We start from the raw sequence: 72089 nt of genomic DNA on the forward strand, positions 1-72089 counted from the left end.
AATGACAGTTTTAGACATGATAGATTCTCACCACTATTCAGAAGAATATGGACATAAGAGAGAATGGGAAAGAAAAGCTTTGTTGAGTGTTTGGTCCTTTGAGTTGTTGCGACATAAATTTTTAATTTCTGAGTATACCTTATTTGAAAAACTTAGATATCGTGTAACTAACATTAAAAAACATAAGAACTTTATCTTTAAAAAAAACTCAAAACTAATTAAAAGATTATATTTTGAAAGTTGAAGAACCAAAAGCGAATCGCTTTTAAATTTTAAAACCTAAAAAGGTAGTATTTCTTCTAATTGCTCTATATGAATGTGCTGAAATAATTATTCAACGGGTTACCAATTGTACCACCATTATCGACGTAAGATCATTCGAAGACTTGTGAATCTCCCCTCACTGACCTAGGATTCGCTCTCGCAAGTATCACGCGAATTACCTTAGATATCCAACAGCGTCTCGCCACATTCACATTTTTAGACCTCGGAGTTACATTCTACCAGCATCTCGTCAAAATCGTTCCCACAACAAGCATTACAATGCCATACACTGGAATAAGTTCGCGGCAAGCCCATTCTAAGACTTAGGAATCTCCCCTCGCCTGGACCTGGGATTCACACTTAACCAACGTCGTGCGAGTTTCCTAAGATTTCCACCAACGTCTTGTGATAGATTTCATCTCATCTCGATAAACAACCATTACAAACAGTAAACATAAGGGTTAGCTCTCAGTTTTCTTTCCTTACACATTATTTTCGTAGTAACAATTTCATACAACAAGAATCACGAAAGAATACTTTCAGATGATTATCGACAGAATACCTGTTCCATACATTAGAACACAATTACAATATTAACTATTTGTAAAGGTCCACAACAAGAAAAATAGTTTTAATGACACTACTGATCAAGACAATGTGTCGTTGAAAATGAAAAAAGGAGTAGGGTGGAGTAAAATGTGTAAGGTCTTTCTTCCATTGATGGAAAATTCACAGTTATTCTACTTATAAAAGATACTAAAAAATAAACATGTTTCAAAGACACTCCTCTGTCTAGGACGAACTACTCGCAATATTTATTTATAACTCATAAACAAATATAAAAAAGAATCAGCAATAAATAATAGCTTAATAATCACGTTGAGTGCTGTTTCATCACTCACAAATATACTTTAGCCTCAATTTCTTCATTTTCTGTCGTTGGATTCCTCTTCTTGCCTAGCGGTTTCCTCATCTGCTGTTCAGCTCTCCGAACTTTCCTTGTCAATTTCATCAGAAAGTCTAACTCTTTTGAAAAATCTCTTTTCCTCTTTAGCCTTTGGCCCCTTTTATAGTGACCTCCTACATCCAAGGGTCGTTTCAACACTTTACATATGTTTTCTTATAGGCAGCCAACCCAAACTCCATACGTGGCTTATCCATCAGTGGCGATTAGATTTTTTCCTTGAGACGCACACCTTATCTCTTTGGGAAGTCAAACTCTTATAAAATCGTCTCACCCTCCTATCTTCTCAGGAAGCAACAAATGTTTATTTCCTCTCAGCATATGGTTAAGTCATCTTAACTACTACAAAATCTACTTTACTTGACACTAGGCACTTTTACATACTTGACGCTTTTGTTAAAAAAACGTCAAGTATTAACAATTTTAAAGGAAAAACGTTAAGTATAATCTCAAAAAAGCGGAGTTTTTCGGATAATTTTACGCTAACCTTTACTTGACGTTTTTTTCGCGTCAAGTATAAAGCATATTTTACTTGACGTTGTATTCCTGTCAAGTATTGCGAAACTTTACTTGACGCGAAAACAACATCAAGTATAGTTTAAAGAACACAAAATTTTCACCAAAATTTTCGAATTATTTTTACTTGACGTTTTGTGTCGCGTCAAGTATAGTGGAGATTGTACTTGACGGTTTTTTAGCGTCAAGTATAGTGCGGATTTTACCTAACGTTTATTGCACGTGAAGTATAATTGACATTTACTTGACATGGAAATAACGTCAAGTATAGTTAAAATTTTTATTTGATACTTTGAAAATTAATATTTTAAAAATGTCAAATATAAAAATATAAAAATATAAAAATATAAAATATAAAAATATTTTTTATTTCTTTCATTCCATTAAATAAACTTATTAAAATTTCAAGCGAGAAGGAAAATAGAGAGTAAATCCCAATGCTACGGTAAGAGCATCTCGATGCTCGACGACCGAGTCAAGACAGAAAGGTTTTAGAGAGGGGTCTTGACCCATGTCAGGGTCGTGTTCGGCTAAGACTGAAAGCAGAAAAAGGAAATAGGTTCCAAGGCATGAAAAAGGAAATATAGGGTTCCAAGGCATGACTTTGGGCAAGAAAAGTGAAGATCTTGGAGGATCTCGAGTCGTTTTAAGATCGAGATCACTTAAAGACGCGTGATGGACAAAATTTTGGAAATTCTTGCGCAAGGGTTTAGCGTTTTTCATATGCAAATAGTGTTTTAAAGACAACAGACTCTCATTTCTTCTCATTTTTCACCAATTTCACTTTACGATCAACGTAGAGAGAAGAAGTAGAGAGAAGTTGAGTTGCTTGCAAGTTTTGGAGCAAAACAATAGGGTAGTCCAGTCAAGCTTTAGTTGGGTGTTCGGTATAGAGGTGTCAGAGAAGTTAAGGGTGTTGGCAAGTTTGATCTAAAGAGGAAGTGTAGAGCATGAGGTTAGATCCAAGTAAGTTCAAATTTCTTCTTCCCTGTTTAAGAAGCTTAAGAGCAAGTTTGTTAAGTTAGGGCTTGTTGTGTTAGGCTCTAAATCTATTGGAAGCTAGTGTGGAGGTAGGGCAAACTCGAAGAATCGATCTTGAGCAAGCTAAGATCACCCAAGGAGTTCAAATATATCAAGCGCAAGAGGAAATAAGACAAATCTATAAACCAAGAATCTATCCAAAAGTTGTGAGTGACAAAAAAAATTTCAAATGAATTTCTAAGCTTGATTTAAGAAATTATGTCTTAAAGCATGCTTTGAGTTTAAGCATTTGAATATGCTAGATTTATGAATTAATTAGAAATCATGAGTTTCAAGTTTGGAAATGAGTTATGATTGAGTTAAATTTCTAAAGCATTCAAATTAAGAAATGTTTCTTAAAATATGAGATTTATGAGAATGTATTTGAATGCTGAGTTTTTGCAAGTATTTGAGCAAAAAGATTATTAAAGCAAAACTAGATCTAAGACTTGCTTAATGCAAGAGTTTTTCATAAGCATGCTAACTTGAGTAAGTTAAAGTTTTAGCATGAGAATTCTGAATATGTTCAAGTCTATACCAAGATGTCTTAATCTGATAGCAACCCTACGGGGGAGATTATCTTGTGCACAAAGGACGTGTGATGAGGGTATCCAGTGAATGCATAGAGTTTCCATCACATAAACTAAGTAAGAGATGAGGCCCTCCACGAATGCCTAGATTTTCCATCTCATGATAGCTACAGCGGGATGGGGTGCTACTTGCGCCTAGAGCTTCGTCTTGTAGGTACCATATCACGAGATAGGATTTTCATGCCTAGAGTTTTGTCTCGTAAATAGAAGGAGTTCAAGGTATAGCAAGAAAGAAAAGAGAAGTTGAAAGTTACGTTTGAAAAGAAAGTTGCTTTCTTAATTTTATGTTTATTTTACTCAAAGTTTTCATTATCATGTTTTGTTTTAAAAGTTGTCACTCACAGACTATATAACTCATCCTTTCAATGTTCATTTCCTTTATAGGAGGAGATCATAGTTCTAACGCCTGTTAAAGCTCCGCCTACTCGATCTACTAGAAGTTTGACTAGATTTTTGTATGGCTCATTCCATGCATGCATGATAAATTGTAATTAATCAAGTAGAGGACTTAGTTGTCGTTGTTTGTAATAGGTTAATATAAGAGTTTTGGTTTGAGTTTTATTTTGGTGTCGTCACAGTTTGAACTTTGAACTTAGTCTTGTCTATATAAGATTGTTGAACAGGTTGCCCATTGGTTGGGTAAACCTGAATATGCTTGTAAAGATTTTTATTTATTAATTCCAAGTTAGACATTTCTTTCCGCATGTTATATCTAAGTTATTGAAAAGAGATAGATAAGAGCTACAGGTTAAGCAGAGTCGACAAGTGTCGTTAAAAGAAGAACAATGCTAGTTGGCTTCACGCCACATCTCAAGCCTAGTGAGGAGGTATTTTAGGATGGGGCGTGACAATAATTGTAATGATCCCAATTAAAGGTTCTTGAAAGTCGACTTGTTACGCATGAAGCCATCCAAGATTTAATCAAGCTGTCAAATGCCATAATTGTGGAAGAAAGGAAGAGTTTGGAGCTACATCATATGACACTTCGGTTCTAAACCTTATTGATATAATGTTTTACGAAGAGTAACTAATCAACAAACAAATTTTAAGTTATGAACAAAGAACATGAATTTTTAATTGTTTCGAGAATTATGAGTACATATGATTCCATGAGTAATTAATCAACTAGGAAGAGTACGATTTTTGAAATCGTTTAAGAATAAAGGGATTTATATTGGAAGATGTTTTCAAGTCATGAGACCTTCATACACAAGGTATTATCTATATATCATATGTGAATGTATTTCTGTAGTATACAAGAGAAATATAGGACTTTAGGATCCATTTAGATACTACACAAATTGATTGTTGAGTCGTGTGTAAGGGTGTTTTGTCCTTTGGAGACCTCCGTTTAGGTACATATGATAGAAATTTTCTTTGCCATTCAATTTGAGAATACTTAGTATATTAATAGAGATTAATTACTAGTGAAACAGATTGTCCTCTATATTATATGTTTTTGGAGATTACACGATGCATGATAAGCTAGAGATTGCTCTCCTATTACAAAACTTCTACATGTTTTACCTTACCTCAAAATTTGAAATGGCTCATAATTCATATTATTTTATAGAGTTTCAAATTTCTATCGAGAGGGTGAAAACTTTTGTTTAAAATTACTTTCTTATGAACTATCACTATTCTATAGACTTTTCAATTCATTCATTCCATGTTTTCACTACATAGAAATTAAGGTTTGCAGAAGCCTACTCTGTTAAAGATCTATTACCAATACTTTATTGGGATGCGTTTGCAAAAAATGTTAAAAAAAAGTTATAATAATAGAGCTTATGTCGCTACATTTTCTAAATTTGAACAGTAGCAAATTTGAAAGCAGATAACCCTCTGATAGTCCTTTGGTAGCTATCTAATTACTTGTCATATTTTTTATATTTGCAATATGCAAAAGAATTGTGTTATGGACTACTTTTTTTTAAAAAGAAAAATTCTATCATATGATACAATTTTTCTATTTTATTTAGACTTCACAGTATGACATATGTTAATGGTAGTACTATTATTTAAACTTGTAATAAAACAAAAGATGTTTTCATGATTTCGGTTTGAAGGTTCTGTTCCACATTTCATCTTCAGACTTTATGAAGAAAGAAATATGAGTTTTTGAATGAGAAATATCAAATTACGAAGAAAATAACGTTTTTTTTTTTTTTTTCCTCCTCTTAGACCGCTATTATGGAAACTTAACAATATGAATTTGATAGTAGTTAAATAAAAAAAGACCTTGACTTTTTGTTGTTGTTTTTAGGAAAATTGTTGTAAATAATATAAATATAATAAAAGTCTAAAATTATTTCTCATTAAGAAGTGATGGAATCATAAATGGCACCAGTGGTCTAGTGGTAGAATAGTACCCTGCCACGGTACAGACCCGGGTTCGATTCCCGGCTGGTGCATTTCGTTTTTCTTTTGTTTAGTTTTTTGGGTTGAGATGTGAAAGTAAGTATGATTCACTCACCTCCCTAAATTTTGTTTCCATTTTTCGTTTTCTTTTTTGTTTTTTTTTTTTTCTGATTTTGATTATGGCAGAATTACTTTGTGTTTGTTTATGGTTTATGGTTTATGGTCTATGGTCTATGGTCTATGGTCTATGGTGGTGGTAGAAGACTATGGTAAAAGAAATTTGTTGAAATCTGAAAGTAAATATGATTCCTTCATCTCAATAAATTTAAATTTTGTTTCCACCTTATTGTTAATTCGATCGGAATTGCATTTTATTTTTCCGCTGTTTGTTTTCGTATCCATTTTCATTTACGGAATTTTGTATATTTTTTGTTTTTTTATAAGTTCTGAGAGATTTGGTTTTTGCAGGTTTATTTATTTTATTTATTTTTATTTTTACCTGATCTGTTTTAATTTAAAGAAAATGATAACAACCAAATTTTTTTTGGTAAAACTAATTTAATATAAAACAAAGAAATAATTGATTCGGCTCCTAGTTAAAATATAAAGACAACCATGTGTTTAAAATAAAACTATTTTGAATGCATCATGTTCTAGAACATCATAGCATAAATAACAGTGGAAGTTGTTAGGTTTTTTATATTCTAAAACTCGTAGATCGTAAATGTAATCCATTAATCGTTATTAATAAAGTATTATTTTTGTAATTTTAATAAAGTGTTATTAATTATATTAATTTTTTCTTAACGATCTAAATTCAATAAACTAACATCTTAATCTATTTGATGAGTCTTAACGTAGAGACATATAAGGATCGATATTCGAGATACAGCTTAAAGGTCTATATTATAGGGATAAGGTTGAGTACCTTATTTTGGTAACACTATGAGTACGACTTACTTTGTAATTGATACAAATGCAATGACCCAACGTGTTTCACGTTCCGCCCCAAAATGACTTCTTGCGACCATATGAAGGCATGACCGTCTAAACATTCAACGCCAATCTCTCCGCGAGATAACATGTAGAACGTCTAGTGAGCAGAATAAACACAAACATCAATCTTAACGCAAAATGAGAACTCATTTGAGATAATAAGGACTTCATTGATATTTGATAAAAGAATACATTTGAAACAAGAGTATAGAAAGTTTCTTTAAAATTGAAGATATATAAGTCCCAAAAACAATAACTTGATCATCTTATCTTGCCTAAAATTGTTCATGTTAAGCGAATTGACTATGAATACTAACAAGCTGATGTGACTCAATTATGGCATGACAAATATTCAATTTGGCAAGTCGGGGGGGGGGGGGGGGGGGGGGGGGGGGTTTAGCAACATATTCATTGAATAACTCTCAACTATGAAGCATTGCAATTCTTTTCGCAAGATCACGCGATTTAAATAGTTATATGTTTTAATAGTAAATTTTGTGTCACACCCCATCCCAAAGCACCTCCTAACTAGGCTCGAGATGCAGCATAAAGCCAACTTGCATCATTCTTCTTCTAATGACACCTCTCGATCCTGCTTAACCTGCAGCTCTTAACTATCCCTTTTCAATTAAACATGATAATAAAAACTCATAGCAAAATAATATACATAAACTTCATAAAGCAACTTTCTTTTCAAACTTAGCTTTCAACTTTCTCTTTTCTTTCTTGCTATACCTTGAACTTCTTATATCTACGGGATGAAACTCTAAGCATGAAAACTCTATCTCGTGAAACGATACCTACGAGACGAAGCTCCAGTAGCACCCTATCTTGCTATACCTTCATGAGATAGAAAATCTAGGCATCCAAGGAGGCCCTCGTCTCTTACTTTGTCTATGTGATGGAAACTTTAGGCATCTACTGGATACCCTCATCACACAACCTCTGTGCACATGACAATCTCCCTCATAGGGTTGCTATCAAATCAAAATATCTCGATATAAACTTAAGCATGTTCATAAATCTCATGCTAAAACTTTAACTTGCTTAAGTTAGCATGCTTATGAAAAACTCTTGCATTAAGCAAGTCTCATATCTAGTTTTGCTTTAAATAATCTCTTTGCTCAAATACTTGCATAAACTTAGCATTCAAACACGTTCTCATAAACCTCATGTTTTAAGAAACATTTCTCAATTTGAATGGTTTAGAAATTTAACTCAATCATGCATTCTTATAACTCATTTCTAAACTTGAAACTCATGCTTTCTATTTAATTCATAAATCAAGCATATTCAAATGCTTAAACTCAAAGTATGCTTTAAAACATAAATTCTTTAATCAAGCTTAGAAATTCGTTTAAAATTCATTTTTGTCGCTCACAACTTTTAGCTAGATTCTTGATTTATACATTTGCCATATTTCCTCTGCTCTAAAAATAAGCAGAAACATCAAGTAAATTCTTGGGTCCCAACAAAGAGAAACTTCTTCAACTTCCTTACCATTTTCCTTTTTCTTCTCAAGTAAACGTTTTCTTACTAATCTTGATTTCTTTGAATTCTTTGGGGGATCTTAGCTTGCTCAAGACCGGATCTTTAAACTTGCCATAGCTCAACATGAGCTCGCAGATCTAGTGCCTAAAATAAGAAATCCCAACTTAGTAAGTTGCTCTTAAACTTCTTAAATGAGAAAGGAGAAACTTAAACTTACTTGGATCTAGCCTCAAGCTATACTCTTCCTCTTCAGCTCAAACTAGCCAACACCCTTGACTTCGTGGATGTCTCTTGGTGGAACACCCAACTACAACTTGACGCCAATACCCTCTTGCTTTGACTTCACTCTTGCAAGGAAACTCAACTTATCTCTACTTCTCTCCACTTGCTCTTGAAGTGAAAATGGAGAAAATGAGGGTCTTTTTGTATTTAAAATGTCCATTTGAAAAATGCTAACCTTGCCCAATAGAAATTTCTGAAGATCTATCTGTCATCGTCTTTAAGTGATCTCAGCCAAGAACGACCGAAGATCCTCCAAGATCTTTACCCTTCTCGACCAGATATGTCCAAAATCATGCCCGAGAACCATAATATTCCCTTTCCTACTTCCTGTTTCGGCTGAACACAACCCTGAGATGGTCCGAAACCCATCTCTAAAACCTTTTTGTTTTTTCATCTCGATTTGCCAAAGTCTCGAGATAGTCCGAGACAACTCGAAACCTTTCTGTCTTTCAACTCGGTCAACAAGCACCGAGATGGTCCTATCTTAGCACCAGGATTTGCTCTCTATTTTCCATCTCGCCCAACAAGACCAAGTCTGAACACTTCTGTCCCGAGATCTTGGGCAAAACTCTTGGTCTCTCCTTAATTTCTTAGCTAAAAATTATGAGTATAATATCTAATACATGATCATTTAATGTTTTCTCTCGATAAATAAACTTTAATTTTCAAGCTTGTTATTTTTTTGATGGTCGACCTTAATAGACACCTCTAACTTATTAATCAATTTGGATCAACCTACTGGAACCTACAGTTTGACGATTGACTTGAGGGCCTTTTCCTAATTTTGAGAAGATTGAATCTTCAATTAGTAGGTTGTGAAGATACAATTAATTTATTGAAGTTTAGAGAATTTAGTGAAGCTTTCTAAATTGTGAAGCTTCAAATAGTTTAGGTCATCTGTTCTCAAAGAACTTAAGAGCATAAATTTGTTATTCGAAATTTAAAAATTTGATAACTAAACTTGCAATTCAACCCATAAACTTGTGAATTTGATAACTACATTTATAATTCAACAACATTTAAATAATGTTATACACTTCAATTTTTATTCAATGTGTATATAGAAATTACAGAATTTCTTCTAAGGTCTCAACAATTATTGAGTACATAGGAGAAACATTTATGAGGTTGCCGACATGACAGGAACCTACTTTGGCATCTCTTCCGTTGAAATCTTTCTTTTTGAAAATTTAAAGATTGCAATAAGATCTTATGGTTGGGATAAGCCTCCACTTGACCTTTACATTTCACAAAAGTTGCGAAAAGTGCTGTGTCGCATAGAAAGGTAACTCAAACAATTCTTATTACCATTAGCATGCTTATTATCGCGAATATAAATATGCTCTACTTTATATGAAGAGAATCTCACATGACATATATATATATATATATATATATATATATATATATATATATATATATTATTAATTCAAAAACACTTTGTGACAATTACTTTTATTTCAAAAGGCTTTCTACAGAAAACAAAGCATTACAAAACTATTCAAACATTTGATGTTGTAGCCTCCACTAAAGTAGCATGTAACTTGGAGGCCGCCTCTAAAACACATTGCCTATCAAAAAGAGCTGACACAACAGCAACACCTCTAAGATTTGGGATACCAATTCCCATCACAGCAGCTGCATTAGTGTGATTAATACCACCAATTGCTACCACTGGCAATTTGGAAGCTAAGCAAACTCTTTTCAATCCATCAATCCCAACGGTTAGATTGTTTGCTTTTGTGTTGGTGGGATAAACTCCACCACACCCAATGTAATCCGCACCATCAATCCATGCCTGTTCAGCTTGCTCCATTGTCTTGCATGAGACACCGATGACCTTGTTGGGGCCAAGAAGGCGGCGAACTTCATGAGCAGGAATATCAGACTGACCAACGTGTACACCATCAGCATCACACGCAAGTGCAATGTCAATACGATCATTGATCAACAATGGAACTCCATGTGCGTGACAAATCTTTATGCATGACTTTGCTACTTCCAAGAAATCACGAGTTTTAGCATCTTTTTCTCTGTTCATAAGAATAAGAGAGAACTACATTGGAAGAAAATCAAGAGTTGAATAAATGTTTACAAAACTATGCCTAGTATTTAACTTCTACCAAAAGTTAATTAAGCCTTGCTTGGTAATCAATTGGGTTTTGGTTTTCGAAAATTAAGTCTGTTTACTCTCAATAAAATATTTTACCATGGTTTTCATCTTTCTCGAGTTAGAATTAAATTCTTAACTAAATTTAAAAAACAAAATTTTAAAAACTTTTTTTTTTTTTGTTCTTTTCAATTTTTTTAAAACAACGGCAGAAAGTAGATTAAAAAGCAACAAATTTAGAGGTGAAAAGGGTAAAAGGCTCTTCATAGGCTTAGTTTCAAAAACTAAAAAAAAGTTCCCATTTGGTAACATCTTGTTGTTGGTTTTTGTTCTTTAAAATTAAGTCTATTTCATTTCCCTAACTTACAATAATTTGCATTTTTCTTAAATACAACGATTGAATTCTTAGTCAATTCCATAAACAACTTTTTGAAAGCTACTTTTAGTTTTAAAATTTTGGATTGGTTTTTTTAAACCGTTGGTAGAATGATGGTAATAAAGAAAGTTGGAGGTGAAAGTAGTGTTGTTAGAAATAGTGGGCTTAGGTCATGTTGAAAGCCCAAGAATAATTGAAATTTACTTTGCCTTAGTTTTTTATTATTTTAATTAGGCTCGTGTTGCCTAAAAATATTTCTCTTTTGACCTTTATTATCATCAGAAAATAATAAGAAACATTCATACCTTGGTCTTTCTCCATTTACTAGGGTTTCCACATAGACCTCGTCTTCTTCGTCTTTATGTTTCGATATGGTATCAGAGCGAGATATCGATGAACCCCTAGACGACTTGACACTTGATGGAACTCAAACGAGGGAAACAACCACGGGATCAGCATCGCCATCGCTACTGCTGTCGATGCTTGGATGAACGCCACCATGAAGGATCTATTTTGCCGCCTTATAGAACCTACCAGCCAACCCTTCCCTTCAACCGCAGCACTTCAGCAAACTTCCTCTTCCAGCCGCAAGAGGTCCGGCCACCACCACCTTTCAGCTATAGCTTTCCAACTAGCCTCCCTCCTCAGCCACACGAGATGAACCCCTACTGAAACACCACCTGACAACAACCCAGTCGCAATTGGATTTTGGGTTTCCTGCATATGCCACCGCTGCTTCTACACGAGCTACTACTCAGTCACCTCCAACAACAGACTAATGTCCAATTGTCACCCACTGATATGCTGCTCATATCCATTCAACTTCTGAGGATAGCGAGTCCTCGACATAATCAAATCCTCATGTACAAGCTCTCGTCGAGAATAGGGCAGCACCAAGTGAACATGCATTGACAACAAATTGTGGCAATGAAACGACATTAGGAGCCATTTCTACCAACCCTAGTCCTGGCTTCATATAGTCCCACTGATGTATTATGAGAATCTGGTAAACATCGCTCCTCTCTTTATCCTCTTCCTATATGTCTAATATAGTGCACAATCAGCAAGATATTTTTCAGGGAAAAAGCTTAATGACCAAAACTATTCTTTATGGTCCCAAAATAATTCTTGAAGGGCACCAAAAGTTTGACTTTCTGACGAGTGAGATACCTCGTCCTCCGTCAAGAGACCCTTGGAAACGATACTAGAAAAGGGAGGAATCTCTTATTCAGTTTTCATTGATTAATAGTATGGAACCACAGATTCGCAAGCCCTTACCGTATGCAGCAATTGCTAAGGATATTTGGGACACGACTCAAAAATTGAATTCCAAGCGTCAGAATGCCTCACATTTACATACTCTACAAAAACACGTTCATGAAAGCAAATAGGGGACAATGAATGTGACATCATTTTTTAACTCTCCAAAGAAATGGACCTATGCAGAGAAATTGTTTGGAATTGTCCTAGCAATGGCATACAGTACTCCAAGATCGAGGAAGTTGACAAGATTTATGATTTTCTGGTTGGTCTCAACCCTAAGTTTGATATTGTCTAGAACGTGTACTGGGCCAAAGACCTATACCCTCCTTGATAGAGGTTTGTTCTAAGGTTCACCATGAGGAGGATCATACCAGTGTTATGAATAGTCTGACAACCCCCACCATTGATTCTGATGCTTCAATGTGGAGTCCCCTAGTCATGATAATGAGAGGCACAATGGGAAACCAATCCTTATCTGTGAGCATTGTAAGAAACAATGGCATATCATGAACAATGTGGAGTCCCCTAGTCATGATAATGAGAGGCCCGTGGGTTGTGCGTGTAGCCCGCCTCATGGGGCTATCATGGGCACATGTCTTGACTTGCATGCGGGGCTCGTGGGCTGCCTTCCGTAGGCACACGCCAATGTCATGGGCGTGTGTCGGGGGCTTATGTGGGCTGTCACATGGCCTCATTGGGGTGTTGTGCGGGCATGCTAGGCTCCCCCTTGGCTTTGCCATAGGAGCCTTGTGACACGTTCCGGCGCAAATTTTAGGGTGTTTTTCAAGGTACGTGACACCCTCCCCCACTCCAATTCGCAACGTCCTTGTTGCGTTCTTGGACTTTCGTGACCCTTTTCCTTTATAGCGTCTTCTAACTCGCATGGCACTAAGCCTCACTTCTCTCATTGCTCCCATGCGTTTAAGTGGCGCCTCCTCCCTTATGTGGGTAAAATCTAGGGTCTTCTTCATGAAGTTGATTGTGGCATGGGCTGTATCAACGAAGTCCAATCCTAGGATTATCTTACAATCGTCAAGAGGGGCTATGAGGAAATCGAGCTTACCTTGCCATCCTCCTACCCTTGTCTTGATATCCTGAGCCCATCCAATGTTCTTCATGGATTTGGCACTGATGATCTTTATCTCAGTGTCGCTTCTCCTGGTGGTCCTGAGGCCTAGCCGCTTTGCCTCTTCAGGATCCATTACATTATGGGTTGCGCCAGCGTCTAACATCGCTAAGGCAGCCTTGTTGTTGAACGTGGCATCCACATACAACCAACCTCCTTCTTGAGGTTCTTTAAAGGATTCACTCTTCATGGCACTTAGGTATCGGATTGCACCTAACTGTGCCCGTCCCTTTTATGGGTACTTCCTCTTCTTCCCGTGGATTGGCCACGATTGCACTCAATTTGTTCTTCTTTGGACAATCTCTTGTCCGATGTGGCTTTTCCATACTTCCCGTCTTGCTTAGAGTTGCCCTCCTTCTTTGGTTCGAACGCTTCTCCTTCATCTACACGCCTCTTCTTTTTCTTGGAGTAGATGTCGATAAGCGCTTCAGCTGCGACAATAGCATCATCAAGAGTTCGCACATTGCGTCTATCGAGCTCGATCTTCGCCCAATCTTTAAGACCGTCTCTAAAATGAAAGAGAGCATCTTTGTCCGATAGATCTTCTATCTCCAACATTAGAGTAGTGAACTCCTTTATGTAATTGGGAATGCTACCGATTTGCCTTAATCTCCTCAACTTACCTCGCGCCTCAATATCCGCATTGTGGGGAAGAAAATGCTTTCGAAGTTCTGCCTTGAATTGTTCCCACGTCTGCAAGATCGTGCGGTCCTTCTCCCATTCCGCATGCTTCCTACGCCACCATAATTGTGCCGACTCACGTAGGAAATTTGGGGCGATTGCAATTTTGGCACCATCGTCGATGATTCCTAAAGCCTTATAATACTGTTCAAGACCAAATAGGAAATTTTCCACCATCGTGGCATTCCTCGTGCCATTATACATGTCGGGTTTCGGCACTTTGATGTTGTGAGTGCCTACCATGGTGCATGATGTGCTAGTGGATGCATTACCATTGCTAGCATGTCTAGAGTGTCATTCGGCACGTACCTCGTCGACGTCCTTTCGCAAGGCGTGAAGTTCTTCTTCCACGAACTTTCGTAAGTTAGTTACCTCAACAAGAAGATCATACATCTCCTTACCGTGTGAGTCTCCAAGGTCTTTGATCATTTCCTTGGCGGCATTCGAGATCTCCACGTTATCCTGGATTAGCTCGTCCATTAACCCGCTCATCTTGCCGACTTCGGTCTGCACGTCTTTCAATCCCTCTTCCAATTTAGTAAGACGCTCCTCGACATTCTCCTGTGTCGCCGTCGTCTTTCGGGATCGTGCAGCACGTCCTCTTGTCGTTGGCACTTCAACGACTTGCTCAACGGGCGACTCGTGTCCTTCCACGGATGCCATTGAGTCAAAACGTAGTGTAAAACAATTTAGGGGTACCTAGGTCCTTACAACTTTGCTCCGATACACCCTAAGCACAATCCTTCAAGATTTATCAAATCTTGAAATCCAAATACCACCTATTCGTCAAAGAGGTATTCCTCAGGGATCGGTTTGTTTTGATACTAATTATCGCTCGGTATCAATTACTCCACAGGGACCGATTCGCTTTGACACCAACTGTAGCTTGGTATCGGTTATAGCCCTCAGAGATCGTTGCTCTGATACCAACTGTCACGTGGTTATTTTTAACACCTAACCAACGTGCGGCACTTGGCTAGAAATTATGCCCGCGTTAGCCAAGTAAGCCTTTCAACAATATTAGTGCACCAAGCACTATGGGTAAAATAACGCAGCGGAATTAATTTAGCGCAAAAGAGCACTTAGAATTTATGGAAGGTTAGGCAAGAGAGAGAATACGGGTTTGGAAATGAGGGCTTGAGGTAAATGCCTTGCTTTACTTATATTATCAAGGATTTACAAGGATTTCCAAGAGTTTTTAGGAGTTCCAGGAGTTTCCAGGAGTTGAGTACAAATGAGACCCCCTTGGGGTATTTATACAAAGCAATGACCGACTTTGGACCCCTACAACCGACTAAAAAGGTCGGCAAAAACGTTCTAGAGAGTTCTCGGGTTTTCATGACGGTTAGTCACCGACATGGCACTGTTCCCGACCGACATGGAAGGTTCCAGAAGCGTCTGGGCGTGTCTGGAGAGGCGCGGAGCACGCGCGTGGGTCGTCGTTACATCCGTCAGGCGCGCGCGCGTTCCGCCCGTTACGAAGTCGAACGTCCGTTATCGAATCTTCTAGAAACGTCTCGGCTCTTCTCGGTCCTTCTCGGCCATTGGCGCGCGCGCAGGGTGTCACGCGTGTCACAATCGTAACTTCTCAACACGATTGTGCGGCACTTGCTTAGCTCAATCAGCAAGTCAGCCGTTCGAAATCGGAATCCGCGATCAAACTCGCGGTATGACGTAGCCTCCCTTCCCGTTCTTGGAAAAATGTTTTTATAAAACGGGAGAGAGAAAGTAAATAGTTGAAAACGTCATAAAGAAAGCATTGAAGACTGTCAATTGCAAGGAAAATAACTCAACATGCAAAGAGTGCGACAAGGCTTGGGCGGGGGTCGGACTTAGTCATGTACCCCCTATAGTACATATTGAGAATTTTGGCCTTGGCAGGCTTGCATATGAAAAAGCCGAAATGTCACACTATGACTCGACGACACCTAAACGAAAGAATTAACCTAAACTACTTTCAAGACATAAAGATAAAGTGATTTGGGGGTATTCGGGCATACGACCATCGGTAAATAATACCATGGACAATTATGCCCTTGACATTCTCCCCCACGTAAATGGTTGACGTCCCCGTCAACTGACGAAGCTTGAAATCTTCTATCTTCTGCTTCCACGCTTCAAGATCTTCGACACGTTCCCAGCTGGTCTCCTCCACAGGAAGGTTCTTCCACTTTACCAGATACTCGTGGATCCTTCGTGCGGGTCTTCTGCCCCTCCTTACTCGCTCGGCCAGAATTTCTTCAACATCTTTGTCTTCCTTCTGACTAAGATCTATAATTGGGCGAGTTATGATATTTCGCTGCAGGTCTTCCGTGTCTTGGTGGTACGGCTTCAGGTTGCTAACATGAATTACTGGGTAGATTTTCATCCATGTGGGCAACGCTACTCTGTAAGAAGTATTCCCTACCTTTTTCAGCACTTCGACTGGTCCTTCGTACTTCCTGACGAGACGTTGGTCTTTGCGTCCTCGAAACCTGACTTGCTCTGGCCGTAGTTTAATGAGTACCTGGTCTCCCGCTCGAAACTCGAGGGGCCGTCGCTTCTTATCTGCCCACTTCTTCATCCGCTTCGATGCTTTTTCTAAGTACGCTCGGACGATGTCGTTTGTCTGTCTCCACTCCTTCGTGAAATTGAGGGCTTGAGGGTTCTTCCCTGCAAAAGGATGATCAACAAGGTATGGCAGTACTGGTTGCCTCCCAGAAACAATCTCAAATGGGCTTCTCCCTGTAGATGAACTTGTCTGAGCGTTGAAACAGAATTGGGCTACGTCCAACAGCTGGACCCAATTCTTTTGCCTTGCGTTTATAAAATGGCGCAAGTATTCCTCGAGCATGCAGTTGAATCGCTCAGTCTGGCCGTCAGTTTGGGGATGGTAGCTTGAGGATATGTTCAGACTCGTCCCCAAGAAGGAAAATAACTCCGTCCAGAAGGAGCCAATGAATCTACCATCTCTGTCGCTCACTATACTTGTCGGGACTCCCCACAATTTAACAACATGCTTGAAGAACAATTGAGCTATTGTTTCTGCTGAACACTGCTTGGTGGCGGGGATGAAGGTGACGTACTTTGAAAAACGATCAATGATGACTAAAATGGCTTCAAAGTCGCCTACCTTAGGGAGATGGATGATGAAGTCCATAGAGACACTCTCCCAAGGTCTTGTTGGAACCGGTAGAGGGTCAAGAAGTCCAGCAATCTTCACTTTCTCTACCTTATCTTGTTGGCAGATTAGACACGTCTTAGTGTACTACATGACATCATCTCTCATATTCGGCCAAAAGTAGCCCTTCTTCAACAGGGCGTACGTCCGCTGCCATCCGGGATGGCCAGCCCATAGAGTGTCGTGACACTCGTACAACAATTTCTTCCTTAAGTCCCCTGCTCTTGGAACATATAGTCGATTGCCCTTTGTGACTAACAAGCCTTCCTCTACCCAAAACTGTCGTGTTTTGCCCGCCTTCGCTAAATTCATGGCATTCTGAGCGGCATGATCTTTCTGTAGGAACTCTCTCAAGGTGTCTCTGACCGACCCACCAATCTCGCTCTCCTGGAGGTGAGCTAACAGGCATATGGCTGCATGTTCTTGTTTTCGACTTAGGGCATCCGCAGCCTGGTTGCTCGACCCCTTCTTGTGATCAAATTCGAAGTCGAACTCGGCTAGAAATTCTTGCCATCTTGCTTGTTTCGAAGTCAACTTTGGCTGGGTAAAGAAGTGGCAGGTTGCACTGTTGTCCGTCTTCACTACAAACGACGACCCTAGTAGGTATTGTCTCCAGGCCCTCAAACAATGTACTACTGCGAGCATTTCTTTTTCAGACACAGTATACCTCCTTTCGACTGCATTCAATTTTCTACTTTCGTATGCGATCGGGTGCCCATTCTGTAGGAGCACACCCCCCAATGCATAATCAGACGCATCTGTCTCGACTTCGAAAGGTTTGGTCACATCCGCAATCCCTAGAAGTGGCCCCTCCATCAAGGCTTGTTTTAGGCCGTCGAAGGCGGCTTGGCACTCGGGGTCCCAATTCCAATGAACGTCTTTTTTCAGTAGCTCAGTCAGCGGGCTTGCTCGTTTCGAGAATCCCTCGACAAATCGACGATAGTAATTTGCCAACCCGAGGAAGGAGCGTAACTCTGAGACTGATTTCGGCATTGCCCAGTCGCGTATCGCAGCAATCTTCCCTTCTTCCATTCCAATTCGGCCACACTCTATCACATGGCCCAAGAAGTTTATCCGCTCTTGTGCAAAAGAGCATTTTTCTCTTTTGACGTACAGTTGATTCTCCTTCAATTTCTGAAAAACCTTTTGGAGGTGGTCTCTATGTTCCTTCATGGTCGTACTATAGACCACTATATCATCCAGGTAGACTACTACGAATTTATCGAGATATTCGTGGAAGACCTGGTTCATCAACGTGCAGAAGGTGGCAGGGGCATTGGTGAGACCAAATGGCATTACGAGGAATTCGAACGCACCATATCGGGTGACACAGGTTGTCTTCGGTTCATCTCCCTCTGCAATTCTCACTTGGTAGTATCCCGACCGCAAGTCTAACTTTGAAAAATACTTTGCCCCATGTAAGCGGTCGAACAAGTCAGTAATTATGGGAAGTGGATACTTGTTACGGACTGTGAGCTTATTTAGGACACGATAATCAATGCACAGTCGTAAACTCCCATCTTTCTTTCTTTGGAAAAGAACTGGGGCCCCATACGGAGCTTTTGCAGGCCTGATAAACCCTGCATTCAGTAGTTCATCTAACGGTTTCCGAAGTTCAGCTAACTCCGGAGGCGCCATACGATAAGCATTCTTCGCAGGCGGTTTTGCCCCTGGCACTAACTCGATCTCATGATCAATCATTCTTCGAGGTGGCAAAGACTTGGGCAAACTATCGGGCATCACATCACGGTATTTCTCTAGCACGCGCATGATCTCCTTAGGGACTGTGTCTCCCCTGAGTTCTCTGACGATTTGAGTGGGATGGCCATAAATGTTGGTTCGTCTCGAGAGAGACCCTTCTTTAATTGCATGGCCGAGATCATTTTCAATCCATCTGGTTGACGTAGGTCAGTCTGTACAACCGAGGGTGTAGGTCCAGTGATCACCAAGCATTTGGCCAAAGGCATTGGGATTACCTAATGTTCAAGTAGGAACTCCATTCCCAGTACCACATCAAAGTCATCCATTTTTACTACTACAAAGTCTACGAGGCCACTCCATCCTCCCAATCTTATCATCGTTCGTTTCACTAGTCCGATGATAGATAGGGCAGCAGAATTCACGGCTTTCATTCTTCCAGCATCCTTCTCCCAGCGGAGATTCAAACGTTTAGCTTCTACTTCTGTTATGAAATTGTGGGTGGCACCGGAGTCAACCATAGTGCTTTTGGTTGGCTTCTGGTTGATCCAGGTGTCAACGTACATCAAGCCCCTTTCCACTGGCGTGTTCGTCTCCCCCACCTTTTTCTGGAGAGATGACAGAAATTTCAAGGCCCCCATTCGAGGGTTATCAACTTCTTCTGTCTGGTCTACTTCTCTCTCGGTCTGACTTTGTTGATTGTCTGAATCTGAGGCTAAAGATGCCTGGAATGCATTGAAAGCAGTTTTGTTCGGACATTCCCTGGCCATGTGTGGTCCCTTACATATGAAGTAACTAAGAGGACGATTGGACAGATTCTGGTTACTTGATCCTCGCCAGGAGTTTCCAGTATTCGATTGATGGGATCTACGATCTCCATTAAAGCGTCTGTCCCCTCCTGTAGTTTTAGGAGAACTTGGGCGGTTGTTCCTACTTCCTCCAGATGAGGAACTTGGATGACGTCTCGTATCTTGAGAGTCGTTAGACAGGTCAAACAGCCGTTCGGCTGCAGCGTACGCGGACGTGAGGTCTTGAACTCTTTGTTCATATAGCTTTGTCTTCGCCCACGGCTTCAATCCTTCGACAAAACAGAAAACTTTGTCTTTCTCGGACATATCGCGTATATCCAACATCAGTCCCGCGAACTGCTTCACATACTCCCGAATACTACCGGTGTGTTTCAGCTCGCGTAACTTCCGTCGAGCCAAGATCTCGACATTTTCAGGGAAGAATTGTGAGCAAAGCTCTCTCTTCAAAGCGTCCCAAGTATCTATTGTGCAACGTCCCTCCTGGATGTCAACAAATCGGGACCTCCACCATAACTTGGCATCCTCAGACAGATGCATCGTCGCCAACGTGACTTTGGCTTCCTCTGTAACCGTGTTTGTGGCCCTGAAGTACTGCTCCAGGTCAAAGATATAGTTTTCTAGGGCCTTCGCGTCTCTTGCCCCACAGAAGGGCTTTGGTTCCGGTATCTTCACTCTACTAACCGGAATGGCTCCCCCAGCGGGAGCTTGATTTTCCATTGCTCGCATTGTGAGGCTCAGTCTCGCATTCACATCTGCGATTTCATTTCTGACGACATCGAGGGTAGCTCGGAAGTCCACTGACATGCCGTTTATCATCTCTAACAGCGTCTTTTGATAGCTATCCAGCTCTTGAACACGCTCCTCAATATGGGCAACAGAGCCCGTCGAACTGTCTCCACGCTCGTAGTTGACAGTTCTTCCGATGTTTATGGTTGTTTCCAGGACGTCGACCCTTGTCATCAACTCTTGTATCGGAAACCCTTCGACACGGCCAGCTACCGCATCGATCGTATTAGTCTTCTTGGAAATTTCATCGAGACGAGACTCCAAGTAGCGGATGGAGTCGGGAACTTCGACTAGGTAGAGCATCTGTTCTTCTAGCTCTACTAGTCGGTCTTTCTGGACCTTGCCCGATGGATTCGACAACGACATGTTTCGTCTTATCGTCAATTAGCCAATTTGGCTCTGATACCACTTGTCACAATCGTAACTCCTCAACACGATTGTGCGGCACTTGCTTAGCTCAATCAGCAAGTCAGCCGTTCGAAAATCGGAATCCGCGGTCAAACTCGCGGTATGACGTAGCCTCCCTTCCCGTTCTTGGGAAAAATGTTTTTATAAAACGAGAGAGAGAAAGTAAATAGTTGAAAACGTCATAAAGAAAGCATTGAAGACTGTCAATTGCAAGGAAAATAACTCAACATGCAAAGAGTGCGACAAGGCTTGGGCGTGGGTCGGACTTAGTCATGTACCCCCTATAGTACATATTGAGAATTTTGGCCTTGGCAGGCTTGCATATGAAAAAACCGAAATGTCACACTATGACTCGACGACACCTAAACGAAAGAATTAACCTAAACTACTTTCAAGACATAAAGATAAAGTGATTTGGGGGTATTCGGGCATACGACCATCGGTAAATAATACCATGGACAATTATGCCCTTGACAACGCGCGTCCGATGCGTGCTTCGACTGCGCGCAACATGCCGTCCATCTTACGGCGCGCGCACATGGGCGTTGTGCTGCGCACGCCGAGCGACATCCGCAAGGGGCGCGCGCTGCCTGCCGCGCGCCGTGCTGCATCTGCATGGGGCGTGCGCACTGCCTAACGCGCGCGCCATGTCGCATCCAAATGGGACGCGCGCGCATCTTGCTGCGCGCGCCATGCCAATGCGTGCCTGGGCGGCCGTCTGATCAGTGTGCATGTTAGGCTCCCCCTTGGTATCAAAGCGAGTCGATTCCTGTGGAATAATTGATACCGAGCGATAATTGGTATCAAAACAAACCGATCTCTGAGGAATACCTCCTTGACGAATAGGTGGTATTTGGATTTCAAGATTTGATAAATCTTGAAGGATTGTGCTTAGGGTGTATCGAAGCAACGGTATAAGGACCTAGGTACCCTTAAATTTCTTTGTACTACGTTTCGACTCGATGGCGTCAAAGCGAATCGATCCCTGTGGAGTAATTGATACCGAGCGATAATTGGTATCAAAACAAACCGATCTCTGAGGAATACCTCCTTGACGAATAAGTGGTATTTGGATTTCAAGATTTGATAAATCTCGAAGGATTGTGCTTAGGGTGTATCGAAGCAACGGTGTAAGGACCTAGGTACCCCTAAATTTCTTTGCACTACCTTTCGACTCGATGGCATCCGTGGAAGGACACGAGTCACCGGTTGAGCAAGCCGTTGAAGTGCCAACGACAAAAGGACGTGCTGCACGATCCTGGAAGACGACGACAACACAGGAGAATGTCGAGGAGCGTCTTACTAAATTGGAAGAGGGATTGAAAGACGTGCAGACCGAAGTCGGCAAGATGAGCGGGTTAATGGACGAGCTAATCCAGGATAACGTGGAGATCTCGAATGCCGCCAAGGAAATGATCAAAGACCTTGGAGACTCGCACGGTAAGGAGATGTATGATCTTCTTGTTGAGGTAACTAACTTACGGAAGTTCGTGGAAGAAGAACTTCACGGCTTGTGAAAGGACGTCGACGAGGTAGGTGCCGAATGTCACTCTAGACATGCTAGCAATGGTAATGCATCCACTAGCACATCATGCACCGTGGTAGGCACTCACAACATCAAAGTGTCGAAACCCGACATGTATAACGGCACGAGGAATGCCACAATGGTGGAGAATTTCCTATTTGGCCTTGAACAGTATTATAAGGCTTTAGGAATCGTCGACGATGGTGCCAAAATTGCAAACGCCTCAAATTTCCTACGTGAGTCGGCACAATTATGGTGGCGTAGGAAGCATGCGAAATGGGAGAAGGACCGTACCATCTTGCATACGTGGGGACAATTCAAGGCAGAACTTCGAAAGCATTTTATTCCCCACAATGCGAATATGGAGGCACGATGTAAGTTGAGGAGATTAAGGCAAATCGGTAGCATTCCCGATTACATAAAGGAGTTCACTACTCTAATGTTGGAGATAGAAGACCTATCGGACAAAAATGCTCTCTTTCATTTTAGAGACGGTCTTAAAGATTGGGCGAAGATCGAGCTCGATGGGCGCAATGTGCCAACTCTTGATGATGCTATTGCTGCAGCGGAAGCGCTTATCGACATCTACTTCAAGGAAAAGAAGACCCGTGTAGACGAAGGAGAAGCGTTCGAACCAAAGGAGTGGAACTCTAAGCAAGACGGGAAGTATGGAAAAGCCCATTTGCCAACAGAGATACGACACCTCCAACTTGTTTCTTATGTAAAGGTCCACATCGGACAAGAGAGTGTCCAAAGAGGAACAAATTGAGTGCAATCGTGGCCAATCCACGGGAAGAAGAGGAAGTACCCATAAAGGGGACAGCACAGTTAGGTGCAATCCAGTACCTAAGTGCCATGAAGAGTGATTCCTCTAAGGAACCTCAAGAAGGAGGTTGGTTGTATGTGGACGCCACGTTCAACAACAAGGCTGCCTTAGCGATGTTAGACGCTGGCGCAACCCATAATGTAATGAATCCTGAAGAGGCAAAGCGGCTAGGCCTCAGGACCACCACGAGAAGCGACACTGAGATAAAGATCATCAGTGCCAAATCCATGAAGAACATTGGATGGGCTCAGGATGTCCAGACAAGGGTAGGAGGATGGCAAGGTAAGCTCGATTTCCTCATAGCCCCTCTTGACGATTGTAAGATAGTCCTAGGATTGGACTTCATTGATACAGCCCATGCCACAATTAACTTCATGAAGAAGACCCTAGATTTTACCCACATAAGGGAGGAGGCGCTGCCACTTAAACGCATGGGAGCAACGGGAGAAGTGAGGCTCAGTGCAATGCGAGTTAGAAGACGCCATAAAGGAAAAAGGTCACGAAAGTCCAAGAACGCAATGAGGACGTTGCGAATTGGAGTGAGGAGGGTGTCACGTACCTTGAAAAACAACCTAAAATTTACGCCGGAACGTGTCACAAGGCTCCTATAGCAAAGCCAAGGGGGAGCCTAGCATGCCCGCACAACACCCCAATGAGGCCATGTGACAGCCCACATAGGCCTTCGACACACGCCCATAACATGGGCGTGTGCCCACGGAAGGCAGCCCACGAGCCTCGCATGCAAATCAAGACATGTGCCCATGACAGCCCCATGAGGCGGGCTACACGCACAACCCACGGGCACCAACAGATGCACATCAGCGCCCGGCACTAGCGCTACCCAGGCAGCTCATGCGCACAGGCAGCAGCACATGGCATTGCGGCCAGCCCAGCATGCGCGCACACTCATCAGACGGCCGCCCAGGCACGCATAGGCATGGCGCGCGTGGCAGGATGCGCGCGCGCCCCACACAGGCGATGCCCCAGCATGGCGTGCGCGGCATGATGCACGCGCGCCCCACACAGACGACGCCCCACCATGGCGTGCGCGGTGTCATAATCGTAACTTCTCAACACGATTGTGCGGCACTTGCTTAGCTCGATCAGCAAGTCAGCCATTCGAAAATCGAAATCCGCGGACAAACTCGCGGTATGACGTAGCCTCCCTCCTCGTTCTTGGGAAAATGTTTTTATAAAACGGGAGAGAAAAAGTAAATAGTTGAAAACTTCATAAAGAAAGCATTGAAGACTGTCAATTGCAAGGAAAATAGCTTAACATGCAAAGACTGCGACAAGGCTTGGGCGGGGGTCGAACTAGTCATGTACCCCCTATAGTACATATTGAGATTTTTGGCCTTGGCACGCTTGCATATGAAAAAACCGAAATATCACACTGTGACTCGGCGACACCTAAACGAAAGAATTAACCTAAACTACTTTCAAGACATAAAGATAAAGTGATTTGGGGGTATTCGGGCATACGGCCCTCGGTAAATAATACCTTGAACAATTATGCCCTTGACATTCTCCCCCACTTAAACGGTTGACGTCCTCGTCAACTGACGAAGCTGGAGCTCTTCGGTCTTCTGCGTCCACGCTTCAAAGTCTTCGACAGGTCCTCCACTGGTTACCTCCAGGAGGGGCTTCTTCCGCTTCACCAGGAATTTATGTATCTCCCTCGTGGGCCTTTTATCAGTCCTTACTCTGACAGCAAGGGCTTCCTCGACTTCTCTGACTTCCTCCAGGTCCAGGTTGACAGATAATCGTACGGTGTTGTTGCACCGTTAACTGGTAAGCCCACTCGAACTCAAGAGGGCATCACTCTCGATCTACCCCCTCCTCCATCAGCCTTGAAGCTTCTTCTAGGCATACTCGAGTGATGTCGGCCATCTGTTCCCATTCCTCTTCGACTCTGTGAACTTGAGGGCGGTCCCCTACATAAGGGTCATCAGCGACGGGCGGCAATACAGAATGCCTCTTACCTTTAATCTCAAACGGACTTCTCTTGATCAGCGAGTCTATCAGAGCACTATGACCAAATTGGGTTATCTTCAGCAGTTGAACCCAATTCGTTTGTCTGCCATCAACACAATGATGCAGGTATTCTCCGAGCACACAGCTGAATTGCTCGGCTTCAACTTCAGGAGTCTTGGTCGCATCGACGACCCCAAGACTTGGCGCCTCGATCATGGCTTGCTTTGAACCATTGAAGGCGACCCGACACTCGAGGTTCTCGCTCCACTGAGTGTCTTCTTCTCTCAACGATCCACCTTGGTGGCACTCCTCCGCATGACTCAGCGCGCTCTTCTGGCTCTGCACAGAACAACACTTCCCTCCCTTGGCATCAGTAAGACCCAGCGGCACCACGGGGAACTCGTATGCTTCATGCCTAGTGACACAATTTTTCTCGAGTCCCTTTGCCTTCGTTGTTCTTACTCGACATTGCCTCGGTCAATCGTCTGACTTTGGGAGATGCTTAACTCCACGTGAGCGGTCCACCCGCCTCGTGAGTATGGGGAGTGGATATTTACACCGCCCTGTGAGCTTACTCTGGGTACGGCGGTCAACACACTGTTGTGGGCTTCTGTCCTTCTTCTTCAGGGCAAGGACATGGGCTCCATAAGGAGCTTGTACAGATCTACAAAATCCTATATTCGACATCATCTTTGATGGTTTCCGAAGTTTGGCTAACTCCGGCAGCGCCATGCGATAAGCATTCTTCGCATGTGCTTTTGCCTCTGATGGCGACTCTACTCCATGGTCGGTTCTGTTTCCCATAGACGAGGACTTGGGCCAATTATTTGGCATCACACCATGACACTTCTCTAGGACACACAGAGTGTCCTTGGGGACTGTCTCCCTCGACTTTTCCAACGCCCCAAGCAGGATCTCTACAGATGGTGGTTCCTCTTGGACGCGACTCTCGTCTAGTTGCATGGCCGATATCATTTTGAACCCGTTAGGCTGACGAATATCTGCTTGTACTACCGTGGGGAAGGATCCGGTAATCGCTAGACATTTAGCTGAAGGCATTGGAATGACTTGATGTTCAAGGAGGAACTCCATTCCCAGTACTACATCAAAGTCGTCCATCTTTACAACCACAAAGTCTACGGGGCCTTTCCATCCTCCCAACTTTATCGTCGTTCGCTTCACCAACCCGACGATAGGTAGGGCAATGGAATTCACGGCTTTCATCTTTCTTGAATCTCTCTCCCAACGGAGCCTTAGACGCCTAGCTTCTGCCTCTGTAATAAAGTTGTGGGTTGCACCAGAATCGACCATAGTGCTCTTAGCCTGCTTTTGGTTGATCCAGGTGTCAACATACAGTAAGCCCCTTTTGTTGGTACGTGTCTCTCCCCCGACTTTTTCTGGAGAGATGACATGTACTTTATGGCCCCTATTCGAGTCCTTTCACCCCATCTATCAGGCTCGCTTCATCCTCAGCATGATTTGACTTATCATCTGAATCCGCGATTAATGAGGCCTGAAACGCGTGGAAGTCGACTTTATTCGGGCATTCTCTCGCCAGATGTGGCCCCTGACAAATGAAACAACTGAGGGGACGCTTGGTTGGGCTTCGATCATTCGGTCTTCGCCATGCATTTTCGATGGTTGACTGGTAAGGTCTGCGGTCTTTACTAGAACGTTTTTCTCCCTCGACAGCTTTGGGAGAACTCGGGCGACTATTCCTATTCCTCCCAGGTGAGGAACTTTGGTGACGCTTCACATCTTGAGTCACCGATCAAATCAAACAACCGTTCGGCTGCTGCGTACGCTGACGTGAGGTCTTGGACCCTTTGTTCATATAACTTGGTCTTGACTCACGGTTTCAACCCTTCGACAAAACAGAAAACTTTGTCTTTCCCTGACATATCTCGAATGTCTAACATCAAGCCCGCAAACTGTTTCACGTACTCTCGTATGCTGCCGGTGTGTTTTAGATCACGCAATTTTCACCGAGCCAAGATTTCCACGTTCTCGGGGAAGAATTGTGAGCGAAGTTCTTTCTTCAGGACGTCCCACGTATCTATTGTGCAACGCCCTTCCTGTATGTCCATGTATCGGGACCTCCACAACAACTTGGCATCCTCACACAGATACATCGTCGCCAATGTCACTTTGGCTTCTTCGGTGACTGTGTTTGTGGCCTTGAAGTATTGTTATAGGTCAAACGTGAAGTTCTCTAAGGCCTTTGCATCCCTCACCCCACAGAAGGATTTGGGTTCCGGAACCTTCACCTTAGTAACAGGAACTGCTCCTCCAACCGGAACTTGGTTTGCCATTGCTCGCATTGTGAGACTCAATCTTGTGTTCACATCTGCGATTTCATTCCTAACGACATCGAGGTTGGTTCGAAAATCCTCTGACATGTCGTTTATCATCTCTAAGAGTGTCTTCTGAGAGCAATCTAGCTCGCTGACACGTTCTTCCATGTGGACAGCAAAGCCCGATGAACTGTCCCCACGCTCGTAGTTAACAGTTCTTCTGACGTTTGTGTTTGCTTCCAAGGTGTCGACTCTTGCCAACAACTCTTGTATCGGCAACGCTTCGACACGGCCAGCTACCGCATCGATTGCATCAGTTTTCTCAGAAATTTCATCGAGACGAGACTCCAAGTAGCGGATGGAGTCGGGAACTTCGACTAGGTAGAGCATATGCTCTTCTAGCTCTACTAGTCGGTCTTTCTGGGCCTTGCCCGATGGATTCGACGACGACATGTTTCGATCTTATCGTCAATTAGCCAATTTCGCTCTGATACCACTTGTCATAATCGTAACTTCTCAACACGATTGTGCGGCACTCGCTTAGCTCGATCAGCAAGTCAGCCGTTCAAAAATCGAAATCCGCGGACAAACTCGCAGTATGACGTAGCCTCCCTCCCCGTTCTTGGGAAAATGTTTTTATAAAACGGGAGAGAGAAAGTAAATAGTTGAAAACGTCATAAAGAAAGCATTGAAGACTGTCAATTGCAAGGAAAATAGCTTAACATGCAAAGAGTGCGACAAGGCTTGAGCGAGGGTCGGACTAGTCATGTACCCCATATAGTACATATTGAGATTTTTGGCCTTGGCAGGCTTGCATATGAAAAAATCGAAATGTCACACTGTGACTCGGCGACACCTAAACGAAAGAATTAACCTAAACTACTTTCAAGACATAAAGATAAAGTGATTTGGGGGTATTCGGGCATACGGCCCTCGGTAAATAATACTTTGGACAATTATGCCCTTGACACGCGGCAGGATGCGCGTGCGCCCCATTTAGATGCGGCATGGTGTGCGTGTCAGGCAGTGCGCACGCCCCATGCAGATGCAACACAGCGCGCGCGGCAGCGCGCGCTCCCCATGCGGATGTCGCACGGCGCGCGCAGCACAACGCCCATGCGCGCGCGCCGCAAGATGGACGACATGCTGCACGCAACGTTGTGCGCGCAGTCGAAGCACGCGACGGGCGCGCGCGACACCTTGCGCGTGCGCCCATGGCCAAGAAGGACCAGGAAGGACCGAGAAGAGCCGAGACGTTTCTAGAAGATTCGATGACGGACGTTCGACACCGTAACGGGCGGAATGCGCACGCGCCTGACAGACGTAACGGCGACCCGCGCACTCGCTCCGACCCTCTCCAGACGCTTCTGGAACCTTCCATGTCGGTCGGGAATAGTGCCATGTCGGTGACTGACCGTCATTAAAACCCGGGAACTCTCTAGAACGTTTTTGTCGACCTTTTAAGTCGGTTGTATAGGTTCAAAGTCGGCCATTGCTTTGTATAATTACCCCAAGGGGGTCTCATTTGTACTCAATTCCTGGAACTCCTAAAACTCCTGGGAATCCTTGTAAATCCTTGGTAATATAAGTAAAGCAAGACATTTACCTCAAGCTCTCATTTCCAAACCCATATTCTCTCTCTTGCCTAACCTTCCATAAATTCTAAGTGCTGTTTTACACTAAATTAATTCCGCTGCGTTATTTTACCCATAGTGCTTGGTGCACTAATATTGTTGAAAGGCTTACTTGGCTAACGCAGGCATAATTTCTAGCCAAGTGTCGCACGTTGGTTAGGTGTTAAAAATAACCACGTGACAGTTTGTGCGCGCCTGTATGCGCGCATGCTGGGCTGGCCGCCATGCCATGCGCTGCTGCCTGTGCGCATGGGCTGTCTGGGTAGCGCTGGTGTCGGGCGTTGGTGTGCATCCGTTGGTGCCCGTGGGTTGTGCGTGTAGCCCGCCTCATGGGGCTGTCATGGGCACATGTCTTGACATGCATGCGGGGCTCGTGGGCTGCCTTCCGTATGCACACGCCAATGTCATGGGCGTGTCGAGGGCCTATGTGGGCTGTCCCATGGCCTCATTGGGGTGTTGTGCGGGCATGCCAGGCTCCCCCTTGGCTTTGCTATAGGAGCCTTGTGACACGTTCCGGCGTAAATTTTAAGGTGTTTTTCAAGGTACGTGACATTGGGTCATGTTGAAAGCCCAAGAGTAGTTGAGAATTACTTTGCTCTAATTTTTTATTATTTTAATTAGGCTCACGTTGCCTATAAATATTTCACCTTGGTACTTTTATTATCATCAGAAAATAATAAGAAACATCTATATCGTGGTTTTTCTTTTTGTACGTAGATCATGTGTTCTTTCTTCATCAAAATAGCATTTATAGACTTAATTTTTAAAAACAAAATGGCTACCAAACGGGACCTTAATGGTTCAAGGCCTAAGATATTCAAATCTAGATAACTTCACTACCGCTCGCCTAAGGAGGATCCAAACCACACTTTATGGGTTAAGTTCTAAAGCCATTTAACCTTTGAACTGAGGTGTTGAGAGGAGATGTTAAAATGCAACAAGGAATTCCATGCATTTTGAAGTAATGACTTAAATTATATATTAACTTATACAAGACATTAGGCAAACCTTATTTGAACAATAGTAGCACCTCCTTCCACTGCAGCTTTAACAGCATCAGTGATAGAACGGTCCCAACGCTCATTCATACCCGAGTCCGTAACAGCATACAAGAACAAGTCAGTTGGATTGAAACACCCCTGACTATAGGAACTTTGTTCTCGACTCTTGAGACGACATAGATGATCGAATGGGCCTTGAGGTCCATGTCCAATGTTAATGTCCTTGCTGTACCTCAATGCTCTTTCAATGAACTGTTTGCTTGCCTGTAAAAAATCCAGATAAGTAAGACCTTAGTTGTAGGCAGTCATCAAGTCAGTTGATCAACAACAAAGCTTATTGGCGTGATTCAGTCATCAAATGGATATGGAGTGAGAATGATGACTTTTCATCCAAAAAGAAAGAAGACAAATAATCAAAGAATTCAAAACTCCTAATTGAATTGAGAGTCAATCATATTTTGATGAATGAGTTAAAAGAAGTATATCATGACAAGATGTTCGTTTCTATTATTTTCTTCTCTCCTTTTTCATCAATAAGATTGTCGATGCTATTTTTCCTTGTATGATGCTCATGGCCCACCCTAACGGTAAATTAGAGCTATTAATATAGCTAGATTATTATAACTAGATTTATTTAACCATTCAATAGGAAGTTGTATTGTGAGCCCTTAAGACTTGGATCTTCTTGCGGCTGAAGTTAGTAAATTAAAGAAGAGACCCATATACAATTACCTTAACAGCTGAGAACATTGAAGACCCTTTAGCAAGTTCAGCTGAAATGCACGATGCTAAGCTGCATCCAGTACCATGAGTGTTGCGAGACTTTATGCGCGAAGATCGTAGCTCATGCAAATCCTTGCCTGTGAAAATTATTTTAAATTTTGGATTCAATGGATGTTTCCTTCGTAACAAAAAGAAATAATATCAAATTGTCAAAAGTATGCAAATACGTACTTACCATCAAAGAATATATCAACCGCATCCAATGAATCAGGCAGGTCCCCACCTTTGACAAGTACATTTCTGAAAACAGCATAACACTCGGTAAGTTATATTTAATAAATATAGAACCATTGAACGAAATGCCAATAATGGATATTGTCTTATGACCGTCATGCCAATAAAATTAAACCTTCTATAACCTAAAGATGACCGTATAGAACCGAGGGCTCCTAAAATGTGCGAGGTTGATTTTAATTGGTTAGAAAATTGAATTCAAAATTATTGTTATTGTTTTTTTATATTTCAATATAACCTTAAAAACTGAGGCAAAACTAGACCTCCGACCTGAAAAAAGGGAACAGGGCTAACTCATTTTGCCAAGTCGAAATTATCTTTATAGTTAATAGCTTGCAGAATAAGAAATTAGAAAATATATATATGTGTATATTTAAGAATCCAAGGAGAGAAATTTGGACGTTTTTCTTTGAGTAAACCCATGCCTAAACCTGAACAACTCAGCATCTGCTTCTCTCGATCTCCATCCCTCCCGTCACTCATTCTATAATTCCCTATCTTTGTTTTCTTCTTTGCACTTATCAATAAAATTGTTTCTATTGGTTGAAAAGTTCGGCCAATCACAAATTGACATGTCATTAATTTGGAACCAATTACAAATTTGCATGCGTCCTACAATTAAAATTAGAGACATATACACATAAGCTTATTTATTGATTACGTCGAAAAGCTTAATAGAAACATGAGGTACTATACCTACCTAAGATGCTTCTGTGGTGAGAAACCGAAGGAGTGGAGTCAATGGCTACACTGGGCAGAAGACTGGTACAATACCATGTATCATAACTCAATTGGAATCACCCTATTCCAGGCTGTCTATGGAAGATTACCCCCGCCCTTGATCTAATACGGAGACATGGACACACCAAACTCCACTCTTGATCAACAACTGAGGGACAAAGATGTGATCTTGGGAGCATTAAAGGAACATCTACGAGTGGCTTAGGAAAGGATGAAAAAGTTTGCAGACGTGAAGGGAAGGGATGTAGAATTTCAGGTAGGGGATCATGTGTTCCTAAAAGTCAGGCCCTACAGTCAAGTATCCTTAAGAAGGAAGCGTAATGAGAAGCTGTTGCCGAAGTACTTTGGGCCCTATAAGATTCTAGAGAAGATTGAGGCAGTAGCTTATAAGTTGGAACAACTGAGTTCATTAGTCATTCACCCCATGTTCCACGCCTCTCAGCTTAAAAAGGCAGTAGGAAACTTTGAATAAGTACAACAGCTTGACCCCTATATTAATGAAAATCACGAGTGGATCACACAGCCAGAGGAAGTGTACAGTTACCGCAAGAATCAGACTACGAAGGAGTGGGAAATACTGGTCAGTTGGAAATGTCTACCCCCTCATGAAGCCACTTGGGAAGATTGTGCACTTTAAGCACCAATTCCCTGAGTTCCACCTTGTTCAAGGTGGATTTAGAGGAGGAGAGTGATGCTAGGCCCCAATTTTATTCACTTATAATAGAAGGAAGAAGAAAAACAATGTAACAAATGGGGAAGCTACACGTGGGAGTGGGGAGGAAAGCAAGGAAGTTGAGGACCATCCAAGTGGGGACCAGTAGTAAGTTAGTAAGGGGAATTAAAAGGTGGGATGGAGAGCAAAGGGGGGTACGAAAATTTTGGTGGAGAAGAAGATAGGCTGAATTCCTCCTTGCGGGGTAGGAAGGCAGAAGTTCCAGGTTCCTTTGTTCTTATTATTTCATTCTTGTGTTTCCAGCGTTGTCTCTTTATTTTCCAGCATTGGTTCTGTTCTTGTTAGTATTTTGTTTTGTTTGAGTGTGAATGATCCATGTTTCTAAGTTCGGGCCGTAAGTTTTCTCTTGATTACGTTGAAAATCTTAATAGAAACATAAGGTACTATTTGGTACCTTAACACAAGCTCACATGGCCTCCCAAAACTCTATAAATTGAGGATAACCATCATTTGATTCATTCTGGCAAAGATCCAAAAATCAGTATCCAAAGAATTCAACAAAGTGATCTTCTTCAACAAATTAAGCATCTCTTCTCCAATGAATAGATCATCTCATCTTCAACAAATTGAGCACTCTTCTTCAACAAATAGATTGTGACTTCAATAAATTGAGCATCTCTTCTTAACGAATAAATTGTCTTTTCTTCAACGAATTGATCTTTTCCAAATTGATTGTATCTTCATCATCTACAAACTGAAGACCAGTCTCTTAAAGATCTAAAGGCTTCGACAAATTAAATGTATCTTCATCATCTACGGACCCTTTGATGTAACTTAAATGAGAGAATTGTATTAATGTTTTTCAAGTTGTGAATACAAGAAGACAACTACCCTATTTATAGCAAAAGTAAACTAATCCTAATCCTAATTACCAAGAGAAACTTAACAAAAGTAAACTAATTTTAATCCTAATCCTAATTAATAAAAGAAACTTAATTCTAATTCTAAATAATAAAATAAACTAATTTTAATCCTAATAAAACAAAGAAACTAACCGTAATCCTAATAAATTAAGGATTTGACCATAATATCATATTCCTACTACAACATTTCTCTCCCTCCCAAAAAAAAACTCGTCCTCTAGTTTTGAAACGAAAATGAAGGTAAAAATAAAAAAGTAAGTCGGTCGAATGGAGGCATCTTGGAACATCCAACATCAATAATATCCATCTACGTATTGCTACTTCTTTTTTCTTTATTGATTCTTGCATAAATTGCAATCCATCCAGGATTAGTGTAGCCTAAAATTCATCCTCATCTTCGTAGAGAATTGTTTCTTCATTTGTGTGCAAAAACATCAACTTTGATTGGTTTGGTTTACTCTACAACATTGCCAACTTCATCTTCTTTGTCCAAAGTAGGTAATTCAGTTCCTCCTTGCTTTTTGTTGTAAAAAAATTTCACTTCAACGCTTAGAGTTTTGATCATATTTTCTTCCGTGTTTGAAATTTTAGGTGGGTTATTCCCCGATTTTTCCTCAATTGTCAACGGCCATTCTCTTTCAAATTAGATTGCACAATCTTTAAATTGAAAATGTTTTAGTCGTTTTTATTCCCACAAGCAATTTCTTCTTCTTCGCGGTATCCTTGCTTCTTTAAGTTTATTTCTTCCACATCTTTGCTTAGCTCATATTCTTCAAATGTCTAACATCATTTTCTCTTTCAAATTAGGTTGCACAATTTCTAAATTGAAAATGTTTTCGCCGTGGTGCTGATCCAGAATATGAAACCGTGTGGTGCTGATCTAGAATAGAAAATTGGATTCTAAAGGATTTGTACTCCTAGAGTAGTTTTAAAACGTTAATGAAAGGTGCAACTTTGAAAGAATAGAGGCACCTGCAAAATTCAAAGGTATTTTTGATAATTTAGCTTAAAAATCTTCAAATAGAAATAAAAATACAGCTACAAGACGAGCAGCGATTAGAAAAAATGAGTGTCAAAGTCGGTCTATGTAACCAGAGGCAAGGCAACAGAAAATTTCCTTTTATTCTCCTTTTCTTATTACGAGAAACATGGGTGCCTTTCATTGATACCAATGAAATTATAAAGAAGGCAAGCTTATCTGATGACTAAGAGATTAAGAACTTACTTTGATCCCATCTGATGGATTAACGTTGCAGCATGACGCATGTCAGAAATTGTTTTAAGTGGCATACCACCAAGTAAGGCAGATGCTTCCTTCAAATTTGGAGTTACCAAGTCCGCCATTGGTAGAAGCTCTTCCCTGCAAGCAAAAGACATGTCAAAGATTTATGCAAAACTAACATATAAAGATCAAACAGACTTCTGAATTTTAAAAAATGGAACTATTTTGATTCAATTCGCAAACTATTGCCCTATTGGGGAATTTGGGTGTCACAAGAGAGAATCCCAGGTACAGTTTTTTCACCATTTAACCCCGTGTGACGTCAAGACACTACTTGACAAGTCTTCATGAACTTTGCCCAAAACACCCACAATGACACTCAGAACACTAGAAGGTTGTTAGACCCTCAGTTATTCACAGATATAAAAGAAGGGGCTTTTTTTGTAGTAAAAGGCCGCTGGAGCTTTATGGGAGAGGATGCCAGCCTTCTCTAAGGAGTTTGGTTTGTTTCGTGTTTTCCGTTAGAATTAGCGGGCTTGGTGTATGTTGAAAGCCCGAGCGTTTGTTGAGATTTTATAGTGCCCTAATTATCTTCTATTATTTTATTTGGCTTTTACAGCCTATAAATAAATGCTCCCTGTATCATTATAATATGTAGAAAAATAATAAGAAAATAGCATCATGGTTTTTCTACCTGTTCTAGGGTTTCCACATAAAACCGGTGTTTGTTCTCTCTTTCTTCTTGCAATATTCTCTTGTATTTTCTTGTTATTTTCTTGCTTAAACATCTTGTGAATTTCTGGTTTGGTTGATTATTATAAAGATTACAGTTTGTTGCCTTTGTTAGGATTATTTGTGTTAACTTTAGGGCGATATCCTAACAATCAAAGGACATTTTCAATTCAAACGATCAACACATAACCCGGCTAGGGAGAGAGGTAGGAGGGATGCACATATACATGGTGAAAATATAGCACACGTTATTCATCAAAGCTCTATCAAAACCACTTTACAAGACTCAAGACTAGAAATCTCCCACCGTGAGAGATCTTCCTTTTCAAGGTGTGAACTAACGAATACTTGAGATATTGAGATCTCTAAGATAACCTATCTATTTTGAGATGCCTTGAACAATCCCCAAGCTCATCCAGGTGTGGGAGAAGTAATTTTAGAAGGGTCAGGTGGGTCCCTAGTGGGTTAAAATCACCCACTACTCATATAATTAGGGCCACTCTTCTATCTTCCCACATTTACTCCTACCTTTTAGGATAGTGGAGAACATGACCACTTTCCCCCTATTTCATCCACTTCCCACCTTGCATAGTTCTAGGACCACCTTCCTACAAATTAGGGAATGGACCCATGATGTCTATGATCATGAATACCCACCATTCATGACTATAAATATGCTTGTTAGCTTATTTGGTCGAGCACACTTAATAATTTTTATTATTAAGTGCCTCTCAAAATCCCTGCCATGTGTCATGCATACAAGTTATGTCGTGAAACACTTGATGAAATGCATTTCCCTTTAGACCCTACTACAATTGTGTGTGTGTATGTCTCGACATGTTATATTTGATGAAGAAACCATGCCTTACATAACAGAATCAACACACCACATAATTAACTATTTTGGATGTTACAACATTTTTAGATGCAGAAAGTGACAAATCAGATGAGACAATCAACTCCAAGATTGGCCAAGAAACAATCGCTTAAACTCCTCTCCATCCTACTTTCAACTCAAATAATTTTGACTGTCAGACCATGTAAGACCAAAATGTTCTTTGGAGATCCCAACGATTGTAAAGCACTTGTTACCATGACATCAGATACCAACAGCCAAGAACCATCAAGCAATTTCATGTCCCTATACGATCAAAATTCTGAACGAATTGGTGTGGAAGAACATAGCCTAAACGAATGTCAAAACCTTGAGCAAGAATCATATGGGTAGATATTAGATCAACCGCCTACCTCAACACCAAAACAGTCAACTGCATCCTCTCCCCATGAGATCTCTCAACCCTCAACTAAATCTAATTTTAGTGATTTGCCTACATTTCTAATTCTTTGTTTATGACTTACCTTTTGACGATGCTACAGGTTCATTGCCTCCATTACCAACTCCTGATCATGTAGCCCGTCCTACACAAACCAACAGTAACAGCTCTCTCTTTCAATTCCATGGTCACTTGGTCCAAGGTGAAACAAAAACCATTCCTACGTAACCTTCCTAGTTAGTGCCACTTGAAGCCCATCTCTTGAACCAAAGACATCTCGCTCTGCACTCAAAATTTCAGTATGGAAAGATGCAATGGAGGCAAAAACTCAAGCCTTACATGAGAACCAAACATGGAAACTTGTACCTAAGCCACCCAACACCAACATAGTTGGCTCCAAGTGGATCTTTAAAAGAAAATTCAAAGAAGATGGAACCATAGAGAAACATAAAGCGAGACTAGTAGCTCAAGGATATTCTTGAATTGAAGGTCTTGGCTATGAGGAAACCTTTAGCCTTGCTGTTAAACCAACAACAATTTGATTAGTACTTGCTCTTGCTGCTTCTTTCAACTGGCCCTGAAACAAATGTATGTCAAAAACGCCTTCCTCCACGGTTATCTCAAAGAGTGTACATGGCTCAACCTCCAGGCTTCACTTGCCTTGCTCATCTTAATTGTGTCTATTTATTGAAACGATCACTTTATGGCTTAAAACAAGCACCTAGAGCTTGGTTTGATAGATTGTCCACTTTCCTTACTCACATAGGTTTTACATGTAGCACCTTCGACCCATCTCTCTTCCTTTCCAAAAATTCTAGTACCTTAGTTCTTATGCTTTTTTACATTAATAATATTATCCTCACCGCGCAATGACACAACCTTTATTGCCACCTTAGTAACCAAGTCAGGTCAAGAATTTGCTTTAAAAGATTTTGGGATCCTTCACTACTTCTTAGAAGTTGAACTAAAGCATAAACCCCATGGTTTTCACATCACTCAAACTAAGTATACACGGTAGATATTCTATAAGGCTAACTAAATGTTTCTCCAATATCTACTCCAACAGCAACAAGCAAGAACAAATGCCCAAGAGATGATGAACTAGTCAATCCTACCACTTATAGAGGCCTTGTTGGGTCCATCCAATACCTCACCTTAACAAGACCTGACATCGCCTTTGCCATCAACAAAGCTTGTAAAAAATGCAACCACCCACATTGCAGCACTTCAGGGAAGTTAAACGCATTCTAAGCATGCTTTGCATCATGGCATCACTTTTCTTAAAAATAAATTGCCTTAAGCTCTATGCTTTTAGTGATGCAGATTAGTTGGTTGTCCAAACACAAGGAGGAGCATCTCGGGCATTTGTGTGTATCTTGGATCCAACCTCATCTCATGGGTTTCCAAGAAGCAACCAACTGTCTCTAGATCCAGCGTTGAGGTAGAATATCTTGCTATGGCGAACGCAACCGCAGAACTCACTTGGATCACATTCCTGCTATCTGACATTGAAATCTCATTACTTAAAGCTCCTGAACTTTTCAGCGATAATATGAGTGCTCTCCAAATGTCCATCAACCCTGTGTAGTCCCTCATATTTCAGTGATAATATGAGTTCTTTTATTTATTAGAAACATGCCAGAAATTGTATAGAAGAAAAGTTTCAAAAACTGCCTATGTCACGAGCAGAGGGGTTTTGAAACCCTCAATCTAACAAGTGAAAGTGAAAACAGTAGCAATACCACATGAAAGATAAAACATCACATTGTAGGCAGATTCATATACCTCTTACTATGATGAATGGACGCCATCTAAAATCATGGTGGAGAGAGGAACAAAAGAGTATTATTTTTCAAGTTATAGTGTGATTCATGAGGATTTCAAGGCTCAATAAGTTCTTATAAACGTGCGTCAGAAGTAAGCTTTAACGTTAAAAGTTTGAGCTTCACACATAAGTTTCAGAAGCCTTTTAAACAAGAAAACAGTGTCACAATTATGAAGATATTTAAAAAATGCATAATCATACAAATAGAATTCCCTTGAAGTTCTGAAGATATTCCATTTCAAGAAAGCATCAACTTACTGTAACACTGAAATAATAGTAGGACCAGCGAGAACATCTCCACTAGTAGACACCATGACAGGATCAACCACCAAAGCTGCCTTTAATTACATTAAAATTTGAACCACGATTAAATCAAAGAAATCCACCAGCAACTTCCTTAATTACTTTATACCTCGAACAGGAAACTCCTTCAAGCACTGATGTAGAACTTGAACAATGCCAGTAGAAGGTAGCATTCCTGTTTTCACCTAAATTAATGTAATCATTAGTAATCTTTTATACATGCTTACCAGCTTAAATAAAGTACATATTAGTATGTACTCTGAAAGAACAATAACAGCTACCCAGTGCAATATCCCATACATGAACAGTCCACATTCTTGTTAGCATGAGCTCCTAAGAAAACTCGGTAGGCAACCATACCTTGAAATTTCTTATTTAATCTATATTGATGGATTTACGAAGGGCTTACTCTAAAACCTAATTTAATTATACTCACCACATCCACTTGCATATCAGAGAGAACAGATTTCAGCTGCTTTGAAACAAAGCCCTCCGGAACAATGTTTACATCCTGAAAAAGTTATTGCAGCTTAGTGTTAAACAAAATTTTAAGTTTAGTTTTATTTCAAAACAAGCAAAAGCTAACTAGTAACTACAACGAATATATTCTAAGAGTGAGTTTAGGATGATTTTTGCAAAGGTGAGAAGTCTTTTATGCTAGTCAAAAGTACTACTCAAAGTCTTCATAATGTTCACTTAGGTATTTAAAAGCGGTTTTGAAAATTATTAAGAGAACTATGGATGTATTTAAGTGTTTGTAGAATATGTGTTAAGTACTTCTCTAAATAGACCAAAACTCAGTGCCATTGTACTCTATATCGTTTGAAACATCAATTTCATTTGCTCATCCAAGGGATTCTTCAAAGGTCCATTGCTTCACATAAAGCGTTTAATATTGTTTCTCTTAACTTTATATATAACTCTCAACCCAATGGTCATAATCAAACTGTTCTTATACCAAATCGAATCTAGTACCTTTGTATGTGTCTAGAACTTACAAGATAGTCAAGTTATTCAAGGTACTTGGACTCTCCCCTCTTGAGATCTCTCTCAAACCCTAATTCAACCACCACAGTATTGTCTTACTACTCCCTCCCTCTATCTCAATTTATAACCAAGTATCCTAACAACTTCTTTAACTAAATAATAATATAACCTTAAATACTGTAGTAAAAACATTCCAATTATGCAACTTGGGTCACCTTGAAAATACTAATAATTACAAAAAATCTTCAAAACCGAACGCACCCAATGGAAACATAAAATCCAACAAAAAGACAAAACATCATTAGGATCCCTTTCCAACCCTCTAAACACTATTATTCCACACATACCAAAGACCTCACAAAACAGTGCACACTTCGGCAAGGCACAAGAATTAGCTTTTCTCACCAAATGGATGGAGGAAGAACTCTTTGATCATATCACTAGTAGTTTGGCCATGAGAAAGGTGCTTTTCACCATGCCAAAAGCAACCCTAAACACACCCTAGACAACATTTAATAAAGTGCTAACGAAGTATTAGCTTTCACTCAAAAGCACCCTGATTTCGAAAATCATCCCAAACTCTCAAAAACATTAGAATTTGACCATTGCAGCATGTTAAACCATTTTCTACACTCCAATATACCAAAACAGCCAGACAAGTAGCCAGTGAACATTTGATTATTCATACACTAGTCCTTCCCATTATTCTTACAAGCCAAAACAAAAAAAACAATACATAAATATAGATAATAATAATAGTGAGTGTGTGATAACGACCTGAACCCCCACAGTATTCTGTGCAGTAATAGCAGTTATCACAGTGGAGCAATACACTCCACGAGCAGCACATGTCTTAAGATCTGCTTGGATTCCAGCCCCTGCTCCCGAATCAGAACCAGCAACACTCAACACATGCGGAATCCGCGTCTCATATCGATCACTTGAAGCTACAACCATTTCTTCCTGCTTCTTCATGGCCATACAAAATCTAGAAACTTGATTGAACTAAAATAGACAACAGTAAAGATTAAGGCACAGAGAGTAAAACCTATAAATTATAAAATATATTTTCATAATAAATAAAGCTAACCCCCTGCTTGGAATCCCTTAATTTGGAAAAGATTTCAACTCAATTTAGGATGCAATAAAAATGGGGCAGGAATCTTGAAATCTTGTTTTTCTTTAAATAAATAAAAATAAATTGGTCTAAATAGGTCTGATAAGAGAGGATTTTAAATATTTTTTTTTAGATATTCGTTAGTGTCCAAGCCAAGGGGGACAACAACTTTTGAGTGTAAAAAATTAATTTTCAACTAGGTGGTCATTGTCATTATGGATTGAACCCACAGCTAAGGATTATGTTTCTTTTTTTTACCCATAGGACAACCACGATGGTTTCATAAACTTTAACACTTATGTTTCCTGTTCCACAAATATAATAATATCTGCCTAGCCACCTCCAATTTCCATGAAGTTTCTTCTATATTCAACAAGACTCAGTTCTATTCAAACAAACTAAAGTCAAAGTTAAGTTTTCTATTTAACCTGTGCATTGTATTTTGGTGGGTTTATCGAATGGATAGATTTAATTTGAATATTTAATAGTTTGTAATTCCAACAAGTTTTTTTATAGCCAACAAAACTACAGGGCTGCTCTAAATTTTCTTATCCAAGGAAACAATATAAAAAATACGACCTTAGGGATCTGAGAAATGAGGGGCAGCGGCACCATCTCACCGACGGCGCCGGCTAGGGGTTGAACAACTGCGTTTCTGAGAAACAAAACAGAGATGTAACTCTAATGGCTCAAGGAGGCGACAAAGTGTGAGAGGGAGGAGGAGGCGGAAATTTCGTCGGACGGCTGAGAATGGAGAAGCTGAGAATGCAGTGTGTGACGGGGGCGCTGAGTCGGTGGAGTGCAATGTGGCTGAAAATGAAATAGGGTTTTGAAGACACTTGAACGGTTAAAAACAAAATTTAAGGTAACTAATAACAAACTCTTGCATTTAGTTTTGGTTGGAAAGAATAGAAGGATATAAATATATATAAATCGTTGCGAAAACGAACACAATCGGAAATCGAAAAAACTCTTGCATTTCTCCCTCTTTCATTCAATTCTCTCCAATAATGTTCATACTTACAAACCCACCAAATATTACTATTTATAAACAATTTGGCAAGAGGTGAGTTACATGGCCACTAAGGGTGATTCTCTTATAGAGTAGGGGTGAGCATCGGGCGATCGGGGTCGGTTTTCCGACCAAACCGCCCCGAACCGACTACAAGTCGGCACGAAAGTTGGAAAACCGGCCTCGACCATCGGTTCTAACGAAACCGGCCGGTCCAACCGACGGTCGGGTCGGTCGGTTTTCCTTTTTTTTTTTTTTTCCTTCTCCTTCTTTCTTTCTTTCCTGTTTCTTCTCCTCCTCCTCCTTCCTTTTCTATGTTTCTTGCTTTCTTTTTTATAAACAAACGATTTTAAAAACTAAGAATGACGTTATTATGTTTTATTTCAATTTTTAATTTCAATAGAAAAGTCTACTATATATATTCTATATTGTCTTAAAATCATATAATTGTGATTAAAAAATAAAATCAAGTTCTATTAATTTCAATGCTTAGTTCATAGGTATTACACAAATTAATAAAATAAACAACATAAAAATAAGAATCTAAACATACTACCAAAATGAAATATATATCAAATATTATAGGGTTAGAAACATCCAAGTTCAATTCACTTCACCACATTACTATTAAGAATCACAAATACAACCAAAGTATGAAACAAAAACACTATGATAATCTAGTCAATAGAAATATTACAAGTCTTGGATCAGAATTAGTTAATAATCGCTTAATCGGTAATTGACAACTTATCAAAATCTGGAAGGTCTTGAAGCTCCTTTTCATTCTCCATAACCACCCGGAATTTTACATAATCAATATGAAGAATTTACTAAATAATTTAAGATTTCACTAAAGTTACACATTACAACTACAAAAGTTATCATGTAAAGATTTCAAAATACCTTCTTCAAATTTTGAAGCCTCTTCCAATTCATGTTGAAATTGAAGATGTATTGGATCAAAATTTAGCCAATTTTGAGTACATATGAGAGCCTCCACTGTTTTAGGAGCCAATGAGAGCGTGATGAGTCAACAACACGTCCTCCAGTATTAAAAGCCGACTCAAACGCTACAGTAGAAACTGGAATAGTCAAAATATCTCTAGTCATATGACCAAGAACCTCAAATTGATCACTATTCATCTTCCACCACTATAGTATGTCAAAATCACCTTCGGTCCTAACATTGGCTTCTAATAAATAGATATCAATCTCCGATGATCCCTGTTCGAAATATGTAGTAGAATCATCTTCAAATTCCTCAACAATCGTGTTATAGACAAAATCTTCACCCACATTTTCATTTGAATCAAAATCAATATTAGCATCCAAGCCTGAAACAGTTTGTGTACTAGTTGTACTAGTACTACTACATCCTTGTCTACTCCCACTTCGAGTAGTACTATACTCATGAAAGAGACGTCTACAACATTGTTCCACTACATTTCCCATGGATTCAGCAACCTCGGGACCAAAAAAAATTTTCAAACAAAAAGATACAAATCTTAATTTCTTTCGAGGATCCAACATAATAGCAACATACAACAACAAATTATTCTTTTCATTGTTTTCCCAATATTTCTCAAATTTTGCCTTCATGTTATTAGTCATTCCAACTAACAATGCATTTGCACTACCCGCATTCAAATGTATACAATTCTGAACCACTGTAATCTGATGGAAAACCAAGTTCGAAGTAGTATACAAAGAACCCCAAATCTTTAATGTGACATCATAAAATACTTTTAAAAATCGTATTAACATCCTAGCATTTGTCCAATCTTCCTTATTCGATGACATATCATGTCTATACGAGGCATCTTCATCTTCTAATCTATCAAAAGTTTTTTCAAACTTAACAGCAGCTTCAAGCATCATATATGTGGAGTTCCATTTTGTAGGAACATCAAGACACACATAACTCTTACAAGAAATTTTTTCAAGTTCAATGCACTTTTTAAATTTCAAAAAACGAGCAGGAGAAGACCTTATAAATCGCACAGCATATCGAATCCTATCAATACAATCATTATGTTCCTTAAAAGCATCAGTTACTATAAGATTCAATATATGGGCACAACAGCGAACATGCAGAAATTCCCCACCAAACAATAATCCTTTATTGAATCTCTTTAAAAGATAAGCAACAGCAGTGTCATTCGAACTTGCATTATCAACCGTCAAAGTTATTACCCTCTCAATGCCCCAATCCTTCAAATTCTTTTCAATGGTTTTACCGATAGTATCACCTTTATGATTCTCAATTGGAAAAAAACTAAGTATTCTCTTATGTAATTTCCAATCAGAATCAATGAAATGAGTTGTTAGGATCATGTAATTAATATTTTATCCCGATGTCCAACAATCAGTGGTGAGAGAAACTCTATACTTATTTTTTACAAACATGTCTCTCAAACGATTCTTCTCATTAACATACAACTTAAGCACATCTCTAGCCATAGTAAATCGAAATGGAACAACAAATCTAGTATGATTTCCACATGTTAATTTATCCACAAACTTCTTAAATCCCTTACCCTCCACAAACTTAAAGGGCAATTCATCAACTATTATCATCTCAACCAAAGCATCCCGACAACCATTTAAACTAAATGATTCACATACAAGTTGTGAAGAATTATCTCCAACTTTGTCTTTAGGTTTAAAAGCTAATGTCATTTGAGTTTGGTCTCTCTTTTTTTGGTAAGGGTACTTTTTGCAATTTTCTAAATGATGTTTCATAGTTCCAGTACCATTACGTTTAGAATGACATGCATAAACAACTCTACAATATTTACATTTAGCACGAGGGTCATTAAGATCACCTTTAAGCCTTTCAAAGTGGTCCCAAACCATTGATTGTTTGACATTCTTCCTTATTTTTGGGGGATTTGGAACATCTTCTCTCCCATATGAATCAAGATCAACATCAATGGTTTTACGCTTGCCATCCGTATCTTCGTCCCTTACGATTTTTGAAGTTTCACAACTCCCATCACACTCTAACTCCATATCCGTTGAATCCATTTGATTTAACTGTAATGAGAGTAAAAAAAAATATTCCATTCAACTAAGACAATAGCTCATGAAATTGTATATAGAGGACAATAATTTAAATACTACAAAATGCTAAAGGGCTCATTTCTAGTCATTTATGGTCACAACACTAAAACTTATCAAATTTAACTATGATCAATAAATATCACTAAAACGTTTGTGTATAATATAATGAGCTACTTAGAGAATGAGTTAGATTTTCTTACTTAATCAACGATATAAATTTTAATCCAATCTCAAGTAGTTTTGTATTTCAACAAATGCATCATTAAAATGATCAAATGGCCGAACAATTAATGAAGCTTTTTTCTATATAAAATATGATATTTAAGGTAATACAAAAGAAAAAAAATTGAAATCAAAACTAAACCAACAAAATCAGCAAAAATCTTCCATAATACAAAATGAAAAAAAAAAAAAAAAGACTACTGTTTTTTACTCAACTGTGTCTAAAAGATGATCACAGTTTGGTAGGGAAATGAGGAACTCAACAAATATTATCAATTTATCTATCACTATATCAACTTCTGCAACGTCAAAAAGTGATCATGAATCAAAGAAATGTAGAAGTGCAAGGAACCATGGTAGCAATTTCTATTAACAATCAGTATTGTGCCTACTTCCTACAACTTTATCACACAGCAAGATGGCAAAACGATTCTTCAGCCAGTACCGAATTTTTAATTATAACCCCCCCACACCCCAAAAACCCAATTCATAAAGAAAAGAAAAAAAATACCTAACGACTGATGGCGATTGCGGACTGCGGCTGATGGCTGATGGCGAACGGGTCGGGCGACGAGCGTGAGGGGGAATGATTGAGGGGGAAAAGAATGGGTTGGGCGTGAGGGGGAACGACGATTGCGATTGAGGGGGATTGCGATTGCGACGGCGGGGAAAAGGACTCACTGACGGCGGCGATTGCGATTGCAACGACCAACTTCGAGCGTGAGGACTGAGGAACTGATGAATCGACGGCGGCCCGCGAGGAACTGATGAAGAAAGAAACCTAAATTTACAAAATTATAATATATATATATATATATATATTTCTTTTTAAAGAGGGAGTCGGTTCTGTCGGTTTACCAGACCGACCGACCTCATAGCTTGAACCGATCGATTCAATCTCGATTTTCAAATTATAAAACCCGAAACCCGACCGCCCATACTATTTTCTGCCCGTTCGACATCGGTTCGTTCGGTTTCGGTCGGTCGTTTCGGTTTTTCGGCCCACCATGCTCACCCCTAATTCAAACCCCCACCCCGTTCAAAATTTCAATTCAACCCCCTTTCAAAATTTCATCCTCAACCCCCTCCCCTCTAATTTTCAACCCACCCCCTTAAAATATTCAATTAAAACCCCACTTCCCCTCTTTAAATTCAACCTACACATTCAAATTTTTAATTCTCCAAATCAATTTCTCAAATAACCCCCTCTCTTTCAACCTACATTTAAAATTCCAACTTAAAAAACCAAAATCTATTCTTAAACAATATCCTAAAACTAATTCATCATTAAAATCCTAAAACTAATTTTAAAAAATAAAAAACTAAACTATTTAAACTAACATAACCTAAACTAACATTTAAGAATTTAAGGTTTTAAACTTACCTCAAATAGGAATGTGTGGTGGCATACGGTAGGTGAGACACGACGGCAGGCTCACTGCAATGAGGGCAACGACGAAGACGACAAATATTTTCTCCTCTCTTTGTTTCGTCGACCGAACTCTTATCTTCCTCTTTCTTTTTCATTTTGGTTCCGTGTTTCACAGAACTTAAACATCTCTTTTAAATGGGAACTCCCGACGCAACACGAAAACGTCAGAAGATCCCCTTACTCCCGACGTCATTCTTGACGAATCACTAATGGTGTTGGGAGCTCTTCTTACTCCCGACGTTGTTTGCGACGCCATGCAAGAGGCACCGGGAATCTCTATCTGAAATAATTAATATTTAAAATTTTTTTACTAAGAGTTTTTGACGTGTGCATGAGGCGTCGGGATAAGGTAATTATTCTCGACGCCCTACACCTAGACGTCAGAAATGTGGTCTTGTTTCCCGACGACTCTATCACAGCGTCGAAAAAGGTAATAATAAATTAATTTAATTAAATAAAATTAAGGAAAATTTTCATAAATATAATAATCTGGTAAAATATTTACGCCCGTATAACAAAATCCAGAAAGTTAGCCATTTTTTAAATATTCTAGATTTGCCCTTCCCTTTTATCGTCTTTCTTCTCATCTTCCTCTACAATTTGATTTTTTTCCTTTCCATCTTTCTTCCCTTCTTCTTTTTTTTTCTCCAAACTGTTATTTGATTCAAGATCGTGTATTAAATATAAAAGACTTGAAAAAACATCGTTTAGATTTGGGTAGCAAATCTAAACGATCATGTATAAAAAATAGCCAAATCTAAAAGATCGTGTACAAAAAATAAACGATCATGTAGACAAATCTAAATGATCATGTACCAAAAAAATCTTGCAAAAAATTGTTTAGCCAAATCTAACCGATCATGTACAAAAGAATCTTGAAAAGTGTACTAAAGAATTTTGAAAAAATAAACGATCGTGTAGACAAATTTAAATGATCATGTACCAAAAGAATCTTGAAAAAATTCATTTAGGCAAATCTAAACGATAGTGTATCAAAGAATCTTGAAAAAAAATCGTTTAAATGGCTACCAAAATCTAAATGATCAAATCTAAATGATCGTGTACCAAATTTAAACGATTGTGTAACCAAATTAAACAATATAATCGTGTATAAAGAATGTTAAAAAAATTTGTTTAGATTTGGCTATTCAAATCTAAACGATCGGGTACCATAGCTAAATCTAAACGATCGTGTACCAAATATATTACGCGCATTGTTGATGACGTAGTTGATGGAAAATTTTTGGTATTTTCCATTGTGGGTCTGTAGGTTTTTTACGTTTTCAGAATTGTTTTATATAGTGTAAATATTTTGTCGCTTTGTTATATTTTTGAAATGACCCCTAAAATTAAACTAAATTATGAATTAATCATTCAATTAAGTAATTGCTAAATTAAATATTTTATATTTAATTTAATCTAAATTTGAATCATATTCACATATAAATTTGGGATATTTTTGAAAATAGCAAAATAAATTAAAATATTTACAAGCTATAGGAAAATTTTGAATTCTATCGATGACAGAAATTGATAGACTTCTATCATAGTCTATAAATGTCACTGATAGAAGCATATTAGTGGCTATTAATGTTTATTATTAATAGAATCTGAAATTTTGCTATATATTGTAAATATTTTGTCAAATTTGCTACTTTTGACAATACCCCTATAAATTTCTCTCATAAATTAAATTTTGATCTATAGTTTTAATATAAATATAATTCACATTAAATTAATATTTGAACTCATTCAAATATTTTATTCTCTCATAAATTAATTTTAAATCATATCCAAGATTAAATTTATATAATATAGTTTAGTTAAAATAGAAACTTATATTATAACGTATCATCATACATTATATTAATTCCAAAAGTAAATTTAAACATTTCAAATTACAACTAATATATATATTAACCTCATTGTCTTTTTACAAGCTAGGAAGTAAACCTAATTGACCTACAGATCAAAAGCTACAACGATATGAGATTAATTGTCTAAACTCATTAACCATATTAATCAATATTCATTAACTGTGTGTACACCCCACCAAAGACTCATAACTGAACTCTTTTCACTGTAGATATATTTATGTGTCTATGGATATAAACCAATAGCAGTAAGTTAGTCCTTCACAAGTGTTTGTAACCCCAGTTGGTTCAAATTACTGTTTTTGTAATGACCCAACTCCTTAAACTAAGCTGAGGTCATTACTAAAAAAAAAACAATAACAAACACTATTTTTTTGAAAGGAGGGAAACTAAATTTTCATTAAAAACAGAATGTTGAAACACTGATACATAAACACGGAAGCAAAACTGAGTCCCCATATAGCATGTCACGGATCCTTCTCTGTCGCTCGCCAGCTTTCCTCTACCCTTACCTTCGCCTGAAATATTAAACATAGAAAGAGTGAGTATAAACATATACTCAGTAAGGGACCTACTACTAGTCCCGCTAGGTGTCTATTAACTTCCCATTAGAGTCCTAAAAAGTGGTACCCAAGAACTGGCACGTTCCCGAACACGTGCAATCTGTGATCCCGTAGGAACATATCTGGTCTTCGGTGAACCTAAAGGACACCTAGGACAATTTGGTCTTTAGTGTACCCGAAGGAAACACTAAGACAATCGGGTTGCGAGTGATCTCGTCGAATCACTCGAATCATGTCTATGTCAATGCTAGATTGGCGGTCTCGTTGGACTACGCAGTCCTAAAAAGGTGGTGATCCCGGAGGACACCCATACAAGTACGACTCTAATACACAAAGTTAACAGAACACCCTATCCATAGCATGTAGCATAACATAACATCATAACATGACATGAATATTAATCTTAACGTCCTCAATCATGTCATTAATATATCATGCATCAACAAAAATATCAATAGTCATTAACAACATACTACCGGTCATAACATCAGTCATCATCATCAATCATCCATAAAATAACAGTCATTAACAATAACATCAAGTTATGCATTTTAGCTACCATCAATGCATAATCATAATTACATGCGGTCTCTTAAATTCAGCTCGAAGATCTAGTAGGAGAATCTCTTACCTGGAGATTTTAGCCAAACAAAGTACTTTTTAGCTGACGGTAAAAATTCTCCAATTAAATTGATCCTAATCATAAAAGGAAAAACTCAGTATTTTAATTAATGAAATTAGCAATTGGCTAACATCCAAAAATCCTCCCAAATTGATTAACTTTGTAAAACAAAAGGGATTAAAACCAATTCAACCTTGATTGGGAAAAAATCCAAGATTAAAATCTCAAAAAGTTTAGCTAATTGAACCTTTAAAGAAACCCAAAATAGATCCAAAATTAAATTAATAAAATATTAATTTAATTTCATTAGCTTACCAAGGTTACTCAGATGGAGGTCGAAAAATCCTTTTTTAAAAAGACTAATCTTAACTTCAACTGATGAGGCGGCGACAGCAGAGGGTTATCTTAGAGAAGAAGATGAATAACTTTTTTTTTCCTTTACTTTCTAACTTAAGCATTCCAATGCTATTTATAGACTCAAATAATAACAATAATATTTATTATTATTATTTCCTTTTCTTTTTCCTTTTAGGATATATATATATATATATATATATAATACCAAATATATACATATATCTTTATTCCCATTATTTTTCCTAAATAAATGGCTTAAATGCACAAAATCTTAGCCATTTATAACCATTAATAATAATAATAATACTTCTTTATTATTATTATTTTTCTCTCACCAAAATCTACAATAAACATATATATTTATTTAAGGGGCTCTTGCAAATATGATAATTATAGTATCATAAATTAGGCCCATAGCACATCATTTTTACATTTGCAAAAATAGCAAAATTGAAGCCTAGCCCGCATTTTAAAATTACGAAATTATGAAGTTACCCTTCAGTCATTACTGATACACCAATATATACGGTTGATACACCAATATATATGGCTGATACACCAATATATACCGTCGATACACCTGATTTGATGTACTGCTTGTACACTTTTTGTACTCTCTAATACTTCACTGATACATATTATTAGTTTAAAACACTTGATATGTTGTTGATACACTCAATCAATTAAATACACTTGAAGCACTAAGAATGATACACTTTATATATCGTTGATACATTTGTTATTGTTTCTTGATGCACTCGATAAATTTAATACACTTAATCACTTGCTAAACTTTATTGATACATATTATTAGTTTGATACACTTGATATGTTGTTGATACAATTGTTCAACTGTAGATATACTCAATCAATTAAATACATTTTGATGCACTAAGAATGATATACTTTATATATCATTGATACATGTTATATATCGTTGATACACTTGTTATTGTTTGCTAATACACTTGATAGATTTAATACACTTAATCACTTGCTAAACTTCGTTGATACATATTATTAGTTTGAAACACTTGATATGTTGTTGATACACTTGCTCAACTATTGATACACTTAATCAATTAAATACACTTGATGCGCTAAGAATGATACACTTTATATATCGTTAATACACTTGTTTGTTTGCTAATACATTTGATAGATGTAATACACTTAATCACTTGCAAAACTTCTTTGATACATATTATTAGTTTGAAACACTTGATATGTTGTTGATACACATTGTTGATACACTCAATTAATTAAATACACCTGATGCACTAAGCATGATACACTTTATGTATTGTCGATACAGTTGTTATGGTATGTTTACAATCTTAATAACATGTTCAACATCATTATCGCCTATAGTCAACAAATTAAAACTGAAAGTTCAATACATGACTCAACATGAATTTCAGTATGAATCAAGTTCACAAAAGAATCAAATGATGATATCGCTCCATCAACCAAAACACAATTTGTTTTGTAATCCACGTAGTAATGTTGCTCATCCCATTGACCACTTTGAAAAACAATTACTGTCAATTTAACCATAACTACAATGAACTGCAACAATTTTGAAAAAATAAAAAACACGTAGTAAGTATATCAGTCAACTAATACATATAATATAAGTAAATCCTACCGTTGATATAAAAAACTGATACAAATTAAAAAAAAAAACAGAACCAAACGTAACTAAATAAAACCAAACTGATCTACAAAGTTCCTTTCGATAAAAGATATTATGAACAAATAAAAGAGATGAGGAAGAATTAATCGTAGCCCTAATTTTAATAAATAATATATGAGCAATTTACATAAATAATATTAGAGCTTCAAAAAAGGGGAAGAAATACATACATATTTCTTGTTTTCCCTGAAGAAAAAATGAGGAGAATATGAGAAGAAGACGAGGAGAAGATGATAAAAAAAAAAAGAGAAACCGACGAAGAGGGAGAAATCTAAAAGAACGAAACTGAAGAGAGAAGAGAATGACGGTGGAGAAGAACAGTGGAGAAGAGGCAGAAGAAGACGAGGAGAAGAGAAGTAGGTGAATAGGAGAAATGGTGAAGAAGAACGATAGAGAAGAGAAGAAGAAAACGAAAAATGAAGGATAACAATAAAGAAAAACAAAAGAGGAAGAGAAAACACCAAAGAATGGCAATTTTGGAATAATAAAAAGAATAAAATAAGAAATATCAACCAAAATTAAAAAGTTGCTATATTTGCAAAATTGAAAATATTAGAGCTAATATTGCTAAAATTGGATTTTTATTGTGTCACCCAATACAATTTCCCTTTATTTAAACCATTATTCTCTCTTATAAATAAATATATATCTTTTTCGTCCAATCAAATCAACAATCTCTCTCCTCATGGATTATCTTCTTTTCCAAATATATATAATTATATTCCATAATATAATTAACTTCACTTTTCCAAATTATTAATTAAATATATATATCCATATATATATACTCAATTAAATCCAATTCCACCAAAACTAACTTTTCCCTCCAAAATCTCAAATTAACTTAAATTCTCAATTATTTTAATCAATTAATTCTTTTCCAATAAATCACTTATAACTTCCAACATGAATTATCTTAACCCAACCATAACAACCATAACAAATTAATTATATTCTACAATAATTAATTATTATTTATCTTTCTCCAAAAAAATAATTAATTATCTTCCACAATAATCAATTATCGTTTATATTTCTCCAAAAATAATTAATTATCTTCCACAATAATTAATTATTATTTACCTTTCTCCAAAATAATTAACTACCTTCCATAATAATTAATTATTATTTATTTTTCTCCAAAATAATTAATTATCTTCTATAATAATTAATTATTATTTATCTTTCTCCAAAATAATTAATTATCTTCCACAATAATTAATTATTATTTATCTTTCTTCCAAATAATTATCTTTTTACAAATAATTATATTTTTCCAAAATATAATTATTTTACTTTTTCTCCCTTACTAAATATCTTTTCTCCAAAATACAATAACCTTTTCCTTAAATAATTATATTTCAACAAATATAATTATCTTTTCCATTAACATAATAATTATATATATATTTCCACATATACATATAATTATTAAATCTCCAACAAACTTTCCACCCTACAATTTAATTAAATAACGTCAATAATTATTTAATTAAATTCAACTTCAACAACACTAAAAACCACAACTTTACTTAATTCTCTTAACTTACCATTTAATCAAAACTCAACAAACACCACATGCCAAAACCTCTAATTAATTAAATATTCATCCAACAAATATTTAATTAATTTCAATTCCCACACAAATCCAATAATTCACATTAAATGAATTCAAAATAACGCCCAATAAATTAAATCTAATTAAAAAAAATTAAGATAATTAACTTCAAAATTATCTTAACTTTTTGGGGCGTTACTGTTTTACTCCCGAGTTACTTTTAGTCTTTAAATACTAGTGCTCCTCTAGTGAACAACATGTTTATAATCCAACCAATAAACAGAAATCCCTCTCTTGTCATAGAGAGGGTAGAGCTCTTCGTTTAAGTCTCTGAGACACCATTTAAGAGAACCTCGTCTGCTTACCCTGAAGTCGGGAATGAGTGAATTTCATCTTGTGTGATTATATTTCCCAACTACCCACTCAGTCTTGTTCCCAAAATGATAAACATATTAACTGACATCTGACCACTCTCACTCATACAAATCAAAGGAAAATCCCTTACGAACATGAGTTTATAATACACTCAATATTAAGACTAAGTTACCTAAGTTATCCTAATGAAATAGAAACCTAATTAGTTAAATGAGTTACATTTAGTGGATACTATTTCGTGGTCAAATCTTATGCAAACTCATTGAATAGGATACCCTCACTTGCATGTCACCTACAAGAATGCATTGGATCATTGTGTTTATATCAAGTGCAAAGTGAGTTGTATCCATAGTGTTACTAGGATAAAGTACCCAACCTTATCTCTATACTATAGACCCTTTAAGTTGTCTTGAACATTGATCCTTGTATGTCTCTACATATTGTTCAAGACTCATCGAATAACTTAGGATGTTAGTTTATTAGATTTAAGTTATTAAGACAAAACTAATAGTCAATAACACTTTATTGATGACAATTAACATATTACATTTACTATCTACGAGTCTTAAAACATAAAAACCAACAAACTACCACTTTGACTAAAACTCTAATCTAGTGGTAGTCTATGGGATGCACATAATAAAATAATCCATGTCACCTTATGACTCGCCAGACAACTCTTTATTGTTGAGTTCTTGCATGTGATTCATCTTGCAGTTCACTTCACTTTTTTTTCGCTATCTTGCGTGAAAAATACTTGAAAACATAGTTAATCAGGCATGATAGCTTATGTAAGGTGCATCTCTAAACATTATAAATTTGCACTAAAAGCTATGCGTTTTTGTCCTTTATCTCGCCTTTAACTCAATTGTTTTACCTAAAAGGCCATAATAACTTATATGTCTACAAGTTATCACACCCTCAAATTTAAAACAATGTTTGTCCTCAAGCATAGCTTCACACCCAAGTCTTACCTTCCTCCTCGGTTTCATTCTCGTCGCGTACTTCCAATTATGAAAATATTTCCAGGTTTAGAAAGCGACAAGCTTAAGTCTCAAAATACCTTTGTTCATTCCTCAGGAAAAACTTATTTTCAATTTTTAGAAATGACTTAAACTTTCAAAAAAGTTGGTTCCTTTTGGCGAAGAAACTTTTATTTACACTTTATTTGGGTTTGGCACTGAATGAGAAATCATTGGTATTCTATGAATCCATTCCTTTCCTCAACTACAACTCTTATTACCACTTTTACTTTTACTTAGATTTTTTAAGCTTTGCTCCTTATTTTTGGTTGAGAGGTGACAACATTGGAGTTCTTATTTAAATTGAATTTGAATAAAAGAATTTTAATTTTACTTCATTTTTTGCATTGTTTTAACTTTTGTTAAAATGCCTTATTCAAAAACGCCTTGTAAGGATTTTTAATTTTTTTGAAAGCTTTAGCTCGAACCTTACATACCCCAAAATTTAGAACGCAACGAGGTCCTTATTACTGAAAAGTGAATGATAATATTTTACTTAGAAAAAACTTACAAAAGAGGTTTAAGTTAAAACTTGCTTGCCTAGTGAACTTCTAGAAATATTTCTCATAAAGTAGGTTTCCTTAACAAGTTGAACGTCTGAGTGGCAAATGCAACTTAACCTCGCATAGTTTATATCATTGAAGTTTTTCTCGCAGGGCAAAGAAAAATTAAAGAATTTAACACAAAAGACATTGCTTGCAAGAAGTAAAGTCTAAAGCGAAATAAATGCAAACAACATGCATACTTGAATTGTAAATAATGTAACTACATGGAATAGACATTATATAAGTATTTAAGAATTGAAATTACAAAAGATGAAAACAAGTACACCCTCAAATTAATTGTTCAGGCCAGGTTTCAGAAGGTCCTAATGCAACACTTGGTTAACTCTCAGATATGGGTTCCTCAAATTTTGGCGGAATGGTAAGCTTAGGCATGAGACTTGTAATGGCCACGTAGATGTAATTCATCAATGACTTGTACTACTTATCATACCACAGTGAAGCTCTCTTGATAAAATTGCCTAATGCCTAGGTCTACACTTTCAGGCTCGCAATATCCGAAGCGAGCTAATCATGTTGAGTTCATTGATGTTGATCGCAGTTGCCAATCTTCTAACTCCAAGTCTTAAAACTGCTTCTTATGTCTCATGACTCGTTCTTGTAGATTTGCTTGGTTTTGGAACATATATTCAAGTCCATCCAACACTGGCTTTTCAAATATATCATAGATGAATTTGAAATATTGATCCTCATCATAACTTTCTCTCACCGCATTATTTTGTTGCTCGTCTGCTTGCTTTGGTGGTGAAGGAGCGCATGTCTCGCCTGCGTCCTTAAAGGTGATTTGTTTACCCTTGAGGAGTGGGTCATTGTTGAGCCAATACTTGGTCAATAGTTATTTTTCTATTTTGTGTTCCACAACATGCTTATACTCGTTATTTTGGTATTTTTATATAGATTAATAAAATTGACTCCGTTACGAACTTAACGCAATGAAAATCAGCAAAAACAGAGTTCGAATAAAAAATGACCAATTTGAAGATTGGCGGAAAATTGGTAAATCCACTTGGAGGTTACGAGATAAAATCGTAGCTGTGCAATAATTTTCAGTATTTTTGACTTTAAGATCACCAGTTCGAATCCTCAAATACGCAAAATTTTTTTAAACAATTTTCCGAATGACATTTTTGTAAATAATGCGAAGCATGCTTGCCACACGTCGTCCATCTGCTCGCTCGCACCACTTCTAGCTTAAGAGTTCAAATCTCACCCACCACAAAATAAACTTGGATTATTTCAAAGGGCACTTGCAAAAATAGCAAAAAAAAAAAATTATGATAATAGGGTCCATGTTATTATATTTTCTAAATTGCAAAAGTAGCAAATTTAAAATCAGATGACCCTCTGATAACCCTCCGTTAGCCATTTGATATCATTAATTACTTGTCATATTTATCATATTTGCAATATGCAAAAAAGAGGTACTATGGACTGTTTTTTTTTTTAATTTTTTGTCATCTGATGCAATTTCCCTTATTTCAAACCTTTAGCCATGCTTCTTCATCTTTCATTCGCGGCCACGTGTTGCCTTCCTAATGCATGCGCGTCTTCAATGTCCTGGCTTCAAATCTTCAAGCTGCAAAATCATTTTTTATATATTTTGAGTCGCAAAGTTGTAAATATATAGCAACTTTTTGAAAATCATCAATTTTTCCATCTAAGTGATCCGAGGAAGAAGAAATTCATCTTCTCCATCCGACTGACGCTTGGTGACCTGCAGTTGAGAGTTGAATCTGGTTGCACCACGATTTGGAGCTTATAAATAGCCTACTTTCTAGGTAAATTTCATTTATTCATTCTCTCTTTACTTCAAACCTTGTAGAAATAAACCCTTGTATCAAAATGCTCTCTTAAATAAATCCTCTCCATTTTATCTCGAATTTCCTCTCGAACCTCTAACTATTTCTCATTAATACTTGCTGCAAATCCGTCATCCATGGAGAAGTAAGTCTTATTTAAGGTAAAGGGTTAGTGGGTTATGCATTTTTATTTTTGAGAAATTTACACTTTTTTTGTTAAAATTAGCACATTGTTCTTTAATTGTCTTCAAGAAAAAGTGAAATTGATTCTGTAAATTTTTGTTTACAAAATTAATATTAATTTCTTAAATGAATAAGCATGGAAGGTGTCTTCAATGTGCAAGACGTTGAATCTTTATTAGAAAATTAAAGTGAGTTCTTGAAGTTCTTAAAGTTTATTGAAATTATTTGAAGCATGCTAATCTTGGAGTTGAATGTAAATCTTGTTTTGTTAATATGTCTTGTTTTTCCATGAGGAATTGAGTTTAATTTATCTTTTGTATATGGCCATGATAAATAAAGTTGAGTTCAATTTCCTATTAATTTTTAGTATGCAACGTGCTAATCTCTTGATGAATTTTTTTTTCTTTTTAGCATATAATTCTTTTAGTTCAATTGTCTATGTTGCCATTGTGAAATTCTTTATAAATTGCTTTGCATCTTTATTGTTAGAATGATTTTGGGTTCAATTAGAGAGCAAGTCTTGATTGATTTTCCTGATTCTTCTTTCAATTTAGATTGTGTTGCAATTTACTCACACACTTGAATCTTGGTCAAAACACCCCAACCAAGAGAATCAAGCAAGTTGATTTTCCCAAGGAGATTAATTAAAAGCCAAAAATAGGTGACATTCTTGTTGTCTCTTCTTTAAATGATAAAAGATGCAAATAAATCCCCTATGCCCTTAGTCTCTCTTCTAATCTTGAGAGTTAATTCTTGCATTTGTAGTTTTGAAGTAAAAAGTTGAATGAAATTTGCGTTCTCTAGTTCCTTTGCTTTTGCTACCAAGCGCTCTCTCTCTTTTTACACTCTTGCACCCTCCTTCTAATGCTTCATTTTGTCATCTAACCTCTTGGTTGAGATTTGTTTAGTTTTCAATTAGAATTCCTTGGGTACGACCCTTTACTTCCACTTTCCATGGTAAAAAATAAAGGACTTTATAAGAATCTTTTTTATTGGAACTAATAGTAAGAACTTCCTTTGCTTGAACTCTCTCTTTGGATTTGCAACTTTATGATTAATTTTGTCTCTTTTGATTTGATTTTGTTGCATACATAGTACACCAAGATAACCTGACCGGTTTTTCTTGCGACCCAACAAAAACTAGGGTCTCGCTCTCTTGGTCCTTAGCAAAATCTTTCGATGTGATTGCTAGATCGTAAAGAAAGTCTTTGAACTGCTTGGGTGAAATCATCATTTTTTCCTTGATCAAATAGAAGTTCATGATCATCTTGTGGCGTGGTGGTGGTTTGGCCAAGTGCGTTTGAGATAAGAGATTGATGATTTTTCTTTTGTCACGAAGGAAGAGTAGTAGTAGTGGTTTGGATTTGGCGGGAAGGGCCTGTAATTTTGATTTTTGGGAAGTTGGAGTTTGGATTGCTAGAGGAGGCGGTGGTGTTCTTGGTTGGGTGGAGGTGGTCTTTTTAAGAATTTTGGTGGTTGCTTTAGAAGGCGGGTTGATGGTATTGGTGGTTTGGGCAATAGGCGAAGTAATTATGGCGAGAGAAAGAGGGTGACTTTAGGTTCCTTTTCTCGCGTCTTAGATCCAGACGCTTCGTCCTCTCCTTTCCTCTTTCAAACAAGTGGGGTTTGCTTTTCTTTCTCATTTTCTTCCTCTTCATCATCAATCTCCATTTCCTCAGCCTAAAAAATGTTTCCATTTTCTTGGACTTGAGGCGTTTGTCTTCTACTTTATTCTTGTGGAGGTTGATCGTGAGGTTTAAACTTGTCATTGTGCAAATTCTATCTTTTATCGCAATCTTAGGGAGATTCTTCAATGCGAGAATTGCCTTCAAGCATAATTGCTCAATTAGATAAGGAACTGGCCTTACGCCACGTGGATGTCTAACCTACGCGTGGATGTGCTCACAAATTATTTTGCCCACATTGATAGGGATCTCTTCCATAATACAGTAGAGCAACATCGCTTTCTCCAATGAGATCATGTTTGCATGGCGCATTGGCATGAACTTTTTCTTCACAAAGAAAAGCCAAACATTGGCTTGTGTATTCGGATTATGCAGGAAAAGTTGATATTTCCTGGTTGGCGTTACATGCCACTTAGTTTCTGGCCATGCTATTGTCTTTAATGTATTCTTCATGTCCTCCCGCATTGAGTTCTTGAAAATAACTTGCTCGATCGCGTAATCATCCAATCCAAAGAACACATTTATTTCTTTAGGTCCAAAATATATTATTTCTTACTTTACTATCGCGTAGTTCTCTTTTTCATGGATAAAACTCTTGTAGAACATGTTGACTACGTCTACTCTAATCTCAAACACCCTCTGAAAGAGCTTCTGCCACTTGAATTCTTTAATATACACTACTACAAATTTGGACTTTCTTGACACACGCAAATTTTGATTTCTTGATAGTCAGGTCAAAAGACTATTAAGAAAATATTTTTCTTGATGCAATGGTTTTCTTGATGGTCTTGACCATCAAGAAAAGACCCCTTATTTTGTAGACACCTATGAAAAAACGGTAAAATACGTGAGTTTTGGGGTGGAGTTTTGTTGACGGTAAAAAACCATCAAAAAAAGCATTGCTTGATGGAAAATACATATAAAAAAATACCATATTACTTGATTGTCATTGACAGTCATTGCCCATCAAGTAATCGTGAAAAAGAATTTGAAAAAATTTGAAAAATAATTACTTGGCGTTTTAAAAATATTTTAAAAATACATTGGTATTTTATTTTATGGTTCATGCCCATCAAGAATGGTTTTCCTTGATGGGCCCAATTTTTTAAAATGGCTTCCTTAATAGGTATTGGTTATCAAGGAAAACGTATCTTGATGGGCAATGCCCAAATAATTTGAAATAATTTGACGCTTTTTTAATAATTTCAAAAATAAATTGGTATTTTACTAATCTTTTCCTTGATAGGGTAAACTTTTTGAAATTGTTTCCTTGATGAGCATTGGCTATTAAGGAAAACTTATCTTTATGGACATTGTCCGTCAAGAAACATCTTAAAAAAATGACTCTTTATCTAATACGTAATTCATCTCTTTTATCGATCTATTAAACTTCTAAGATTCCATTAAATAACATAATTTCACATTGTATTGAAAATTTATTTTCCATATGGTTATAATATTAATAATTTTATAAATAAGATTTCTCGACTGCAGAAAGAATAAAATCTCACTTGCAAAAGGCATGTGTTTCATCAAGAAACACCTTCAAAAAACTTAAACGCAATCAATTCATGTAATTCTGCCACTCGAAAGTCACTGAAAGTCTGTCGCTCGACATCATGAAACTCTCCCTCTCGAAGATCACATTGTAATTCCGCCGCTCGAAGCTCTGTTTACCATGTGCCATCGTCTGATCTTCGCTGTATAAATCTCTATTCATCAAGCACAATGCTACTAATAAATGTAGTATTCAAAACCTAGATTCTTGATTCAGTATAAGAAGAATGCATCTTTTAATTACTTGTCATTTGCTCTTTTGATTTCTCTTTCCTTCCGTTTGATGCTGAAAATTATGGTTATGGTCATTAGATATATCATTCAATTTGAAAATTCCCTTCGTTTTTGCAATTCTCCCCGAAGTACCCTTCTTCCAATTTTAATCTTATTTATTATTCACAACATTTTTTAAATTGTAGTGATCAATATTCAATTGTAACAAATTTCTAACTACCTATCTATAAATTGTTACAAATATGTTTATTTGCAACGTTTACCTTGCAAAGTTGTTAGTAATTGTTGCTGAGAATTAATTACAACCACTATAAATGTTTTTTTTACACAAAAAATTTAAAAAAAAAAACAGTAAAAATAAAATACTATTATTTATTTAATATTTTAAAATTAGGTTTTTAAATAAAAAAATTAAACAAAAAAAGAAAACTAAATTACTAAAAAATATAAAACTAAAATGCGAAAATTTCATTATGCCGCTTGAAGTTCCATTTTCAATTTCGTTCAATTATCTCCTCCTCCCGCCTTCTCCTTATGGTGCTTCAAGTTCATTTTCTTTCATTTTTTTTTCTAAATATCATCTCTCTTGTTCTCATTCTTCTTTCTAAATTCTAATTACCTTAAACCCATATGAAGAAGATTCTAGAACTTGTGGCATCATAGTCAAAGATGGAGTATCCCTACAGAAAATCGTGCTAATTCCACCACCAGCATGAAATTAGTCTCCATTGTTAGTAATAGCAATGTTCTATAATCTTTTTCCCTTTCTCAATGGACTTAATTTTTTTTTTAGTATTTTCAATTTGCAGTTTCTCTATTGTTGTTTACCTCTTTCTCGTCATTATCCTTATTTCAAGCATGAATCCAACAAGATTCACAACAATTTTCTCCTCTTTGGGGTTGTCATTTCAAAAATTTTGATAGATTAAGGTAATAACGAAAAACTCAATTCTAATAACTCCTGTGTCTTGATCATAAAATTCAATTGAAAACAATAAAGAGTTGAATGTCTAACGAACAAGCTCGTTTTATTGATCCTAATGTATTCTTTTGGTTATAGGATGAAGATGACAAAGTGGGAAAAGAACATGCGACTAGGCTACTGGTCTCTCAAGTAAAAATTTAGAAATCATAAAAAACAGTTCAAATTAAATAACAGTTTATTTTATGTAAACATTTTCTATTCGACTTATTTAAACCAATAATTGTACAACATCTTTGTGAGCTGATCATATACTCATAATGTTTGGTTGTCACACAGTCTTATTATTCAAATCTATGCATGTCTCTATATTTTGCTAATAGAAATTGGTTAAAACACCGATTAGTTTCAAATTTGGGGAAGAATGCATGATATTAGCTTTAGGTGGGTTTCACTGTTGGGTATAATGATACCAAAAAATGAGTATTGAAATAAATTATACGCCTTTTGGATATGCCTATTATTGATTAAGAGGCTCATTCAATTGTGGAAAATATGTTGTATGAAGTTTACTTTAAAGGGTAATGTTTATCCATGAAAGTAAAAGTTATGGAAAACAATTACAAGATAAGCTACCTGCTGCTATTTAAAGTTGACTTGATTTCCTTTTTCATTATCTATAATTTTATATAAGTTGCTTTTCAGTTTTCTCTTGTTCATCGTGGTTAGTTGGTCATTCTCTTCCCCTCAATTTTATTGGAAGTGCGTATATTTATATGTTGGATTTTATTATATTTGTAAGTGATACAATTCATGGATTGAAACATCAATTGTTGTTTAATATCATAACTGAGAAGCACTTAAAAAAGGTCTATTTGGCTTGAGATTTTGCACACTAGATATAATTTTATATTTGATGATAGGAACTAAGCATATTATGTGGTTTTTGAAAATTGTGTTTTTCCTTTTAACGTTTTACAATGTTTTTATCTCTCTTTCATAACTAAAAAGAGTTGAATTCTTAAGCATTGAAACAGTTAATTGTTCACCAGAGACTAGCAATCTTTGGGTCAAGTATTAGGCATCTTTCTAAGTGTAAGGTATTTTTCTGACCTTGTATCTCCAAAACCAACAACTATTCCACGATAATCAATTTTGCTTAAATTAGCTTGAGTGTATTGTGATGCTTACTTTGGTGATGCATTGAATTACTATCATGTAGTTATGGTAGTCACTTTGATATAAGTTTACTGTAAGTAATGTAACTCAAGGGTTCTACACATTTTATTTCACTTTCTTTTATTTGTAAGTTGTCTCATTAGAATAATATGTTTCATCTCATTGCTTTATTTGCTTAGAGTATGTTTTGTCTCGTTGTTTTATTTCTTAGAAAAGCTTGAGTGTATCGTGATGCTTACTTTGTTGATGCATTGACTAATTATCCTATTATTATGGTAGTCAATTATAGATATAAGTTTAGTGTAAGTCAAGGGTTCTACACACTTTATTTCACTTTCTTTTATTTGTAAGTTGTCTCGTTAGTATAGTATGTTTCATCTCATTGTTGAGTAGCTTGAGTGTATCATGATGCTTACTTTGGTGATGCATTAAATGACTATTTTGCAGTTATGGTAGTCACTTAGATACTTTATTATATGATTTTGTTAAGGTGATTTATCTCATTAATTTCACTTAATTAAGTTATAACAAAATAGATAAATCGTGGATGATAAAAGATAGATTTTCTAAGGAACATGAAGAAGGTGTTGATTGTTCTATTGAGTTTGCTAAAAAACATTCAAGTGGCAAAACTTCTAGGATGCGGTGAGAGTTGATTACTGTTACTTTTTTAGGATGCTACATATGATACATGTTCTTTATTGCAATGAACCAATCCATTTTATATTTATATATAGGTTTAGGTATATTGTGATATGATGTCAATTTCTTCGGGGTTATGTCTTATATGATCCTATTTGTTCGACACTATTTTTTTCTAGAAACATTGGTTTACAGTTGATTAATGAAAAATAATTAGTGTATTCGATCGATATCTAGTAAGTTTATGAAATATATGTTACTTATGTTTCAATTATATGGTCTAATGATATGAATTTTATATTTTTGATTCTTGATATTTTACATGAGTTGTTTAAAGTTGTGATAAGTTATAAGTTTCGAGTTGTTGGAGTTCAGTTTTCTTGATGGGCAAAAACATGTTTTTTCATCAAGTAAATTAGTTTTTCTTGATGGATTTTTCAGTTTTCTTGATGGGCAAAAACATCAAAGTCTCTTTTCTTGATGGCTAATACCATCAAGAAAGAGTTTTTGATAACATGTTTTGATGTTAATGGTCGGACTTTCTTGATGTCTGTCTACTTGATGGGCAAAGGCCATCAAGGTAGACATTTTTTGATGTGGCACATCACAGAAGGCAATTTTTTGACTACATCTACTCTAATCTCAAACACCCCCCAAAGAACTTCTGCCACTTTAATTCTTTAATAGGTGATCCCAAAAAGTTTGGCACACTGCCTTTGAATGGGAAGATCCCCTTCTCAATTTTAAAGTACTTACTAATATTCTTATCCAAGAAGGGCTCATTTTCATCACTTTCTTGGTCCTCTTCATTAGGGGTGTAAGAATAACCCGAGTAACTCGACAACCCAGACTACATAACTCATATAATATGGGTTTGGTTAGATTGAAAAATTTAAAAATTTTCGGATTGGTTGGGTCTCAAGTTTGAGGGTTGAAAAATTCGGTTCAATCCAACCCACCCAATTTAGTATAATATATATATATATATATATATATATATATATTTATATTATACATTTTATTATTTTCTTAATAAATATAAAGGATTAGCTAGGTTAAGGTTTATAACACTCATGCGCTGCATCTCTTCTCCTTAGTACGAAACTTCTTCGTCTCCTTCATCTTCTCGTTTCCATCATCTTCTTCATTCTCCTCATCTCTTCTGTCTTCGTCTTCTTCGTTCTCCTCATCTTCTTCGTCTCCTTCGTCTCTTTGTTTGCTCCTCAGTACGAAACCTAGAAATCGCAACGCATGTTGTCCGTTTCCCCCTGTCTCCCTTCGATGCGAATATTTTAGTTTCTTTGCTTTTCAAATGGCTACGTGGAGAAATCTCTCCTTGGGGAGACAAAAAAAAAAAAGGATTTGGACCCTCTAAATCTATATTCGGATTAGTACGACATTAGCGTCGTTCTAGAACAAAGTTATGGCTTTAGGCAAAGAGCGAAAGCCTAAAGTCTTGTTCTAGTGTTCTCGAAGATACACTGAAAATTGGAAAACATAAAGGGTTGAAGGAAACCCTAAATCCTAAACAAAATAAACAACCCAATTCGGGTTATTTGGGTTGCCAACCCAAACAACCCAAAAATATGGGTTGGGTTGAGAATGTCTCCCAACCCAACCCAACCTGATTGCACCCTTACTCTTCATCTTGAGCCGTTTCACTTGTGGGACCTTTCTTTTTCTCTTTCTCTTCTCGTCTCTTGATGAATTATTCTCTTAGAATGCCTTTCTTGATTATCACCTTCTTCTTTTGCTTTGAAAGCTTCTCCACCGTTTCATCCTTGAGAGGGCTTAAAACTTCCAACTCCGTCTCGAATTCCTCAACCAACTCATTGCTTGGAGTCTTTTTCACTTTGCCTTTCTCCACAGAGAGAGGAACTTTCTCAATCTTATTGAGGAGCTCTTCTCGCTCCCTCAACTTAACTTCCTTCTTCTCTTACACGAAGGTATTGACACCTTGCACCTTAGCCTTGATTTTAAGAAGGCCAGATGCTACCTTCTTCTTCTTTTCTTGAGCCTTCCTCGCGACCCTCTTGAATTCTATTGCGGTGATGGAAGAGAAGGATCTTTCCTTGTCTTTTTTGCCTTGTTTCTTTAACTCCTCTTTTCGCCGCCTTACTTTCTCTTCGTGTTTCATGCGACGTTCACGCTCTTCTTCTTTCTCTATTGCTTTCCTTTCCTGTTCTTTTCTTTCCTTCTCTTGCTTTTCCTCTCTTGCCTTCTACCTTGCCTTTACCAATTCTAACACATCAGCCAAATCTTTATCCTCAACATCCAAATCTATTCTATAATTTGTAGCGGCCTCTTAAGTTTGCTACCCTGCTCCTCACTTCCTACGTCTTGTGCTAAAACGCGGTTTAGGTTAATAGAATCCTAAAATTACCTAAAGATGCTTCAAATTGGGGATTGTAATTTGGTTGAGCCTGTTTTGATACAAGTCCATCATAACATACTTTATCCAATCGTTCTTGTGGTTAGGTAGGCTTTGAGGTCAAATACCTATTGATGGTGTTGGTTTGCTTTTCTGCCATTTGAAATATGAAAGAAATGGAGAAATGTACTCAGAATAAAAAAAGAATTTTACTTGAATCTCGCCGTAAAGTTGCTCGAAAAAAGGAAGAGTGCTTAGAGTTCTTAAGGATGACAAGCTCAGTAAAAATTGAAATTGGAGTTTTAGAAGGATTTATAAAGGGCTTAGCTACAGTTAAAATGATGGTTACCTTGCTTGGGTCATAATGAGAACGTTTTAATAATGACGAGTTGTCTGACATTGTCGTTTAAACTTTCGAGGTGGCTCAACATTTCTCCCTTTTTGAATTTTAAATTGAAACCTTCTGAATTCCATTGAAACCCTAAAAGGCACATGGGCTTTTCTACCCGATAAGCTTCGCGAGATGACTTTTGACACATTAAGCATTATGTCACTAATTTCTATCTTGCACAGTGGTCTTATTGCATAGACCTTATTTTCTTTTCGCCTAACTTGTGCAAAAAGAAGCAAAACTAACTTTCCCACACTTGTAAAAATTAGTTAAACTAAAAAGTAATAAAAGACAAATTAAAAGAAAGCAGTAAATACAAAAATGATGCGATTTGTAAAAGGAGTAGAAAACACAATACATTACAAATGCATCCAAGCATTCAAATTTTCAAAAATGGATGTATGGGGCCTTGTCACGCCCAAAGCTTTGCATAGTCATTGTAGACGTGTCATTTCTTTCAAAATGCCTTGTGATTCTTCGAGTTCCACAGACTCATTTAATTTAGTTTTAGGCTCATGCATCCATTTTTTGTAACGTTCTCCACAGAGGAGTTTGACGCTATTCACTCATGCTGTAGAAGATCACATGGTCCATTCCTTGTATAGCTAGTGATAACCAGATGCCTCCTTGAGTCTATTGTGCAGACCTTGTTTATGATGCCTTAATAAACATCCTCCATAGAAGAGGATGTGGAATTCTTCACTTCGGGCATTTAAGGAACCTTCTATGTGTTGCCTTATTCGCATTTGTCACTACTCGTCATGTTCTTTGTCGAAAGATGCACTCAATTTCTAGGTCAAGCCTATCATTGTAGATGTATCCATTTCGCATCAACTCATACTCGTGTTCTTTGGGTAAACATGCAATTCAACATAAATTAAGGGTTTTTCTGAATTTAAAGTAAATCATGATATCTAATTTGATAAAGAAACTCCCTAACAATAGTGCCAAAAACTTGAACTTGCGCTTATTTGTGGTGGTTGATTTTTTATATTTATTTCTTGAATTCATTCATAAATGTGTCATGATAGGTTCAAATGATGCGACTCAGTTGGCATCTAGGTTAGGGTTATGCGATAAAAGATACATGTCCTACCTATGCATTGCTAAATGCATAATGATCAATGTTTAGTACAAGTTTTCCTCACGCTTGCCCAAGTGTAAGCAAAGTGAGAGGTTTCCTGGGTAAGCCAGGATCAAACACAGGAAATTGCTATCAAACTTAGTTATAACGTCTACTCCTAATTTCAGGCGGAATAAATCCTATACAATGTGAGTATAGAACTATCTAATCTACTTATTTACACAGAGGATTCTGTAGAAGGGAATGGAATGAGGTGATTATGGGATGTGAACTAACTTGTATTAAGAAAGACGAAAGAACATTTATGTATTCTAGACAATCTAAGTTATGCGTTATATTCTTGATGCAATATAGATCACTTAACCATCTTCTATTTAGAGCAAGCAACCTCGGGCTCCTAAGCACCACATTTGTTCTCTTTTTCAGGACAGAAATGACAAAGATAGGTTTTCTTACTTACAAGCATCATATTGACTCTCTATTTAATATAAGCAACCTCTCAATTCCTAAAAACCACACTTGTTCTCCTTTCGGGACACAAATGATTGGAGGCAAAAATGCTAGAATGAAGTTTATTTTCTAAACTCCCTTCAACGCGTGTTTAGCGATATCCTTGCTACTTACTCTTTCGAGTAGTTGGAGACAAACGCTGGCCAAGTGATTGAGTTAAGCTCAGGTTAAACACGGTGAGTCTTATAATTAAAGAATCCTTATCAAGTACATAGCATACACTTAAACTACTTAAAACACTTCAACAAGATGAATAGTCAAGAAATTGGTGAGAGATAATGGATTATTTTGCATTGTATTTACAATGTAGGCCTCTCAACCATAAAAACAAGAATATTCATACAATACATTACAAAATACAAAAATGGAAAGTAAAGAAATGTGTTGAGCCACAAAATGTAGTGACATACATACCTTGGCTCTTTTACAAGTCCAGGGAAATAGAGCATAAGTTTTCTCTCTCTAAGCTCTCACTCCGACATTGACTGGAGAAGAGGTGGAGGAAAAACTACTACTACAGATGGAGAAGGACTTCAAAACTTGTCCTTTCACTAGCCTCCTTAGGGAGGCCCCCTGTGATTATTGTTCATGGTGGAGATGGAGATATTTATAGGCATGTTTTGGGCGGCAAGAACTTAATGCTCTGCTGCACCCTTATTCTCTGCAAAGCGCAACCAATAGTTGTTTCTTATCACATCAGCTCCAACTAAACCACTCTTGTCTTCTAGTGAATCATCTCGCGTAGCAGTGTTAGCATCTCGTCTTACGACTTACCCGACAGCTCCTTATCGTTGCGTTCTTGCACGTGATTCATCTTACAATTCACTTCACTTTTTTCCTCATCCTGTGTGAAAAATACTTGAAAGCATAGTTAATTAGGCTTTATGACTTATATAAAGTGCATTCTCTTAACATTATAAATTTGTTCCAAAGCTATGCGTTTTGGTCCTTTATCTCATGTTTTAACTCCATTGTTTTACCTAAGGGCCGCAATAGCTTGTATTTCTATAAGTTATCAGAGCGAAAGATGAAGATCTAAAATTTTTCTTCTTTCCATCTCGTTCTACTTTCCTCTTTAAGGGTTTCTCTTTTTTTCTCGTTAGTTTTGATTTGTTTGCAGATGGACTACGACTGCTTACCATATGTGTCTATATATATCATGAAAGACAGATACAGTAGTCTATCTTAGTCTATCGTGGTCTATCACAAATAGATTATGTTATTTTACTATATTTATAAATATTTTCATAAGTTTTATCATTTAAAATGATTTTTCTTAATTTCTGAAATTCCCAATTTTTTGAATGATTTTCTAGTATTGTTAAGGTTTTTTATTATTAAAAATCAAAATTTAAATGTTTTTCTATCTTCTTAATCAATTTTAATATTTTTGAAACATCAATATTTGAAAGAAAGTGATTTTGGCCAGGGTAAAAAAGGTTTTAGTTGTATAAAAGCACAATGAGTGATTGATGAAAGTTTGAAACCTAATTCAAATTATAATTAGGAAATAAAATATTACAAGGTTAGAAAATTTGAAATCTAGAATCCAATCCGGTTTGATAGCTAATAATGATCCACCCATGTTAACTTAGGAAGACCGTGAATTAAATTAAGAAAATCTTTTTGGTGGATTCTAATTTAGGAAAAAATAATTTAAAAAATGGGTCTTTTAAGAAATATAAAAAAGCGGCAAAATATTTATAGTCTATAGAACAATTCCAAAAACGAAAAACTCCAGAGGCCCACCGTGTAAAATAAAAAAAATGTCTCGTTAACCACGCCGTCAATAGCGCGCGCATAATATATTTGCGATCGTTTAGATTTGGTTAATGTTTGATACGCGATCGTTCAGATATGACTACAATTTATATGTGATCGTTTAGATATGGTTCAATATATACGCGATCATTTAGATATGGCGACAACGCGATCGTTTAGATATGGATACAATGCAATCGTTTAGATATGCCTACAATTTATACGTGATCGTTTAGATTGTTGGAATTTATGTCCTAAAACTCGTAGTTTGTAGTTTAAAACTATATTATACTCAATAAAGTGATTATTGAGGACTTATTAGTGAAAATAGAATATTATAATCTTGAAGCCAATAAACTAAGGTCCAGAGGTTATCTAGTGAGACTTGAATTTTATGTAAAGACATAAATTTGGATCAAGTTCGAGTATATAGCCCAAACAGTCTATAGTGAATGAAGAAGGTTGGGCGCCTTATTCTGGAATCGCTATGGATGCGGCCCTCTTTGTAGTTAGTACAAATGAAGTGATCTTAAATCGTTCATATAGAGACATGGAAGTGGGGGCATCCTATGTAAAGAGTTTGCATAAGACAGGAACCATGAAATAGTCACTTTTAAGTAATAACACTATTGACTATATAAACTGACTATTTCGATTATGATGACCTAGGTAACTTAATCTTAATCTTGAGCTAACTATGAACTTCTGTTCAAATGGTATTATCCTTAAATCTACATAGGTGAGGGTAGCTCAACGACATTGGTCCAATAAGCCTTCCATTTTAGGGGTTAGACTGAATGAATGGCTAAGGACATAGGGTACAAGACGTAATTCACCTCTACCCGCTTCAGGGTTAGTAGATAGGTTGTTCTCTTAAGGACTGAATCCAAGTCTTGAACAAGGGATCCTGCCCTCTCATTGGCCTAAAAGGGACTCGGTTTATAAGTTGGACCTTAAACCAAATGTTCAATAGTGGATTAGTGGGACTTAAGGAACAAGATGTAGTCTTAGGGGTTAAAACAGTATTTTGACCTAGCCGAGGTTACGAACAACCTGTGAAGGATTAACTTACTGATCATGGTTATATCAAATGGATACAAATATATCTATAGTGAGGAGAATGCAACTAACGGGACTTTAGTGGAATGACCCGTTAGTTAACGAACATTGTTAGCTCGATTTAAAAGGGTTTAGCTAGTTAATCTCGGATCGTTGGATCCCATGATCTATAGGTCCATTAGGGGAACCTAATGGACCTATAGATCGTGGGCTCCAACGATCCAAAATTAACTGGTTAAACTCTTTTAGACCGAGCTAATCAACATTCGTTAACTAACGGGTCATTCCACTAAAGTCTCGTAGTTGCACTCCCCTCACTATAGATATATTTGTATCCATTTGATATAACTATGATCAGTAAGTTAATCCTTCACAGGTTGTTCGTAACCTCGAGTGAGTCAAAATACCATTTTACTATTGAACATTTGGTTTTAAGGTCCAACCTATAAACCGAGTTCCTCTTGGGCCAATGAGAGGGCAGGATCCCTTGTTCAAGACTTGGATTCAGTTCTTAAGAGAACAACCTATCTACTAACCCTAAAGCGGGTAGGAGTGAATTACGTCTTGCATCCTATGTCTCTAGCCATCCATTCGATCTTACCCCTGAAATAGGAGGCTTATTGGGCCAATGCCATTGAGCTGCCCTCACCTATGCAGATCTAAGATAATACCGTTTGAACAGAAGTTCGTAGTTAGCTCAGGATTAAGATTAAATTACCTAGGTCATCATAAACGAAATAGTCAGTTTATATATTCAACGGTGTTATAACTTAAAAATGACTATTTCATGGTTTTAGTCTTATGTAAACTCTCTACATAGGATGCCTCCACTCTCATGTTTCTACATGAATGATTTAGGATAACATTGTTTGTACTAATTATAGAGCGGGTCGCATCCATAGTGTTTCCAGAATAAGGTATCCAATCTTATTTAATCATTATAGATCGTTTAGGCTATATACTTGAACTTGATCCAAATTTTATGTCTTTACATAAAAGTTCAAGTCTACATTAGATAGCCTCGGGACCTTAGTTATTTGATTCAAGATTATAGTATTCTATTTTCACTAATAAGTCCTCAATAACCACTTTATTGAATAGAATATAGTTTTAAACTACAAACTACGAGTTTTAGGACATAAATTCCAACAAACTCCTAGTGAGAGAAAAAAAATTCGTGATAGAATTATTCATATGAGGACAATAAACATACGAGTACAAAAAGCTAGGGCATATACCCAAACACTCTCCCACTAGTCCTTGTGTGCAAACTTCGTAGACCTAAGCTATTTAGGTGACCTTCAAACAATTTAGCCGTGAAGGACTTTGTAAACTAAACAGCCACGAATTTGCTCAACAATTATCGGGGTTCCTACAACGTCAC

The 72089-nt window shown here is 37.4% G+C and overlaps 1 protein-coding gene across 1 annotated transcript; it reads right to left on the minus strand.

Moving 5' to 3' along the window:
- Positions 1–9905: 9905 nt before the first annotated feature.
- Positions 9906–41973, minus strand: LOC103499122 (thiamine biosynthetic bifunctional enzyme TH1, chloroplastic). The gene is made up of 10 exons (XM_008462021.3): positions 41549–41973; positions 40630–40857; positions 39302–39376; positions 38975–39050; positions 38821–38896; positions 34735–34869; positions 31114–31178; positions 30888–31015; positions 30163–30419; positions 9906–10517 (listed from the first exon to the last, which is right to left on the minus strand). The coding sequence occupies exons 1-10, from the start codon at positions 41582–41584 to the stop codon at positions 9986–9988; spliced, it is 1608 nt and encodes a 535-aa protein (XP_008460243.1). The 5' UTR covers positions 41585–41973; the 3' UTR covers positions 9906–9985.
- Positions 41974–72089: the final 30116 nt, after the last annotated feature.

Source organism: Cucumis melo, chromosome 10 (genome assembly GCF_025177605.1).
Source record: "Cucumis melo cultivar AY chromosome 10, USDA_Cmelo_AY_1.0, whole genome shotgun sequence".
Classification (NCBI taxonomy): domain Eukaryota; kingdom Viridiplantae; phylum Streptophyta; class Magnoliopsida; order Cucurbitales; family Cucurbitaceae; genus Cucumis; species Cucumis melo.

Bases quoted from the DNA above. Each gene is read 5' to 3' on its own strand.
- LOC103499122 (XM_008462021.3), bottom strand. From the start codon at position 41,584: ATGGTGCCGCTGCCCCTCATTTCTCAGATCCCTAAG. The intron at 40,858-41,548 runs GTCGTATTTTTT...TGTCTATTTTAG, and splicing joins TCATTTCTCAGATCCCTAAG to TTCAATCAAGTTTCTAGATT. The intron at 31,179-34,734 runs GTAAGTTCTTAA...TGCTGTTTTCAG, and splicing joins ATCCATCAGATGGGATCAAA to AAATGTACTTGTCAAAGGTG.